The following is a 72,089-nucleotide window of genomic DNA, read 5'->3' as shown; positions in this document are numbered from 1 at the left end:
AATCGAAACTTATTGATTGGAAGAGGTTTATTAAAAAACGCCTTGACACCCTTTTCGTAACTGAATGTATTGATACTCAATTTTAGTTTCATGTTTATGAGTTCGACCGAGTACAGCAGGTTTCTCACGCCCACCTGATTTATAACGTCATCTGTGGGGAATCTATTCTATGCGAACCAAATTTAACCAGGGGTCTGCTTTAAACAAAGTCCAACAACCCCTTGTCAGTGAAACCCCAGACTATTAAACCTGGGCGAAATTGGCGCTCCAGGAATATTTTAGGTGCAATTACTCCGAAAGTTGTGCAGCTAGAAGCTGAATTTTGCACAGTCCTTGTATTGGCTTTACCAATCCAACAAACACACTTTAAATAGGAGCCTTACTTCTTCGCCTTACTCAGCCTTCATTGTCGCAAGTCAGTATCATTGCAACCCGACTCTCAATAAAGGAGCCGTTTACTTCTTCGCCTTACTCAGCTTTCGTTCGACGTCTCGCAGATTGGCTTCTACAGTGGCGATCTCCCTTTGCTGTAGAGCCTCGCTGCCAAAGTCTTGAGCGTCGCGCGCCGCCTCCAGCGCCATGCGGAAGTGCTCGCGCGCGCTGCGAAGCTCGTGCATGCATTCGCACGTGCGCCCTAGGTTGTTAAGGCAGCGCGCGTAGACGCGAAATCTCGACGCCTTGTCGCCGAACTCGTCCGCCAGAGTGGCCAGAGCGTCGCACAGCAGCGTCTTGCGGTTTTTCCAGTTACCTAAACAGCTCTCGATGCCGCCCAGGTGTCCTAAACAGCGTGCCTCGTTAACGCGCGCGTTCTCGCGTTCTCCTGGACCGCGCGCGCGCACTTTGACGCTCATTTGGTGCGCGCTGGGCAGCAGAAAGCGCCCCACGAACTGACGACGTCGGGAATCGCGTATCGTCGTTTCGGCGATGCGTTTTAACCCCTGCGCACACCGCTCGATGCCGCGCGACGCACCGCCGGCGTAATTCGACGCGCTGTAGTACTCGCTAGCCACTACGTAGTAGAGCGAGGCGCCGACTGGATCTGTAGCCTTGAACAGTCGGTCTGCGAAGAGACGCAGCTCCTGTGCTGTGGTGTCCACGTGCTGCTGAATGAGGTTGTACAGTCGCTGGCAAGCTCGCCCCGCCTCCTCATAATCGGCGTACTCGACTGCTAGCTTGTAGAGGCGGGCGCAGTCCCTCAGCTTGGCGTGGCGCTCGTCCTTGTCCAGGTTTTCCTTGATGAGGTTGATGGCCTCGCGCAGTCGACCCTCTTTCTCGTAGTCGCTAACGTCTGACAGGACAAACGACACAAAATATAAAAAAAAAAAAAAAAAAAAAACGACACAAAATGAAAAATTTAGACAGGGATGTGCGATACTCAGTTTGTATTATTCAGATACACCGATAGATGTTTTAGAAACCAGTGTAGGATGACATTGCGCTCCGATATCTAATAGATAGGACGGTGGGATACATATGTCCCCGGGCGCCCAGGGACGCCAAAATGAGGCTGCTTCTTCTTAAATACAATGTTCCATAAAAATTTAAATTGTTTTACCGTATAAAGTAAGGTATATTATGTTAATGTAATAAAACAGTGATTAAACATGGAGAAGGGGGCGCCAATTTTATAGCTACCGGGCGCAAAATACCTGGCTACGCCTCTGCACTTTACCCTGCTAACTTTTTACCATCAGCCCCTATCCCGCAAGCAAGGGCGTAAAGTTTAACCCTTTAACGAGCACAAGAAATGAACCATAGGCTATATACCTTTCACTGTGAACACCTCGTCTAGCCTTGGTTTCCTTCGAAATTTGTCATCGTACAGCCCTGAAACAAAACAACAGAAAACAGATATAAAAGAGATCTAGGCTAATGCTTAAAAAGTGTTAACCGACCAAAAAAGTTAAGAAGAAAATCATTAAAAGGTTCCTTATATAAAAACATACAACTATAGAAAGAGGTAGAAAGGTGTTGCAACGTACACACTGGACACTGGATATTTTAACAGAGGAGACTTTGACCACCTTTTTATTTAGCTCCATTAAATTGAAACTAAACTAAGTATCTTGACAATTTAAATTGCATACTGTCAAATTGCTATATGTATTCTACATTTGAAAAAACGGCTTTACAAACTCACTCAGTAAGCACGTTAAATAATAGAAACAGATGCTCGCTCTCTACAACACGAAATTTATTTTCCCATACACCACATAGGCATATAGCAATATTTAGAAGGAAAAAGTGGCACGTAAAAAATAAAGCTTAGGTAAAGTATAAATTTAAACAAACTTTGTTTCCACTCCGGTGAAATAGAAGTAAGACGATTTTCGCTTGAAGCTGAAAACGAAAGGATCAATGATTGAATAGTTCACCTTGGATTTGCAAACTTTTTACCTTTTCACAGGTTCAGTAGGCTATTTATATAAAACCTGAACTCAAATCTATCCCAGTACTAATTGCTTACCTGAGAAAAAGCCTAAAAAATCTAGAAAATTTGTTTAAAGGCTAACGAAGTTACATGTTGTGTTATAAAAGTTTACTATTGGGTGTTTTAGTTCTTATCTTTCACTTGAATAAAAAACTCTTTATGCTTAGCCCACTGAATATATTTGCAATTTTTTCTCTAGACTTTTTAGCTACAGAAAGAAAGATCTTTGACTTGAAAAATTGAGATAAACATCGAAAATTCAACAAAAACATAATTTAAAAAAGTTAGGCTTATCACAAAAGAACAAAGCAATTGAAATCACGCAGGACCAAATACAGTAAGCGTGCAATTACCTCTGATTTTTGGAGTGTAGGGTGGTGGGCTCAAGCTGGTTAAAGACTGATGCATGACCGAATCTGCTCATGACAATAAACGCAGTGAAATGGCGCAACTACTTTTACAAGTGTTTACGGAGCGCTCTGCAAACTATAGTGAACGGTAATAGCGCATAACGTTATATGCACAAATAAAAGCCCTAAAACACCAGTGTTGTAATGACGTAAGACAATGACTTAAGTCATTTAGGCAAATGATTTGGGTTGAAATGAAGTGGTTTTCTTATTGTTTTTTTTTTAAATTAAGCTATTCCAAATGTTTGCACATAAAAGATATCGCTTGCTATATGTTGCGTTTTTCTTATGTTTTAGTTCATTTTTTGCTCGTAGTTGTAGTAGTTTAAAAATTCTAATAGTGTAACGTTTTTTTACGACGAGGACGTGACTTGAAGTTGGCTTGCTCTAACTATGACTTGACTGGGACTTGACTTGGGCAACTGATGACTTGGACTGGGACTTGACTTGTGACTTATTCAAAAAGACTTGACTTGTTCTTGCGTTATTTTACTAATACCTTGAGTGGAACTTTAGTCATTTTTAAATGACGTGTTTATAACACTGTAAAAAAATACAGTAGTTTTTTTCAGTTACCTGGAAAACGAAACTGGGTAGCCTTTGAGGTTTGTGGAACAGTGTATGCAGCAGGCCTCCGGATAAAAACTTCCTGCAAAAACCGTTTAATATAAAATTTCAACAAACAGTACAAAAAGTATAGCCTTATAAAAACGGCACAATCATTTATTAGGTTTTCTTATTTTATACCAGGTTTTCGCAAACTAAAATATTTAAAATCAAAAAACTTTTTTAAACATTTAAATACGAAGGTAAGGCGGTTTAAAATTAAAACGGACGAACGGAGTAACATGATATGCTCGTTATTAACTGGTTAGTTTGCATCAATAAATTTTTAGTAGATGATTTTTGAATTACAAATTCGTTTGTGCTGTATAGAATGTTAAATTATTAGGTCGTTTATTATCTAAAGCAGGGTTTCCCAAACTGTGGTCCGCGACGACTGCACAGGTGGTCCGTGGCGATATGACACGAAATTAAAAAGTCACACATATATGTTGTACCGCAGGGGTCGACAACCTACGGCCCGGATCCGGCCCGCAATTTTAATTTATCTTTTGACAAACTAGACACGAGTCCATTTCTCTTACTTTTTGACTATTTTAACTATGTAAGTGCGAAAAATTTTCGCGCTTTGCGTTGATCTTTATACATCAGGTTTGTTTACGTTATGATGCTGTCATTTGAACTAGATTAATTAGCGCTTCTTGTGCTGTGGAAGACTGACTGCCAAGTGCCAAAGTGCGTCGCATACAAACGGAAAAATTGTTCAAAAATATTGGACATACATTTTTAATTTTAATTTTTAAAATGTAATAAAAACTTAAAAAAATTTGAAAGAAATTCCGGTATACCCCCCAAAAATCGCGCTCGCTTCGCTCGCCAGGTACGCCCAGACTTCAACACACTACGTTAACAAACACAGCACTTTACTGCCTCCTTAAAAGTAACTGAACACGATTTTAAGTGCAAAAACATATCCGAAGCCCGCCTGATTAACAGTTGTTCTAACATTTTAATAACATAAATCGTAGTTAACATTTTTTTTTTCGACTAGAAAAAGTTTGCCGACCCCTGTTGTACAGTATGTGTACTCTTGCAAAGATAATTAAATTGCCGCAGTTATTCACAACTTATTGATTTCGAAAGCTTTTGCTATCCAGTATCGTAAATCTTACTTGTTGCGCTTTGAATTTATGATGAATTAATGATTTAAGCAGAGGGAAGCAATCTCATCCGTCCCATTGATGTTGTCAGTTTTGTAAATATATAAAATTTGGTTTTATTTATATTTTGCTTTGTATTGCGGTCCGCGAAAAAAACAGATTCACAAATAGTGGTCTGTGGTCCAAAAAAGTTTGGAAAACCCTGATCTAAAGGACGACAAAACATGTAGTGGGCGGGACGGTAACCACGCCTTAGAAGGCTATACTTTAATCATTTATTTGGGTGAATTTTTTTTAAATGCTTTGATACATTACAAACAACCCACCTCTAAATCACTTGTGCTGTGGCAGCGTGATGATCTGGCTGTAAAAAATACAATGTAATAATTAATAAAATCAGCAATGCAAGATACGCCTGATTGCGTTTGTAGGCTGTGTGTGCTTTAAGCATTTGAACGTTGCTGGATTCTTATAAATTTTTGCTGTTCTTGCAGCAGTTTGAAAGATTGCTGGATTCTTATGAATTGTATTGTGCTTTGAGCAAATTAAAAGATTGCTGATTGCTTATAAGTTTCATTGTGTATTCCCTTTTTTAAAGATTGCTGAATGCTTGTAAGATTTATTGTGCTTTAAACATTTTGAACGATTGCTTGACAATGCTGATAATTTTTTTTTGTGTTTAACATTTTTGAAAGATTGCTGAATGCGTATAAGGTTCATTGTGCTTCAAGCATTTTAACAATTGCTGGATGCTTATAGGTATTACTGTTCTTGCAGCAGTTTGAAAGATTGCTGGATTCTTATAAATTTTATTGGGCTTTAAGCAATTTAAACGATTGCTGGATGCCTAATAGTTTTATTGTGCTTTAAGGATTTTAAACGATCGCTTGATGCTTACAAGTCTAATTGAACTTTAAGTAATTTAACAATTGCTGAATGCTAAATAGTTTCATTATGCTTTTACACTGCTTGAAAAGTAGGCAAACAATGAAAAAGCCAAAGAAGACACTGAGTAACTTAAGGCATAAGCAGCGTTTGACAATTGACATTAACCAATCCGGGGAAAAATGAATGGATCAAACTGTCTGGTAAGTAGTTTGTGTAATTACTAATTAACAAACTAGCCTACCTTGGGATTTCTAATGATGATCATAGTCTTTATTACACTGTAGGATAGGCCTATACTTACACTTCAGCAGGTTAGGTAACATTGAGTCGACATGTCGTGCAATATCATCGCGTTCTATGCTTTTAAGGGTTGTCGCAATCATTTCAGTTTTCTCTGTAAACAGAACTTTGTTACGCTCACCGTATACGTGACTTTACGAACGATCGTCGTTATTGCGCAAGCTAAGTCTACGTAAAAAAATCTTATGTTCGCTTGCGATCGACTAAAATATTTACAAAAGACTTAAGATCGACCAGTTCGGTTATGAAGTCCCAACAACAAACGTCACAATACTACGTTTTTGTAATTCTTGTGCTGTAATTAAATTTATATTTCCACTTATTAAACATGTTCAGTGGTAATTTTAATCAGAGTTTAAATTGCAATAAAAACACACAAAAACAATGTTCCTTCATGTACATATTATTTTGTGTAACGACGAACTGCTGTTATGTTAGTTTAGCGTATATTCCAAGACAGCTATTAAATTCAATTTGTTACGTCACATCACGCTTCATTAGGCTTGCCCAGACACTACAATTGGACATTTTAATGTTTCGCATGTGTGCGACAGTTACTGTAATCACGTGACCAGTCTTTTTCCATATAACGAATCTGTGAGGTAACCTATGTGATAAGAGATATTGATACAAGCTATGGTAGCCTACAGACCAACATTTACTAAAACTATACAATAATTGTGCTGCACAAGTTTATCCAAGATAATGGACTTCGTTCTAATCTATTCATATGTATATTGTTAAAGCTCTTTTAGAGGCACATAATTGACGCAATCGATCGGCTAAATGTGGCGATCGACTTGTTGGCCAATCCTGCTATATACGCTAGGCCTACACAGGTACAACGACAAAAAGTACTATGGCTGACCGATAGGTAGATAGCAGCAAGAATGATAACGAAACGTTTCCTAAGGTTGTGAGTTGACCAAAATGAATTAGGTTAAGACTTTTTATCTTGCAAAAAACACGATTTATTTATGGTTTTTATTCTCCGATCCCCACAATTTTTGCTTCATAGTATAATTTTTTTATTATGGATACACCAGTGTTGCAAAAGCCAATAACTCGCAGGCGAAACAACTATTTGAACTTAATTTAAAATGTTTTTATACGTGATCTCAAAACGTTTCCAACTTTTAAACTATTTAAAACAACTGTTTTTAACCTGTAAGTGTGTAGCTATCTTCCCACAAATTATAGTCCTCCATGTAATGGAACAGCTTTTTACCGCAATCAAATCTCCTAAAATAAAAATAAATCTGTGTTTTATGATCGTGAATAGGGCATTTTGCAAAATCGATAGTAAAAACAGCTAGAACATTATATAAACTAAATTTAATAGAATTAGGGATTGTAACCTGTTGGTAGAGGAATAGAAAATTTCGCTTAATTTCTCCGTATCACCCTCAGTTAAAGTTGCAGTAGCTTTCTGGACAATTATGTTGTACTTTAATCGCGACCTTTAATAAAAAGAAAAAGAAATGTTTAACTACAACAATAATTAAATTTTACAATAGATTTCTGTATCTATATTTTAACCTAAGAGAGTCTATAAATTTGTTTGTAAAAAAATTGTAAAACACGTTGTTATAGGCTTATAAAAAAATTTAACACCGCAATTTATTAAATGCGATTGATAGGCGCCCGTCGAAGTTTATCACGAGTAAGTAAAAATGTGTCTACTTCAATCGACTCACTTCTTATCACGCTGTACTATACAAAGTGTTGTATTTCGGTTTGCACATGGCGCAATACATAAAAAGTTTGAAACCATAAAGCAACCAAGCCACTTACATATAGTTCACATTGAAAGCTGTATAATATTTTATTTCTAAAAAAAGTAAAATTACGAAAAATTTTTTGGTTATGGAGTTTCGCAAGTATTTCGACGAGCCTTTCTACAAACCTTTTCGCGTTGTACCTGTTTAATGAATTATTGGGCGATGGCGATGGGGATGGCGAAAAGCACTTGGGACTCCGCGGTGGCAGCGAAGTTGTGGATCCGTGATCGCGCTTAAATTGTTGGAACAGCGAAAGCAGCACTTCCGGCGTGTTTCCTGCAAAAAACAAAGCGTTTAAAACTCCGAAAGCCATCGCAGGTTCACCGAATCTGTCTAGCCAGTTGTTTTTTTTCGCCTGCCTTGCTTGCATGATTGGTCGACAGATTGAGTTTGCGGTGGCTTTGTGTGCCTGATGCAATAACTCGACTACGAAAATAACAAAAGCTCAAAATATGACAGGCTAATTTTTGTATTACGCACAAAAAAATAGATTAATGAATTAATTTATACACAATGATAATTGAAAACACTTAATTTCAACCCCAGTCATTTATCAGAAAGATAAGTTAACCATTTTTTAATAGTTTAACGTTTAATTTTTATGACAATGACATGACTTGAAGTTGGCATGCTCTAATAATAACTTGACTCGGGCAAATGGTGACTTGGACTGGGACTTGACTTGTTATTTTTCAAAGTACTTGACCGGGACCTAAGTCATTTCAAAACGACTTGTCTACCACACTGGTATCTCGCCATTGCGAAAGATGGTACATTTATTGTGTTGCCCATACCCGGGTTGTCTGCCCATCTCAAGAGCATCTTGTATTGTTGATCCTGAACACTTCGAAAGTGATCTGTCTGTATGTCGTCGATGACGTCATCGGGCACCTGGAGAAACTCGCGCGCGAACCGGCCCCAATCGCGGTTGTTCACCTGCTTTATGACGTAATAGTACGTCTTGGTTCTGTCCACCGTATCTAGAAATAGAAACATTTATTGAAGATGTGTTTTTAGGGTTTTCTTAACTGGGTTTCTAAAAGGATTTTGTCAAACGTTTAAAATCGTAAAAATAGTGAAAGCGCACGTGTTTGGCATAGTCTCTAAACATATATAAAAAAGTTAAGTAAAAATCGCAGTGGTGTAAACAAGTCACTTTATAATGAATAGTATACAAGTCAAGTATTTTGCAAACAGAACAAGTTAAGTCCCAGTGCAAGTCATTAGGAGAGCAAGTCATGTTATTGACACATTAGTTAACGGCTAGTAAATTTGGTAAACCGTCCATATAAGCAACAGTCAGCTAACAACAAATGCAATATACAGCAATCAAATTGTTTAACGTGAAAACTTGAGTTAAATTTGGTTGAAAAACCCTTAATGTAATCCCAAGATATTTGACAAAATGTCCAAGTCAAGTCATTTTGGTTAAAAGACTCCAGTCAAGTCAAGTCATTCGAAAATATTAACTTAAGGAAAGTCAATGACTGAATTTATTACAACACTGGTGTGTCGATTTAGTTCGTAAACGTGTCCAGGCATGTGTCACTCACAGCTGATACAGACGGCACTTTGTATAGTCACTGTTCTTTGGTCACGTCCATACACGCCCGCGAATGCAATCGTTAGGTTTTACATTTGGCAGTAGTGTGTTGTTAATGAGAACTTTGGAGCAACTAAATTTACTGAAATAAGGAGTGGTCTGATCGCTTTCTAATTTCCCCGTCCCTTTTTTTTTCTTCATAAAAACGAGACATACGTGATTTGTTATGATTGTTTTGCTTCGTGCGAACTGGTAAGATAGAAAACGTTTTTTGTTTTTTTTTAATGCATTGCTATACATACTTTTATTGATTTATTGCCAACATTCCAATCTTATGGCAAAACAACTAAAATTAGTTTAACGTGATCAAATGATCAATGCCGTTCAATTTCGTAAGATTTGTTTATTAACGGTTTTACTCTGACGTTACGATTTGTAAAATAAAAATAAATCCAACGTGTATTTTCGAAGAAGGTAACATTCGTATTGAATGAACTATGCAATGCCAAAATAATTATAATCGATTTGCAAACATTTTGATTGTAACGTTTTCTAAAATTGAAATGAACCCAAGATGTATAGAGAAATATACACTGAACTTATAAAATTTCTGACTTTGATTAGGAAAGGAAAGTCTAAATGGCCAAATGTTTATTCTGGAAGTCAGTAATTTAGTCGTATCAAAAAATTCTTATTTTAAATAAAGACTTTGTCTACCATACAAAAATAGGGCAAATTAATGAACTCAGTCTAACGTGGCCAAACGAGATGAATATGTTTACGATATAAACAAACAATAGTGATGAGCCCAACACAATTAGGTCAAAAAGCCACTTCTATAAATCTTTAAAAATGAGGCAAATTACATTACTTCGCTATAAAGTTCGTATTCAAATAGTTGCCGATGCATATACGCTATCGACTCCAACCCTATATTAAAAGATTTATTTAACAGAGACATAACACCTTTAATTAATATACGGGTGCTGTGGGTATACGTACGTAGCGTTAAAGGATTCCTCGACTCCCTTTCGACCGTTATCTTGGGGGTGGCAGTCGTTTGTCTTTCAGCTGGCAGCGACACCTTTACGAGATACAACATTACTAAATTCTACTCGAAAACTTTAGGTCACCGCAACCGGTCCTGCAAAAAAATATGTTATTAGATTTTCCTGGTTTGCCACTTCCTTCGAACTACGGACGATAATACGGAGTCGATACCCGATGCCAAGTGGTAATATCGATACTCATCCGATACTAGGGCAGTATCGGTACCGATTCAATACCAAATTAATATAGGAATTTTAGCTTATGGTTTGCGATCCAATTCTGCAATTTCCATCATGATGAAAAATAATTTCTCAGATATTAGTAGGCTTCAGTGTTTTTTTTAAGGTGCCAAATTTCTCCAGATGTTTCCCAAATCTTGGACTTGCAACTTTTTGGTATTTAAATGAAACACTTGCGGTCTCTTAAAACTACTTAGCGATTACCCAAACCAAACCTTAAAAAATACCTGGTAGGCTCAACTTATAAACGCAAAATTTGGTTTAATAACCCGGTGGAAAACTGTCTTCAAGCATTTTAATTTTGATACTCCTCTTGTTTTTATGGTATAGTAACGGCGTCAGTTATTATAGGGTCTGATCGCGACACTTTTAGCCCAAAATAACGGATATTCATATCGAAATAAAAGATCGTAGGTATCGGACATTGCTATACTTCAAACAGAAATTTGGGACCAAGGTTTTAATCCATTTGTTAATTTGCAATATAGCTGCGGTGCGGGCCAACTATAGGAAGCCTCTGTACGTTGATTACGAAAAGACAGCCATAGGTCGGTCAAAAAGGTTGGATAGTATATTATAATTTTCTTATAAAAAAAAATTGTTTAAAAAGGATTTTTACAAGCATTTATAAGTGAATCGTGACTGCTCAACGATTATAAAATTATGTCCAATATTCATTTTAGTTTTTTGTTCACAATGTTTTTAACAACACACAATCTGAAACTCTGCGTGTACCCTACTTTTTGAGTTAAGCTGTATAACATGTAAAGTGAAGTTATTTGCGTTTAAAACACCAGTTTTTATTTCGCTGTACAAGTGTTATTAACTACAGCTTTAGGTAAGGCTGCAATTTACAAATGTTGCGCCAAAAAACTGTGATTAGTGGAAACTTGGCGGGGAACGGGAAAGTAGAAATAGCATTCCAATTACAATTTTTTGACCTGCTTCGTCGTAAACCTGCTATTTTCAATACTTTTCGCGTAATCGAACATAAATATAGGTCGGACTTACTACTTTTACCATTTACCATTTCTTCCAGCGCAAAATCAAAACAACAATGCGAGGGTAAAATAACTAAATAATGCATGGTAAAAAGTAAAACCTGGTACTGCAAACGTTGTTTAGCACCGTTCCGTTGCCTTCGACGTACAATATCGTTCTTGGTCACAAAATGACTTGGTTTAACTATTTCAGGCGCAACATTTAGAGAAAAGCGGCCTTGCGGCGGTTTTGTACTATCGTTTTCTCTAAACCAGTGTTTCTCAACCTTTTATGGCTAGCGGCACCACTCAGAAATAATAAATAGATTGCGGCACCCCTACAAGATATTTCTGTAGGTAATGCTCTACTATAAGAATGTCACAATATACGGAACTGGGACATCCACTCTACACAACGTAGGAAGGTATAATTGGATTTATTCCACTCTAATCTTTACAAAATAATTGTAAGAGTTAAGCAAATATCAAAAAACTCTCAAATATCTCTCGGAATCCTTGAGCATTAGAAAGGGCACCTCAGGGTACCGCGGCACCCCGGTTGAGAACCTCTGCTCTAAACCCTTGTCCTTAAACAGCCCGGCGACTAGATTTTAAAGGAAGCCTGTCGTTTTGTTTTACCGGCTCAGCTTCTTTCGCCTTATGAACGAACCAAGAAGAACGAACCGAAAATTACAACACGCGCCGAGGGAATTTCCCGCCCAGCTGTGACGTACGACTGACGCGTTCGGTTCCGCTTCGCTGCGCAACGCGCGTCAACAGTGCATAGGTGCAAATTGAAACCCGAAAAGCCCACGCGAAAGCGATTAGCGAATGAAGATATAATGTGTCGTCTCGTGCGTCGCCAACGCCGTGGTCCATGGCGAGTTAGCACGAAACTAAACTGATAACTTACGCACGAAATAACAGGCGGCAAAAAATTCCGCAAAAGGCAGCCTTTGTATCAATAAAAACCAAAGGACAGTGTTAAAAATAAATATAGAGTTTTTCAAAACGTTCAAAATGCTACCTACTTATGTATGGGCGCTGATATTCGTATTACGCCATATACTCCCAACCATTATCGTCCAAAAAGCAGTGGTTTTTAAACTAGGATCTCCGCAATCATGGGGTTCGCGTGTAACATTCGAAGGGTCCGCTCAGTATATTTTAAAATCATTGACTGATAAATCGCATATTCTGTAACACTTGTCATTGAGCTTTATTAATAACTAGACTTGACGAAAGCGTTGCCTAGGTTGTAATAAATTGTAACAATAGTTTTCAGCCCGTTTGCAATAAGCGCGATATTTTGCGTATATGTCCTTTTTTGCCTGGTTAAAAATGTATGAGGCCATCAAGCTGCTGGCTGTTCGTCACCATTGCATATTATATTGTAACATTGAGATAATTGTTCCGGCATGATATTGAAGCAAATACGCAATCCCGGCGCCCAACGTAAAAAAACTGCGTCCAACGTTAAATTCGTAACTCGTTTTTAAATTTCGTAACTCGTTTGAAAGTGAAAATTGCTCACCGTTAAACCCGCTGCAAGACTCTAAAGTTAACTTAATAGGCGGTTGGAAATGTTTCAATATATATGCTATTCAATCTAACCATTTACAGTTTGCGGCCATATATGCAAATTTGTTACTTCGCATGTGCGCGTCGGACTCGGTACAGTCTAAACACTCTAACTAAAAGTTGGTTCACACTAGACAAAACAAACGCTTTCGGTTAGGAGCGAGAAAATTTTCCGTTTACGCTGACTATCGCGTTATTCGTGAACTAGACCAGTGCTCTGTGTGCACGGTGAACCAAAATATGCATGGGGTGCACCACTACGAAACGGTATACAAGGCTGGATCACAAACTTTTAATGCAATATTAATATTTAACACTGTATGATGTTTTATGGCATGCAACAGTGCTCGCAAGCAGCCTGCAGCCATAATCGAACTTTCACCGATAGTGTTTAAAACTTCGACAGCTCCTCTCGGTTTAATTAACATGATGATATTGTTAAGCATAATGATTTTTCAGATCGCTTTTTACTTCAGTTTACATTTTAAGTGAACAGGGTGCATGAGTTTGTCACAAAAACTTAGGGTTCACCAAACCAAAAAAGGTTGTTGAAGAGCACTGAACTAGACGACGCTAGAGTTTTGCGCCATACGCTAACGCCAGACGCAAAACGCGTCTAGTGGGAACCAACCTTTATGCAATCTTATTAGCCTATTTGCGGAGTTTTTTTTATTTTCGCGCCACCTTACCTCTGGGTTTTCGTCGACCCTTTCCTTGCTGCGCAAACTCCCCGGCACGTTGCCACCGTCGCCTGTCACCTCGAGCAGTTTCGGCTTCCCGGGTTCCAATCCCGCCAAGGCAGCTCCGCCCTCAGTTCGGCCATTGACGTCCTGAAGGAACTTAGCGGTTCGCAGCAAGTTAATAAGCTTCATGGCCGACAGCATTTCGCCTGCCACCACAGCGATAGTATTTGGACTTTCGGTGGTCGCCCTAAACTTAATTGTTGAGTCAATAAGCACCAGCTTCATTGCTGCTATCACCGACTCGGCCGTGGCGTAGTTCGTGCTGTTCTCGTTCATAATGGCCGCGGTGCCTTTGCTGTTGTATTCCAGCCGTAGCGTAAACTTGACCGCCGGTGGATTGCTGCCCGCACTGGAAGCGTTGCTGTTCCTGGACGCCATTGTGCTTGGTAGCGCATCACAACGCCGATATTATAGTGCTCCTATAAGCCTGCGTCAAGCGGCAAGATTAGTCCAGTCTTTAAAAACATACAAAACACACTGCTGTAAGTTTTGACTGATTGTCAGGCCCACTTGTTACCCGACTTGTGTTACGTGGCTGATAATATTCATCCTGCATTAATTGTACGGGTTAATTTTTGCCCTACACTATGGCTTTTTGGTCCTAAAAACTCATATCTTAAGAGCTAAATATTAACTCCAAAAAAGCAAAACTGTCCTCCTCCTACTTGCATAACGAATCAAATAGCGAGTGTTCACATGGGTTGTTTAAATTACGTGGACGTTATTGCTGCATTGCCATTGACCTATATATATAAGTGTTTTTTTTTAATTTCTAAGAACGGTCAGGGCGTACGTTATCAATTTAAATTTATTTGTCAAGGTCGGTTGGTTATACTTTAATCAAAGCTTACATTATTTCGTCTTCCAAACTATGTCAGTTTGGAGTTTGAAATTCGGCTACTGTGATGTTAATATTAAACAATCGTTTAGTTTATTTCAATGTATCCTATTGCGAGTAGCCAGTCATACGGAAAAAGTCCCAATCAAGTCAAAGACGAGATTTTTTAAATGCACAGCAGGTCAAGTCCCAGTCTAAGTTATTTTGCCCAAGTCAAATCCCAGTCTAATCATAATAAGAGCATGTCAATTCCAAGCCACTTCCTTTAGGTAACATCCTATTTAAGAAACATCTTGGAAACTCGTCCGATTATGGACAACAACTTAACTAAGCATAAAACGCAAAATATTTCAAGAAAATATGCAAAAAAATAACCCATTTTTTTGGAATAAATAAAGCACTGACGTTGAAGAAACCAAGCTATCATGTTACATTTGCCTTTATGAAAATTCCCTCTCCCCTGCGTTTAAGCTTGCATCCGATACTCACATATGCTTTTCTAGCAGTTCCTCAACGCTCGTCGAAAGCATTGAGCATTGTGCACCTATTATTACACGGTTGAGCAGGAATAAATAAAGCACTGACGTTGAAGAAACCAAGCTATCAAGTTACATTTGCCTTTATAAAAATTCCCTCTCTCCTGCTTTTAAGTTTGCATCCGATACTCACATATGCTTTTCTAGCAGTTCATCAATATACCTCAACGCTCGTCTAAGGCGGTAGAGCACAGAATTTTAAGTTTAACACTCTTGGAAACTCATCCGTCTATTGTAAATTCGTTCAATTCATTTTAAAACAGCGACTTAAGGGAACTTAAGTCAAAATATTACAACACCGCGAATAGCATTTCAACAAATCGGATAAACGTGCGAGACAATTACGTGGATATTCGCTAACGCCCTGTTTCTACTTGAATAAATCTAGCACTGGTGTGGAATAAAGCAAGCTATCAAGTTACATTTGCCTTTATGAAAACCCCAAGGTGTCTCCTGCTTTTAAACTTGCATCCTATACCCATATGTGCTTTGTAGCAGTTCCTCAACGCTCGTCTAAAACTCGGTAAAGCATTGTACATTGTACACCTATTATTACACGGTTGCACAGGAATAAATCAAGCACTAATGCTGAATAAACCAAGCTATCAAGTTACAATTCCTTCTTAAAAGCCCCCAAGGTGGCTCCTGCTTTTAAACTTGCATCCCATACCCATATATGCTTTTGTAGCAGTTCCTCAACGCTCTTCTAAAACTCGATAAAGCACTGTACATTGTACACCTATTATTACACGGTTGCACAGGAATAAATCAAGCACTAATGCTGAATAAACCAAGCTATCAAGTTACAATTCCTTCTTAAAAGCCCCCAAGGTGTCTCCTGCTTTTAAACTTGCATCCCATACCCATATATGCTTTTGTAGCAGTTCCTCAACGCTCGTCTAAAACTCGATAAAGCACTGTACATTGTACACCTATTATTACACGGTTGCACAGGAATAAATCAAGCACTAATGCTGAATAAACCAAGCTATCAAGTTACAATTCCTTCTTAAAAGCCCCCAAGGTGTCTCCTGCTTTTAAACTTGCATCCCATACCCATATATGCTTTTGTAGCAGTTCCTCAACGCTCGTCTAAAACTCGATAAAGCACTGTACATTGTACACCTATTATTACACGGTTGATCAGAAATAAATCTATCGGCTAAAGCAAGTCACAGCGCGTGACGAGCCCTCGAGCAGTTTTGAGAGACATTCATTTGTTAAAAATTAACCAAGCAGTCTCCGTAAGCCTAAACAATGCACTGTTAGACCAATGTTGTTCATCTTACGGCGGCCTATATGCGAGCTAAAACATATAGCTATATAAAATTTTACTTCCAAAGGTACTTTTTGAAACATTGTAGCGGATCAAATGTTATGAGTAACTACTGTACCTAAAGTTATTTTCCCGTTTTTTCTGTAAACAGTATCCTTCCTGTCCGACATTTCTAGGAAAGAAGTTCCCTGATTTATATATTAACAAAATTAATCAAATATATAGTTAGTTAATGTCACATGTCATCATTTACTGCATCTGTAAAATTCATTTATTGGGCCTTAAAATAACACTTCTCTAAATTTTTAGACTCTAGACTCGAGGGACAAGAAATTTTCATCGCTTTTAGCACCATATTAAACGTCCTTAGTCGCTTATATTTTTTGCGAAAAGCACAATACCTGATTGGTTTCTAACTTTCTATATAAACTCTTAGTCCAACTTAACAAGTTAAAGACTGGCTTAAGTTTACTTACAATCGAGTTTCGCACAAAACACTAGTCGCTAGTAATAACTGTAAACAAAAACTTAAATTGTATACCCAAACCTTCCATTTTCAACTTACATTGGTTCGTTTTAATATATCTCGCTGTCACGAACTTTCACCGCTGCGACCGGTACCATTTGTTTTAAAACCGGGTGTATGTCACTGTGCAAGCAATGTATGAAAAGAGCTTTTGGGGTTACGTAAGCTGTCTTTCCTCTATTGGAAACCACCTAGCCTTTCTTGTTTAAAATGCATTACAAACAACTGTCTTCTATTACCAGAACCAGGAACACAGGGCAGAGGTTAAAACGTAGTTGTTTAATTTGCACATAGGATTGTCTGTGAAAAAAAGCTGGACGAAAAAGAGTGGACATCGCCACAAACCTAAGCCTTGTTTACCGAGCACACTTGTTCAGCTATTGTTACCGTCGATCGTAGTTGAGCCCGTCACGCTTGAACGATAAGTGCCGCACGGCATGTCACGTGATGCTTATTTTTTGCGATACTTTCAAACCATGGCGGGAACCCAACAGCAGTTTTACTGAATATTTAACTTTTAAGTTACTTTTAATAAAAGCAACAAAACTCAAGGCTTTGCAAAACAATGTTTGCTCACCCCGCTATTTGTAAGTTCTTAATTTTCTTGATTTAATTAATATTCTTAGTCAAACCGAATACAATGAGTTTGGTATAGGTTTTTGGTTGTTTCAACGCCGACTATATTGAAAAATATAATTAACGGCAATAATAAGCTGCACTTTGTTGCTTAGCAATTAATCGTCTGCGTGCTAATCTAAATTTTGTGTTATCTCATTGTTTTGAAAGTTTCGGCAACCTAAACTATGCAAAGACACCTTTCACGCTGCCCACAAATATATACGTTACGTTTTGATTCGACCTTATGACCTATCTTGTAACGTCACGTTCTGACGTCACTTTGTGACGTCATTCCTGTTGTTTATGCTCCACCCCTCAAAACAAATCTGTAGTCGCCCCTGGTATAGTGAATATAGGCATTCTGGTATAAATTTATCCCTTTTCTAAATAAAAGTGCTGGCCAATGTCGTTAACTTTGGAAAGCTGATTGATGTATTTAGCCGTGTCACTGTTATAGATGGGCTAAATCAGTGTAAGATTTGATATGTTGTCAAAAAGTCACTGGACCTCCGCTAACTACATATAATAGGAATTAAAAGTTATGATAGCATTTATATAAAATACATAAAAAAATTAAAAGTCTTTTTAAAAAGATTTAAGTCCCAGTCAAGTCATTTTTGATAAAACTTAAGTCAAATTCAAGTCATTTTGAATAAATGACAAGTCAAGTCATAATTAGAGCAAGGTAATTTCAAGTCCAGTCCTTGTCATAAAACTTAAACCATTAAAATTAGCCTACCACAAAATGCAACATATAGCAAGCAAATTGTTTTTTGTGCAAACTTTAATAAAACTGCATTTTATAAATAAAAATGCTGAATGAAAACACTTCGTCATTTGTCCAAAAAAACTTAAATCAAGTCCAGTCATTTGTCTAAAAGATTTAACTCTGTCTAGTCCAGACATTTTGCCCGAACGACATAAGTCTAGGCTAGTTAAGTCATTTGAAAACAATTACTTGTCATTGACTTAAGTCATAACAACACAACTAGAACGACAGTAAAAGTTTATGCTTCACGTCTTTTTGCGACCTTGCTGCGCGCGGAGCAGCACGAACTTCTTCAAACGCGAAAGCGGTCCGCGTTTGGCTTCTTTCAGCTGCTCGTTTACACCTTCCAAAGCCGAGGAAACAAACTTTAAAGTCGCAACAAATTTTTGAATGGTTGTCGAGTCGCCAGCCAAGTCCTTAGCGATCAGACCGCTTTTGAGAGCTTCCATTGCCAAGGCGCAGTTTTGAATGCCGACCGCCGCCGAATCGTGTTCAGTGTGATGATCGTAGTCGAAAGAACTCGCGATCACAAAGCACAGTGCAGAGAGCAAGAAGCTACCCCTGTCCTGCAAGATTTTGCCGTAAAGTAGAAGCTCCTCGGCCGAGGTTTCGACTCTGTCTCGAATCAAGGACGCCAGTTCGCGACAGGAGCTGAAGGCCTCTTCCAGTCTTCCCAGCTGTACAGCAACGCGGAAGAATCGCACAAGGGTCAGGATGTGCTCCTTGTCTTTTAGTTCCAGTCGTCTTCGCACGTCCTCCAACGAATCTTCGAGATTGTCTGGTAATGAAACGCGATAGTTTTTTTCCATAAGGTAACTGTGCTCAAGAGCTAATGTTTTCGTGGAAACCAAAAATGGACGTCGACGCATTTTGTGGCGGATTTCGCTTTTTAATCCAGTGTAGTAAACAAGTCATTTTGAAATGACTTAGGTCCAAGTCAAGTCATTTCGGAAAATAAATAACTTGAGTCCAAGTAATCGATTCCCCAATTCAAGTTCAAGTTACAACAAGTCAACTTTAAGTCAAGTCCGTCATAAAATAAAACGTTGAATTATAGCTTAATAAACTTGGTAAACTCGTCCGATTATGTGTAATAATAACTCATGTGAAAAACAACATTAACGCATCGTTGCATTTAAAATGTTTGATGAAAAATTCCTAATGACAACACTTCATTTTAACCCAAGTCTTTTATCAGAAAGACTTCAGTCAAGTCAAATTATTTAAAAACAGTGACTTATGTGCACTTAAAAAGTAATTAAACCACTGTTATAATTTAACCATGTTTTATATTGGGCAGTAACTTTAGCGGTCCAACCGAAATGGCAAAAGGCCTCAGCTGTGCAAATTAACGCAGTTTTAACAATTTGCAGTAATTCAAATGTTAACATACCTATTTTTTTTCAAGTAAGTCATAACAGATATATTGTATGTTTAAAATATAGGCATTTATTAAATATTTTAATATATTTGATACCTTCTTCTATAATTATGTCTTCCAGTTTAAGAGCACTCGGTGAAACATATTGTCCAGCTGTAAACCCAAAAAAACGTTGTAATATAGTAAATGCTTCTACTACATATATTTTATTAGTATTAAGAAGAGTGTGATATGTGTTGCCACCCTTTCAGCAAAACGATGATTTCATAAGTTTGACTGACACTAAAGTTTAAAATTACCCAAATGTCATAACAAATTGTACTTTTTAAAAGAGCTACATCTATATTGAATTTGGGTGCAAAAAAACTCTGTTTTCTAAAACGTTTTTCCTTTTGTCAAAATAGTGTTGTTGCAAGTCGGCATTAAGTTCATTTTTTAGTACACAAAGGAATAATCTTACGCGATATTCTATGCCATTGAAGAGTCGCTGTACGTTTCACCGCAAGTGTCGAAGGCCTACTGACAGCTGGTTGCTTGCCCTTCAGTAAATAAAGTGAACGTAAGCTGTATTAATTAGTAAAATTAAAAAAATATTTTTAAATGATCGTATTTGTATCATTCTAAATGGGGTAATCAGGTGGCACTATATACAGACAATTTGTTTTAAAGTCTTGACAAGCTTTCGCTATACCCTGCTTCATCAGATCATTATCAGATCTCATACTCTTCATCAGATTTCGACTTTGACCTGATAAAGCTCGATGGTTGTGGGAAAACTTCTCAACATTTTAATACAATTAGTCTCTATAAACAGTGCCACCTGATTAACCTAATTAAAAAGTAATATTTATTCCATTACGGTCCGGGCGTTTTTAGAGGTTGACGGAACGTCCAAGCCGTGGTCCAAGGCGTTGGTTGAACTGCTTCTTATTGATAAATCTAAAACGTAATAAAATAAGTTCACTGACGTTGCAGTTTTTAGCTGATTTAGCATAATCCTTTTGGTCAAAACGAATAGATTGACAATGGATGCCGAGAAGTCTCCAAAATTAAAGAAATAATGCAATTACGTATATACATTTTTTTTTTATTAAATTTCAATGGTATCTTGATTATTATCAATTACAAAGCCCAAAATGTCGAGTATATCGACATCATCTTAATTAAGGCGTTTCTATTCGATCTTGTATAATCTTCAGTTAATGTGACTAAGAAGTAATTCAAGCATTTAAAAGGGGTACAAGCTCGTATAGAAAACGTTTTAATCAAGATGATGTCGATCTACTCGACCTTTTTGCCTTTGCAATTTTTTTACTATCAAGCTACATTACATATCCGTGCATAGTGTAGGCTACCCAGTTGTATCTTTTTGTAACTAATATTATATTGCTTGTTAGTAAAGGTATTAGCGAATATTGCCAATCAACTATACCTTTCGAAAGCCGAAGAGATGAACTACACGAATCAATGTCGAAAATAATATCGGTCCGCTCCAAATCTCCCAAACTACTTTTAATTAGGGTCAGTTTTTCTGCAAATCAAAACACACAAGTTTCACAACCAATCTTCGTCGAGGTTGGTAAATGGAGTATGCTACGCAGCTTACACTTTGTAACCGTAAGCCCAATAAAATAATTTACCAGTGTTTTAAACAAGTCATTTTGAAATGGCTCAAGTCCAAGTCAAGTCTGTATTAATAAATAATAAGTCAAGTCCCTGTCAAGTCATAATTAGAGCAAGTCAATTCCAAGTCAAGTCTTTGTCATAAAAATTAAACGTTAAGCTATTAAAATGGGGTAAACTCGTCCGATCATGAGCAATACCTTAAATTGAAAATACCAAAACGCAATAAACCACAGGCTTGTTTTATGCGAAAAAATTAGTATAAATTATACTCAGCAAAAAAAGCCTATTAAACACTTCACTTTAACCCAATTCGTTTGTCTGAAAGACTAAAGTCATTTGTAAGAAAGAAAAGTCAAGTCATTTTGCCCAAAATACTTAGGTCAAGTCGATTTGTAAAACAGTGACTTGAGTGCACTTAAGTTAAGTCATTTAAATTAATCAACTTGTAATTATAGAACACTGTAGTTACCTTCCAATCCCAAGGCATCCTCCCACAGTCTGTGGTCTTCTAAGTGCGTGAACAACTCGTACGCTGATTTAAAAACTCTGTTAAACAAAAAGTGCTTTATTTCTGATTAACATTCTGTCATGTGGCCGTTCGTTTTCAGTGGAATATATTACAGTAGCCTACTCTTACATATCCGAAGTGTTTAAGAAATGCTTGTGAATTTTCGCCAATTCTTCGCTGGAGAGTTGTGAAGACACTTTCTCTATTGCCCTATTGTAGTGTAAACGTCTCCTGAAAAATGACAGGTTACTTCGTTTTACTTTTATCTTATATTTAATGACAGTTAGGCTGTCATTGCCCTAAAATAAATCAGTGGTTCTCAACCGGGGTGCCGCGACACCCTTGGGTGCCATTTCTAGTGCCCAAGGGTGCCGATAAGTATTTGAGAATTTTTAGGAATCTGGTTTTTGCTCAACTCTTACAACATTTTGTGTAAGATTGGAGTGGAATAATCCATTTATAACTTCCTACGCTGTGTACAGTTGAGGGGTGTGACATTCTAGTGATTTACCTACGGAAAAAGCTTGTAGGTTGCAATCTATTTATTATTTCTGAGGGGTGCCGCAAGCCATAAAAGGCTGACAACCACTGCACTAAATACCGGTAGTCATTCAGCTTACGGTGTTATCTTCGAGATTTCTATTCCTGGTTGCTTCTGCACTTTTATCGAACTGCTGTTTGTTTGCTTGTATTCGTTCAGAAGTTTTAACAACATGTCTGCGTTACCTGCATTCGAAGGTGCTTATGTTAAGTCGATGCCAGTCCCATAACTTTTACCTACTAAGTACGAATATCAAAGCTCATACAGTAGTAGATATAATTTTGAAATAACTTTCTATTCATGTTGAAAATGAAGTACAGAATTGTTCGAAACGTTCAAAATGATACTTAGCCTACTTCTGTATAGACTTTGATATAGTACACCGAAAAGCCATTGCAGACTCGACGAATCTGTCGATCAAGTCATGCAAGCAGAGCAGACTAGAAAAACAACTAGCCTACAGTGAGGTTCGAGCTCACGACCTCCGGTCAAGCAAGGTCAGCTTCAGAAGGGCTAGATCTCCGTTGTTAACACACATATGCGTGTACATATGTTTCATTGGCTTTGATATACTACGTTTTACTACAATTTCCGACCACTCTGAGGCAATTTACCCGGCTAACAAAGTAATTCAAATCGATTTCTGAAAAAACATTGAAATTATGCAAAATTAGGACATTTAATTCTAATACAAGCACCAACCAAACCCAAATGCCCAACCCTAATAATAATCACGTATTGGTGTAAGCATAAAAAAGCGATCTGATCAAATCGCAACTTCCTTTTTTTCACTTTTAAATTATGAGACAACCCAAACGCGCAGCATAAATTTAAGACCAACAGATTTATATTTATTCCTATATTAGATAACTTGGTTAGATAAGCTTTAGTGATATGCAAAACGTTAAAGTGATATGCAAAACGTTAATGAATATGAGGCCGTGCAGCATTCTTGATGTCCATGGGCCGAGCTTTGTTATCTATTTCTAGACCTTAATAAAACATATAACACGTTTGGGCAACACTTACCCGAAAAAATACGTCAATTCAAACAGAAGGTTCTAGTAAAACACTTGTTGACAAGCAAACTCATGCACAAAATGAAAATCTGGTCGAATAAAGTGCTTTTATGTGGTTTAAATTGGCCAAACTGACAATATACAAGAACACGTGACCGATTAGGCACATTAATCATATTGTCATATTGCTCGAAACAACAGGATTGATAGTATAATTTGAACTAATTGCATTTTGTAGAGTTTATTATAGTCCGACGGCGCAACATTTCAAAGGTTTGCATAGAGCCTTTGGGCTGAATGGGCTGAAAATATTTCTTAAGTGCGCGCCAAAAGCATTAGTAAAAAAAAATTTGTGCGTAGGCCAAACATTTATAAAAAATGGCCGGCCTTATGTACAAGGCTGGCTCAATGTCCCCCTGTTCGGCATCCGCTCCTGGTTTAGGTTACTTTTGCATACATTAAAATCATAATCATTTTCCTACAACATATGTTTCTACCGTCATTGCGTCTTTCCCAGCTCAGTAGCATCTTGTACTTGGTCTCTTGTACGTCTTTCGGGTTGTCCGTTTCAATGTTGTCTATGTCGCTGTCCGGCAATTTCAACGCCTGACGCGCGAACTGCTTCCATTCTTTATTGGTGAGTTGTTCTAAAACGGAATAGTATATTGTGACGTTGCTTTCTCTGGAATGTTCCGCTGCGGAAACAATCAGATTCGATTCGGATTCTTCTGTTGGCTTGATGTCGTTTTCCATAACCAACGTGTAAGTTACAGCTAAACAGTGCGCTGTGAATTTTGAAGGCTACACAAGAAGTTAAACACGTGTTTCCACCAAACAATCGTTACTTTTATTAAAGCATTTTAACCAGCGCCTATATGTGCAAACGATAAATGTCCAAATTAAAAATAAGTTCTACCGCTGCTTGTTTGTTTTATCCGACGTTTCGGCTACCTGTCCAGGATGGAAATATCACATTCCCTTATGAAAGCATCCTGGATAGATATATATACTGTGCCTGGTAGTAGCAACAATTTTATTGAAAATGTATGTCTATGTGCTGACAAGCTATATGCGATATAATTATTATTTATCTAACACAGGGCTACTCAACTGGCGGCCCTAAACGTCCACTGAAAATATAATCGAATACTGTGATCAGACGACAATTTCCAGAAACTCATAAGAATGCATATTTTCCTAAAAGCCGACTACAACACAACAATCCACATTGTGCTTCCCGGACACTTTGCATTTAACTGCTTTAAAATATTTAACCGCCTTGACCGGACCTTCAAACACGTGTGTAGCTGCATATTGGCCTTAGCCTGTTAAGTAGCCCTGATCTAGCAGTAACTGTTGCGCCGGATTGCTTATACTTAATGTCCTTTGTTGTTGTGGCCCATCAGGTTCTGATGCATATACAATACTCTAAGGCCAATGAAGGTGTTAGGCATTACAATCAGGCAGACTAACGGAAGTTTGGCCGTAGCTGATGAATGTTTCGAAACGCGTCATGGGTGTAGCTGTATATGTTTAACTCTATATGTATTGCGTACCGTTTGCGTAACAAGCTTAACGCTACAAATGAAAATATACACAACGATAAGTCTAACGCAGGTCACGGGATTTTCGTGTGGTTTGGTATTTGTACTTTTGGTGTTTATTGTAAGCAAGTTTACACGTGCATCAGTTGAAGCATTAATATATTCTTCAAATTAAGAAATACTGACTTCATTCGAGTTAAGAGATATGGCTATGCCTTTGCTGGCGATATAGATATATATTTTAAGATATTTTAATAGTGTCTGACCTGAATTGCTAGCTTTGCTAGAGTATTCTGATAATAATGTATTTCTGTAATGCTTTTGATTGTTTATTTATTTCACCATGGGCCACTGAAAATAAAGATGTATTATTTGTCAAAATAACATGATTGATTGTCGCATCCTTGCAGTTAAATTATATATTATCAGTAAAAATTACATATTTTTTCGTCGCCAGAAAAATTACTTTAAAGGTGATTTGTATTTGTTCGTGTGTTACTACAGTTACAGAGTTAAATGGGCACTTGCCACTGCTTTTTATTTTCAAATCCAAATCTTTGAAAGCTTTAACCAACATGCTTCTGTAATTCAAGTCCAATTTTTTACCAATGTCGTGTATAAGCTATATTAAATGTTTTTGTCAACGATTCAAGGCGGCCTAGCGTGATTGAAATAAATATAAGGATGAGCGCATTAGGCCTTTTCTCAGAAGAACTCTTCCAGTAATTTATACCACCAGCCAGTTTGCTGTATGCTTTTTACCATGTTTCGTTCTCACTTAAACACTTACCTTTGCTCAGCTATGGACTCATAACACTGGGAAACAATTTTTTTATTTTATGTTACATTACCTTTTTCAATTGATCCTTGATATATTATTCGCCCTGATTTTAAATCTGAAGTCGGTACTTTTCTACATGCTCTAGATTTCATGCAGTTTGAAAATTTGGGTTTTTATAAAAGCGGATTTATGTACGCCTATACGTATGTTTACGTAATTAACCTAATCCTGGTTACAAAAAAACGCAGCGCCCCATCTTTTAAACACAAACGCTTATCCAATTCTGTCCCATTTGCCAATTGGATTTACTAGCTCATCAGTAAAATCAGAGTAGTAATACAGCATGCTTTCAATGCTTGGCAGCTCGCTCTATGTTGATATTAGTGTCTTGGAGGAACACACGAGTGGGTGCGGTCATGTAAGGCTACCAGAACGATCCTTGAGTTAAAAGTTGATGGTGTGCGTAGCTTGCCAGGCAAGTCAACCAAATACGGTCTTAAATTTGTCATTTTTATATTGCGTTTTTATTGCTGGGAATATAGTTTATGCATAACTTCTTCTAGTAGTAGCACCAACGTTAGAAAAAAAATACCAAAAATTGTTTAACCTTAAGTAAATTGCAACAACTTTTTCAAAATTGTAATCAATTAAAACAGTTAATTTAATCTCCGCTTTTTCCAAATTGACTTAAGTTAAAGTCAATTAACTCTTTTTTTCACAAAATAATTTATTTGTTAATTAAGCATTACTTGAAATATTATTTGGCCTCAATAGCACTAAGGCTACAAGTGAACCACTAGATGGCAGTAACAAACTATTTTAGACTATTAAGTATTTTTGAAATTCCATCTAATCTGCTTTACTCGTTTGTCTCGAATGCAATACCAAAGGTTACCATTGGGGGATATAGGATCATTCTTTTGGGGGCGCATTTATTACGTCATAAATTGCTTCATACCGCGACGTCAAAATTTAGATGTAATTTAAACAAGGACGAACTGATGCACAAAGATGCACTTAAAGTCAATCGCAATATACGCCCAAAAATATGCGTTTATTTGGTTTAGAACGGCAAAACTTTCACCATAGTTTGAAGGAAATCTCAAGCACAGAACACATAAAAATTAGTACTTTTAATCTACAGCTGAATAGCCTAACCGAAAAAAAGGACAAAAATCATAGAGCAGTAATTCTTAAAATAAGCAGAACATATAGGCCTAACACAATCCAAGCATTTGTATTTAAGTATAGTTAAAGTTAGCAAATCATACATTTTTTATTAAACTTTTACCTTTTTGTGTGCCAATAAATCGTGAACAATACGGCCGACAATCACAAATATTACATCAAAAAAATATTTATAACATCATAATTATATTTGGCTTGTTGTAACAATTTCGTGACGACCTGAAATTTTCAAAGCTGGGGCGATTTGAGCAATCGATTAAGTCAAGGTCCAAGCACGCAAATAGTTTGACTTCATCCAGGAAAAACGAAATAAGAACAGCATCAACCACGAAATAAAGCCCAGTTCGGAATACGACCAAAACAGGACTAACACCCAACAGTCGTAACAACATATCAATCGGAATAAGACCTAAATTGCCATAATCATACCTATACAACCTTTTATCACTAACTTCCCTAATAATTTTAACCCTAGCCCAATTTTAAACCCTTACCATTACCCAACAGTTACCCCAAACAGACGCAATCAATCTGGTGCCAAAACATCGGCGTCCTAACGGCGTCTGTCAAACTAGGGCGTCCAAACTCGACACCAAAACAACCGATGGCAGACCGACGGCCCCTGATCGCCCCATACCCTCTTCATACAGTTTCAGATGTTATTTTGGCCATTAGGCCTTATTTCGATAAACTTGGAACTTCTTTCGGAGAGTTTACGTCTTATTCAGACAATTTAATCTTATTCTGTCTTGGATATTAATATGCATTTAGCATTATTATGCTGTGGTCTTAATGCTATTGTAATATGGATTATTTTTCTTTAGATATTGTGGCCTTATAGGTCTTATTATGTGTTCCCAAATGGTTTACGAACGTATACTTCAAAAACTACGTACGGAGTCACAGAGCTTGAAACATTCCTTTTGTTGTAGGGATGTTAATGTAATCGTTCGAACAAAGCACATACGGGAAAGATTCAAAATGTTACCAAACAAAAACGACAAAAAAACTGTGAACAAACTATGTAAAAAAACAATATAGATAACAATAAAGTCGATAAGGCAAATTTTTGACTTTTGTCAAAATTTAAACGGTAAGTCAAAATTTGTGAAAATCATTTCCGATGTCAAACTTTGTTTGCAAAAGTATTGTCGTCGTTTATGCGTTGCGGAGCCTATATTGTTTTTTTGGTTTCTATATTTCGTAGTTTATAGTTATTACTCTGTCGTGGCGATTTTTGATCACGTGTCTTAAATTAGGACACATGTATTGAGCAGCATAATTGTGTCTTGCTGCATTTCTGATGATAAAGATAATTGTGATCAGCCAAATTCTTTAACTAAAATAGGATAGGATGACACGTTTGGTAAAACGTTTTCGAATAATACTTTATTTATATTCAAGATTTTAAATAAAGCACTATTCGAACGTTGAAAATAAGCTACCTATCCCAGTATAGGCTTCGATATTCCGTCTCCAATTTATATCTACCGCGTTTTAGTTTTATATGTATCGCCTTTATCTTTAACTCCGCCCATCGCTTATACCCTTTATTTTTTTCTTGTACAAGAACGCTTTGAAAGCAGTTTGATCCTTCGAAAAAACGACCCCGAAAATTTTTCAACAAGTGTCGCGAAACAGGTGAGAAAGTGAGATCGCACAGCTTTTGGGCTCCTTGCGTAAACAGGACAGTTTTATCCCGGGGGCTTGGGGGTAAATGAAATAACTTAATTCCAAGTTAAGTCACATGTAAAATTACTTTAGTCCAAGTCAATTCTTTCAGTATAAATGTCAAATCAAGACCAGCCAAGTCCTTGATACTATTAACTTTATACTTTTAAAAATGCTAAACTCGTGCGATTATGAGCAATAACTGAGGTAAAAATTAACGCAGCATGTAGCAAGCAAATTGTTTTATGTGCAAAGCTCAAGATAAAAAGCTCAATTTAAAAAAAAAAAACTGCTAAATGAAAACACTTAAATTTAACCCAAGTCATTGTCCAAAAGACTTAAGTCAAGTCAAAGTCAAGTCAAGGAATTTTGCCCAAAAGACTTAAGTCAAGTCAAGGAATTTTGCCCAAAAGACTTAAGTCAAACAATTTAAAAACAATCGAGTCACAATCAAGTCGTTGACCTAGCTAAGTCATAACAACACCGGTTCAAGGGGTCTTCTTCCTATCCCCGGGGCGGCCTTTAAAGGGTTAAAAATCGTCCGAGACAAAATCTAATCGCTCCGAGTGATCGCTTTCGGTCAGCGGGAGAATCGATTTATGGCAAATCCGAATAGATTCGCCCCCCTCGATCTAACAGCGATCGGCACGGAGTCGAACAATGGATCAAATGGGCCACAGGCAGGTCCCGCGGCATTACCAGCCGCAACCTTAAACGCCGAATATTTCCCGCTCCACAAAGCGCTGGGGGGGGGACAATGAGGGGGGCCCGGGGGGAGGGGGTCCGTGATGAATGGCGCCCGAATCGATGCTCGTGTGTTGACGCGCCGGGCGTGTCCCTTCCCGTTTTGTCCGGCGGCGAAACGAAAGGCGAACGCCGCGATTCTCGATTTCAAAATGGCGGCCGCTCGTCTTTGGCGCGTCCGCCGTTCGCCCGCGCGCGTAAATGATTAATCCGGCCTTTTATGGCGAAACGTGAGCGGCCTGGTTGTGCAAAAGGCCCCGGCGATCCCGGGAAGAGTTGAGCAATTAAACCGTCCCTCCACTCCCCCCCCCCCCTGGCCGGAAAATGGAAAGAAATAGCTTGGAGCGCTCGTAAACGCTCCGGCCCGACGTCACACACAACGAGCGCCGGAAAGAGATCAAATATTTGCAGTCGGATTAATCATCAAGCCGCGGCGGCGAGGTGCGCGCGCTGGCCGGGAACGCAATGGCAAAGGGGACCGGCGGGAGGCCGTTGCCCGAATCCTGGTCTGGCCCGTGCGCTTGTTTGCCCTGCTCTTAATTGGTCCCCCTCCCCCCCTTTTTTTCGCCGACTCGCCGCGCCCGGAATCGTTATCGCCGAGCCAAATTTCGTGCCTTATCGTTGCGAGTCGTGCACCTTGTTTTCCTCGCCCGCGCACCTCGATTGATGGGTACTTTACATGTTGCTGCCAGCACTTCGAAAAATCCTTTCCCCGCTAACCGATGGCCAGGCTGCTGTTGCCTTTTGCTAATTGCTCGTGTTCCACACGCCCTTTCAGTAGAATCAGGCGCACCAACCTGCGTTGTAGGCCTAATGACTTAAGTCAATGACAAAAAAGTCAATGACTTGACCTATAAGTACACTTAAGCCACTGTTTTTAAATAGCTTGACCAATCTTAGACATTTTTAACAAACGAATCAATTTGGCTTGACTTGAGTCTTTTGGACAAATGACTTGAGTTGAAATGAAGTGTTTTTTTAAGCATTTTGTTTTCAAACCGGTTGATTTATCCTAAGTTTTGCATATAAAACGATTTGCTTGCTATATGTTGCGTTTTGGGTTACTTTTACTTGAGTTATTGGTCATAATCGAATAAATTTCCAATTCAACAAGTTTAGCGGTATTAATGACAAGAACTTAGCTTGGAGTTGACTAATTGTGGCTTGATCGGGACTTGACTTCGTTATTTATGCAAAATCAATTGAAATGGACAGAAGTCATTTCAAAATGTTTACAACACTAACAACAACCAACCAGAAAATTAAAATCAAAATCGTAGCACCATACGGCTGAAAAATGCTTAGATCTTAGTACACAAGGGTGTTTTTTCGCAAATTACAATAATTTTATCAAAGTACACATTGAACGACCAGATAACCGCCACTTTGTTGTCCAGCGTATAAAATGGCTTTGTTATCAAGTTTCCAAAAATCACGATTTCGAAGACCCCAGTCAGTCAAACAGTGCATTGTTCGTAGAAACGTTGTTCTTACACTCCAGCTAAAATCCCAATAGTAAAACTGGAAATTTCCAATGTGAATCACTTGAAACGTGACTGAAAAAATCCCACTTTCAGTCATATTTAAATGCTATTTTTGGTCTTAACTCACTGTCTTTTAACATAACAATTTCGTGCTTTCATATGTAACTAGTTCAACGTGAAGTTGCATCATTGCTCATAAATATATATAAAACTATTTTGCTATATTACTACGTTAAATGTCATATTGACTTAATTAATTATTTGTCAACACGACTTAATTAATTATTTGCAGAAAAAATGTCTCTGAAATAGCATTGCTACTTCGAAAAACGTATAACTAACTGGTAAATAATTTTCATACCTAAACAAAACTACGATTAAGGCCGTACCAAATTCGATCCATAGTATATGTTTGTCTATCATTGTCGATATTTAAAGTTGCCTCATTGTAGATCAGAATCTAGTTAAATGCTTGCTTTAGAACACAAATGATAAGAGTCATATTAAAACCAGTGTTGTAAACAGGTAATTTTAAAATAACTGAAGTCCAAGTTAAGTCTTTTCAAAAACGCAAGTCAGGTCCCAATTAAAGTCGAAAGTTGCCCAAGTCAAGTCCGAGTCAAGCCATTAAGAGATCAAGTCAACAACAAACAACGATTAACCATTAAAATTGGTAAACTCGCCCGATTGTGAGCAATACCTCAACTAAAACATGCGAAACAACAACAACATGTAGGAATCAAATCGTTTTACGCGCAACAAACAAATGAGATAATTAACCCAATTTTATTGGAAACACTTCATTTCAACGAAAGTCGTTTGACTCACTGACTGAAGTCCAAGTCAAGTCATTTAAAAAAAGTGACTTAACTCAACTCATTGACTTAAGTCATCACAACACTGTTTATGTTTTTTTTAAGAAGATAATTTAGAAATTGCTAGCAAAAGATTATTATGATAATGCTTTCCTTCCAAATTCGCGAAATCCCGGGATAATACTCGACGAGTGGTTAACCTTCACCTGACCTCGGGCCACAAGCCCTGCTCTTCCCTTATCGGCCAATCACCAACCGCGTCGGGTCCTCTTTGTTGTGGTGGCCTCCAACACCCCCGAGGCGCGAATTTTGATCCGCAAAAACGATCCGTCAATGTTTGGGGATCGCTGTGCCCGTGCCTTGATCGTCTATGCTCACCCGAAAGTGCGCCACAGGTGCTGGTAAGAAAGCGAAAAGGGGCGTACTTTGGCGATGTGCCGCCTCGTTTGCCTTGAGTGGCCGCTTCCCTTGTTCCGATTTGCGCGATTAACCTTTCATGCTTTTTCAATTGTCTGCTGCTCCTCTGCCGAATTGCAATCCGCTTCTGAAGAACATTTAAGGTCTTCCGTTGCCAGACGTTGTACTCGCTTGCCAGCGATTTTGCCAAGAAAATTAGCACTTGGCTGATCAACATAAAAATGATTCAATCGCATAGCTCTTTCGTTCTAAAACACTGAATTATGAAAGCCATATAACGCCTGAAAATGGAAGATCTTCAGATATGATTTAGTATGATCTGACTCTCACCGAAGAAGATGCTCTCTAAAGCATTTCTAGCCTCAAAACCCAAGTGTTTCTTTGTTTCACGTAAAAAAACTAATAAACAAACTAAAACTCCTCTAATCTGATAACCTGAAGTGAACGGTTGCAAAGATTCGTTGCGCTGTAGCCTAATTCTGCTTATTCCAGTTGGTGCACTATTGAAGACAAGTGCGCCATGTTGCTCTCGCAAGCATGTCCTGTTCAAACTCGGCAACCAAGCAGCAGTTTCACTGTAATATAAGCCAGGTTTGGATTAGCCGTGTCCATGTAAATTTGCCTTCACGCCCGATAATATAGACTTCTGTTTGTAAAAGCGTCCAAACCAAATACCGCAGCATCCAGCGTGTGTGTGAGGAATCCAACATAAACCAGAAGCCTATTTACAGTTTCGGATTTATAACTGTACGCCGGCTCCCAAGCTACACACAGGCCTGTGTACATTCGTCGTGTGAACACAGAACAAGCAACGTAAACCTATAGGGTCTATCAACAGATCTCTAAACGTGTTCGCTTCCTTTAATAAATAGAGATCTGGCGGTATCAGTAAATACGGCAAGTTTGCGCTGGACGCTTTGAATCAACACGGCCCAGGACCGAAGAAATTTTAACAACATATTTGCGGGAAAATATTGACAAGGAAAACTCTCGCCTTCTCTCCGTTTTTTTACACGCTCAAATACGTTAAGTCAACGAAAAGCGATTTGTTGTTTGGAAGTTCAATATTATGCCTTTTTGTGTGCGCGGCGGCCTGCTTGTTGACATGAAGCCTCCTGCAGTATAGATTCAAACCCGCGGCTCTAAACAGTGCGCAGAATCGAGTCAACACTACTGGGATTTTATTGTTGACAAGAAGGGCTTTACAACCCATCTAAAAACACAGCCGTGTATACAGGAAAGCCGACAGTTCAAATAATCCGCTGTTTCGGCGTTTACCTTTACGGGAATGTTGCGAAGAGAGTATACAATAAAACGGCAATGCACACAAATCGGTTGCCGGTGCTTTCTTGGTTCTTGTTTTGTTTGTGTATCGCTTTTATGTGTATCTTAAAAATTTAAACGGCGATTCCCATGTAGAGACATGATCATTTTTTATCTTAAAAACAAAAGGGGCGTCCACAGGCTGTGGTCCCTATACGTATAGGAAAAACAGCTGTATCCTGAATGGACGAGGCAGGAATTTACAAGGCCGTTGGAGGCAAAGGGTTTCGCAACAAGGCTGTTGGCCGCGTCAGCGTTTTTATTTTTTTACAGGTGGAAAGGGCGCGCCCAAGGCCCGCGATCCCGGCAGCAGAAAGGCGAAATAGATACAAGGTAGAGAAAGAGGACCCCGATTAGGCCCGAACGGCGCCAACCGCGCTCGTATAATACGCGCGAGGGAAGACGCCAGCAGCAGCTAAAGGTGGCTTTATAAAACAAAAAATAGCATAAAATAAAGCGCGGCGTACGGATGACTGTAGCTGCTATAGCCCGATACTGGTGCTGTACAGCGGCGGTCCAATTCCCGCGTTGGCGGGCGATAAAAAACAAGAGCACAAGTTAAATATTAAAAGCTTGCGACACAGGTACGGGACGGGGTCGAGATGGCGCGCGCACAGCCGTCACACACACGCGCCTGTTTCTTGGCACACGCATGCGCACGCACGTGTGTGCGTCCTCTGTTTGCCAAAGAGCGGTGGGCCCGTTTTTGCGAGTCCCAAGCGCCGAGGCAGCGACGCTTTCGCGGCGGCTAATTCATTCTCGAGCTCGAACAGGCAAGGCAGACAGGGAGCCCGGTTTCGCAGCAGTTTAGCGCATCAGATTAATCGCGAGAAGTAGATCTTTGCGCCCAACGGCAACGCAAGAGATGATGTACAGTGCAACCTCAACGGAAATGATACCGGCGCCGACTGCAAGGTACCCGGTCGCCTACCAGCCTAGCTACTCCACATCGGCTGCCGGGGTGCCCTCCAGCTACCAAAACGCGGTCAACGTGGTCCCAACCTACAGCAGCAACCCTACAGGGGCCATCGCGAGTCCGATGTCACAGGCCTTTGGCGCCGCGTTGCCGCATCCGTCGGCTGCCAGTCAGTTCTCCCAGCAGATGAACAGCGCCGGCATGACGTCTCCCTACCCGGCCATGAGCCCTAACATAGGCATCAGCCCCAATATGGCCCTGGTGCCTGGTCACCGACCGGTAGACAAGAACGCAAACGCCTATAGGCGAACCTACACGCACGCTAAGCCGCCGTACAGCTACATCTCGCTCATCACAATGGCGATCCAGTCCTGCCCTAGCAAGATGATGACCTTAAGCGAGGTCTACCAGTGGATCATGGACCTCTTTCCGTTCTACAGGGCCAATCAGCAGCGCTGGCAAAACTCCATTCGCCACAGCCTTTCATTCAACGACTGCTTCGTCAAGGTGCCGCGCTCGCCCGACAAGCCAGGCAAGGGCTCGTACTGGAGTCTTCATCCGGACGCTGGGAACATGTTTGAGAACGGCTGCTACCTGCGCCGTCAAAAACGCTTCAAGTGCGAAAAGAAAGCCGCACTAAAGGCGCAACAGTCGCGAGTCAAGGACGACCCGGACAAGGAGAACGACGGCGAAGAGATGGACGAAAACGGAATGATTGTGAGCCAGGTGGAGCAGTTGGAAGACCATGACCGGCAAGTAGATACCAAGCCTATCCTTCTGCCTAACGAGCACTCGCCAACTACAACTCCAGGCGACGGCGCTGCAGCCAACATCCACACCCTTAAACCGATCGAGAATCCAGCCCAGGCCTCGGCAGCGGCCATATCACAGCAGCAGGTCGACGCGGCTGCGCCAATCATGGTGGGCCAGAACTCTCAGGTGATGTACAGCTACCCCCAGGGCCACTTCATGGCGCCCACCTTCCAGCAAATGATGCCGGCCACAGCAGGCGCCGCCGGCACCGAGAATGGCATGGCGATCGGGCACCCGCATATGCACGCCATGAGCGCTATCAAGCAAGACGGCAGCAACCACTTCTCGCATCCGTTCTCCATTAACAGCCTGATGAACGCCGACCAGCAAAACAAGGATATGCGAGCCTACCAGGACGCCTTCCAAATGCACCCCTATTACGCCCCTCTACAGACGCACCAGGCCCCTGGTCTGCTCCCCCCGCCCCCTGTGAGCGCCCTGCCCCAGTACCCCTCCCCACATCACCACCATCAACAGCAGCAGCAGCAACAGCAGCACGAGGCTTCGCAGCAAGTGATGGCGAACACTGCCTCGTCCCCCAACTCTGAACAGCAGCAACAGCAGGTTACCACCGAAATCAACCACCACGTTATGCAGGCCGTTACCCCTAGCAACGTGAGCGCGCACCATCACCAGCAGCAACAGCAGCACCTCATCCCTATGTCGGCCCTATCCAGGGAGATGGAAAGCCAGCCGGTCCAGATTACCGAATCGTCCTACTATACGGCAGGCGCCCAACGGACCAGTGTGATGCAACCTGTTCAAACTCAGGCGCAGAGCTAAGCGACCGTCGTTTGTTTTGCGGTGAGTACAGTTGGCAATTAGGCTGTTAAAACGCTGGGCTGTCGGTTAATATTGTTTCAAATTAACAGGGATGCCTAAATATAAGAGTCGAGTGTGATATAGGGTTATGCCATATAGGGTAAACAGTAGCACTATATGATCACAGACTGTATTAAAATCTTCACACGGTTTCGTACATCCGTGCTTCATTAGGTTAAAGTGGAAAATTTTCTTGCCAAGATTTGAATACAATTTTTCTTTTTACTCTATTTAGAATTAGGCAAATACGGCCATTTACAAAAAGGGTTAGGCCAGTGGCTCTTAACCAATGGCTTTCCAGGGCAATTTACACCTAAGGCAATTTTTGATAGGTAATTTCGAAGATGACATGATATGATATGTCTGACCAATAAAATGCAACCTTTCGAATGTTAAATTTTAAGGTTATGACATGTATTGTTTATTCACGACAATTGCGGTAGTAACTTTATTATGTAAAAAAGAGCAATTAAAGTCATTTTTAAGGTCGACAGCAAAAAGCTTAAGAAAGACTGTTTGGACATTTCCATAGGACTCGCTTTTTTATTCTAACAAATTTTTATGTTTTGTTTCTCCCGAAAGGCATTGTAAATATATATATGTAACCCCAAGTGTAGATTTTACCAACTAAAAGCAACAGATCTTTAAAAAAATATCGATTCCTATAGATATAGAGCATTTGTTGTTAGGAAATTCAGTGTATATCAGGCCTCAGTCTAAACTTCTAAACTTTGTGTCAAAAATGACCTGATACAACTATAGGTTTGTAAGAATTTTATAAGGTTTTGCTTCACTAAACCAACAATCCCTTTTTACCATATTTCATTAGATCCAATTTTACCAAGGCTACCATTTTTCTGTGCTCACACTTTATAATGCCTTATGACAAACATATATATTTCAAATTTATTGAATTTTTTTTTAATGGTTGGGATATGGCATTATGCGAAATTAAAACGTTATCTATACTTAAAACATAGCAAAAAGTATGAAATGGTTAAAACTAATATGTTTAATCTCAACGACCCAGCCGTATTACATTTACATGCTCTCTTATTTTATGAGAAACGTAATGTTTATTGATCGAGCTGTTAAAGAACAGCAACTAACGACAACCTCGAAGATAAAATAGTAGACTATTACTGACTTTATTGTGGCAAGGACGTTACCGTCATTAAAATATGCCGCTGCACCATTTATACTTTTCATCTACTTATTTATGTGATATTAGCCTACATGGATTCTACATGTCTTGACATGTAAGCTATCTGATAGATAACTCAGCAGATTTAGCAACTCCCCACGTACCTTGATTATACCAAAACTTCATTTTAATTGTACAATTGTTATTTCTGGCATAGAAAGAACAACTGTACAATTGAAACAATGCCTGGCAGCAACAGCATATTCAACTTCATTTTAATCCTTCTTTATTTTCAGAATGGAAAACTACTGCAAGCGGAAAAGAAATGTGAAATGTTACTGTACTGTTTTTAAATTGTTTGACTGCAAATTTCGTATAATTTGGGAGTAATTATTTGTTTTGCGCGGGTTAAACTGATTCATAAAAAAAAGACAATACTCGCCTTTTTTCATATATAAAAATATTCCCTGTATTCTGAATAACTGTGTCGCCATTTTAAGCAGTCGTATAGTTTTTATGCTTTGTCTGCCTTACCGTAATTTCGTTTACGTACTATCGTTGATTTTTTTACTACTGTATAGGCTATACAACGTGTGTACCCTGTGACGAGTAGAAATTATTTATCTAATCACTTGCGTTGATAATCGCTTGAACACTGTTTACGTTGTACCAACAGCTTGCGCTGTTCAGACAACTTAAAAAGCCAGCACGCATGTTGGTTCATATACTAACTGAACCTCACCATAGCCATTTAAAACGTTTTTGTTTTTTGGGCGAAAAACCGTTCTGTGTCGAGATTGCTTTATGTTCAATTACTGCAATTAAACTAATGTCGCCTGTGTACATTTCGCGCAGTTAATTTGAGAAAACAGCAGGCCAGTCGTACATCCTGTCTTCTTGCTTTCCCATTTGTATTTCCCGCCAAGCTTTCCAATAGGATATATGGCCGTGGCACCGGCGTAACATTTGAGCCCGAGGTTTGTAAAGCTCCATATAAATAAACAAACAGGCCAGGCTGTTTGAAGATTAAACAGCATTCGTTTGCTCTACCAGCAATACTACGTTTGCCATCGCTGCTCTTTACACTGTCAAAGCAGTAGGCGCGAGCATGTTTATACAACTTCCAAGCAAGAAATTTGAAGACCGCTCTCGAAACCATGTATGCTACCACGTGCTTATAGGCTAGGGCAAATTTGCCAATTTTTCGAATATTTGACTGTAAATAACTTGGATACACTCTTTAATAGCAGGTAGCTCAAACACGGCGCACAGTTATTATCTGGCCTGTATGCGCAGTCAATAGTGATAATAAATAGCGGTGTGTGCTTCAAATAAACAAATTTATGTCTATTTGATTCTGTGGTGTGTGATTCAATAATTCCTTTTACTGTAGTTAGTTTTGGGGGTGTCGGTCCTTAAATAAATTCCTCTCCCTACAAAAATTCGATTTTCAGTTGCTGCATTGTTGGTTTACTGAACTTTATGTTTGCCGCAACAAAGTTGTTTTATTTATCCACCTACCTGAACAATCATTTTTGTTTAATCTATCCACAAACATTTTGGGTCCTAACTTTTTTTAAATATGTTTTTGCTTTAACCTATTGTATAATTTTTTCCAATAATTAATGCTACATTTTCTATCAAAGTAATGTATAACTCTTTAATTCACCAATTATTCTACTTTTGTTTTTTTTAGTCATAAGTCTTCCATCTAATCAATAATAACATTTTTGTAGTAAGTAAATGAATAAACTGTAAATGTGTGAACAAGCCATAATTTAAAGCTTCAAATATGTCATAGTTAAGTTCAAAACTCAATCAATCGTAGGCAAGCACATAGTGTTTTTTAAGTATTTTCACAAACTAAAGATGCTTTGACAACGGACAGTACAGGACAAAATCCTTGCCTATTTCAGGTCAATTCGGATATAAATGAACATCTTATAGCATCCTCCTATAAACGTGTTCAATCTATATGATTTTAAGGTAGGCATGTTACAAGAAAAAAAAATGGAAAGGTTTCGGAAGCAATAGTATTTTTTGAGCCTTTATTAGACCGCCCGATCACCCTAGATAAATTAGATGCTTATATTCTGTCGGTGCGACAGGCTTAAGAATGTTGGTGCTATTCAGAAAAACTACGCTGCTAAACCGCGTAATTTTCAACAACTCGAGATCATAAATGCCATTAACCTAAAGCGAAAATGTAACAGGATTTAAAGGAAAACGAAATTTCTTTCTTTGAAACAAATCGTACGTGAAAATCGTAGGCCTACGTAACCAACCAAAACAAGTGTTCGCAAATTCCACTAATACCGGTATACCTACGTTCTCTACTGCCACTTAACGACATTAATAAACTGTAATGCCAATGGCACTAAAGAGTTAATACCGGTCCTTATAATATAACCTTTAAAAATTGGACTTGTCATAAAATATTAAAAAGTCAACACTGACTTTTGTTTAAATATTATTTGAGTTGATATTACTTGATGTGAGGTTCTTCATGGTAACTCTTTCCTGTTGGGGCTACGTATTATTTAAAAATTATTAGAAAACAAATTTCTCGTCAACCCCATGTAAAAATACCGTTCAGAAGTATTGTATTCACCTCTGGCTCCGGGTATGATTTGCGCAAAACTTGAAGATATGAAAGACGCTGTGCACTGGAAATTGTTGTAGCAAAAAAAATAATGTAGCTCAATGTTACGAACAGGTTGTTTTTATATCACTCAACTACAGTGTGATACAATTCAAGTCTAAGAAATTGAGTGAACTTAAGTCCGATCAAAAAAAAAAACAGTTGCATTAGGGCAATTAAAGCAAACTTAACCGAACAAAGCCACTCAGAGTAGGCTTGCCATTTAAAAAAAATGTAAACCCGGGACGTATATTGAAAACTCAAATAAACTGAATGTATAGACCTAATATAAAAGAACTTAATGCTATTAATTAACTTACCGGGGTTGCGGTTGTTTCATATTTTGTCAGGAAGTATTTTTCATGGCCTTTTTTTAGGGTGGTTTGTCTAAGTAATTTAAATTGTTACCGAAAGTAATGTTTCGTATTGTAAATAAAATGGGTCGGGTAAATACTTTCTACAATTAAAGTAGGATGCGGCCCTCGTGAAAGCAGCAACAATATTAGGCCGTACATGTTGGCAAAGGCGCTGTGCCGCTGTGTCCATAACAAATTCGTGTTTCCCGGACCAAATCATTCTCAAGCATAGGTTAGGCAAAATGTAGGATTCTATTGTAGAGGAACGACGCGTGTCTGTTTGTGCTTGTAATCATAGCGTGTTCGCATGGTAAAGTGTTAAATATTTCACCTCGATACTCATTTCCTTTCGTGGCCGTTCTGGCAAATACAGCCGGCATTTCGACTCAATTAATTCCCATCGCAGTCGCTCTTGTGCTATAGTGTCACGCTACTGCTGGATAAAACACAACAGTCAACAATGCACGCCTTACTGGCTACACGTGTTTTTACTGCGCTGTAAGCCATTTTATTGAAAGCGAAATATACTAAATTATGTGAATGTACCATAAATCTGTAAGCGACCTGACAGTATGCTCCTTAAATTACAATGGCAGCTTGTTTTAGTTTCGATTTAGTGGAGTCAGATAGCACGGTGGTCATGTCTCACCTGTTGAAATATACATTGGAGACCCCGACGTGATAACAACACGCAAATAAATCCTTCTGAATAAAATTTTATGCATACTGTCAGGTTGCATAGAAAGTATGAATTAATTTGGTTTGCTAGTGCAGTTTCTCGTTTGTAAGTATTTTTAAGCTACGCCGATCAGTTATGATTTGTTGAAACGTTTGTTACCAAGATTATGCCAGCGTTATTGCTTGATAATTTGATGCTTGATTAGATGTAATGCAGAGAAAAATCGTTTGACGCTTTAAATTGTTAGTTACGCAAGGCTGTTCTAGTCGCTGTTGCGAAATTATGGCCTTTTTTGGTAAAGTTTTGGTGAAAATATTACGATCGAGGTTGACTGCGAACACCTCTCGTGATATCTAATCTCAAAACCAATAAACGGATAGATTCTATCTCAACCAGCACTTACAGAAGTCGTTACTTCAAAAGTGTCAAGGCCACTGCGGCTACTGTCTCTGGTCACGTGTTATGGTGATTATGTTTTATATCTCACCCAAAATAACCCGACCACTTTATCTGAAATCCTTGCGTCACTTAACCGTTATGTTTCATTATAGAAGGAAAACAGAGCAGAAGGCCAAACCTTGTTGCCAATTGCCAACATAACGCGAGATTTATCTCATTTGTGACTGCAAGCGAGGATGCTCTGGGTATTATAAACCCATGATTTGTAAGGCCTTTGATGCCTCATTTACCTTTCAGACGGTGTGAGATAACCGTCATATAGCCCACATGAAGTTACTAGCATGCAGAGAGTAACTTTCTAGAATAACCTTTTGCGCCAAGGTTGTTATGTCTGCTTTAGGGAACCCATCTAATGTGGACTAGGCGATGTAATTCGTTTTCGCGTTTCTGAGATTGGCACCTTACCCCCTTTTAATTGGTATTCTAGAGCAAAAGACTCTAAGCAACTAACTACAGTTTTGCGATTTGAAGTTCGAACTGCGTATTAAGACGATAATTTTCTGAATTATAGGCTATTCAAAAGTGTTTTGCATTGTTGTTTATTGTGCCTTTTAAGTACCATTTCAGACTTGCATCGTGTCGTACAATCAGCTACCCCTGGAATTGTCCGTTTGCCGCCAAGACAAGGAATTCATGAACATTTTTCGCTCTATTGAACACCACGATTTCCAATACGTGCTGGATCGATATTGCACAAATGTCCGATGTTCTGCGGTTGCTGGTCGACTCGTGATCGGATCCTGGGAACATTTTAAAAAAGAAACGAACTGCTCGAGACCTTTTTCTTTTTCCAGGGAGGAGGGAAAAGATGTAGAGGAACGACGCATGTCTGTTTGTGCTTGTAATTATAGCGTGTTCGCCTGGTAAAGTGTTAAATATTTCACCTCGATACTCATTTCCTTTCGTGGCCGTTCTGGCAAATCCAGCCGGCATTTCGACTCAATTAATTCCCATGGAAAGGTTTCGTAAGCAATAGTATTTTTTGAGCCTTTATTAGACCGCCCGATCACCCTAGATAAATTAGATGCTTATATTCTGTCGGTGCGACAGGCTTAAGAATGTTGGTGCTATTCAGAAAAACTACGCTGCTAAACAGCGTAATTTTCAACAACTCGAGATCATAAATGCCATTAACCTAAAGCGAAAATGTAACAGGATTTAAAGGAAAACGAAATTTCTTTCTTTGAAACAAATCGTACGTGAAAATCGTAGGCCTACGTAACCAACCAAAAACAAGTGAACGCAAATTCCACTAATACCGGTACCTACGTTCTCTACTGCCACTTAACGACATTAATAAACTGTAATGCCAATGGCACTAAAGAGTTAATACCCTTGCTCGTAATATAACTGTATAGGGCGTATCATATTTGTAGATAGCCGACTGCGAAGTGCTGTTAGCTTGTTTATTCATTCAATCAGAGAATATAGAATTGAGGGTAAGCAAGAGAGCCAGATAAAAGTAGGTGTGGTCTCAGACGAGAGTCAGAGCTCTCTTTCGAAGACAGGGCGGTCTCCGGGCGGCAAGACTATAAGGTACAGAGCATATAAGCGGATACAACAGCGGTTCCCAAACTTTTCTAAAACTTTTGCCTGGTGGACCCTTTGCGAATATTTTAATAATTCGCGGCCCTATAAACATTCAAGGTTCAGTTGACCCCTGTTTCTTGTAGTACACTAGTGCAGTTACGATTCTTTCAATATAACAACTTTCTAACTAATGCTAAGGATTTTTGCTGATAGCCGGTAGTACAGCATAATGTCACAAACGACATCATAAACATGCTATATGATCGAATAATAAAGCATACCTAAAGACAATAATAACGATAGATAACGTTTAAAACATAGACTAATGTTTAAAAACTTTCGCTAAAGCCCAATAGTGAAAACCTTATAGACTTATTCCCTTTGCGGACCCTCGGGAACTGCTGTACGGACCCTAGTTGGTCCGCGGACCCCAGTTTGGGAACCACTGGGATACAAGAAGAAGGCGATTTATAGAATACCACAGGAATGTCGTTGGGTAGATAAAGTTACCGATAGGCAGAGGTAGAGTCGCTACATAACTTTTAAGGATTGGACTTGTCATAAAATATTAAAAAAGTTTAAAAATATTTAAAAAAATTAATAAAAAAAAGACCTTTAGGTGACGTTTAGTTAGGCGTGCCATAGGTCCCGCTTTAGCCGGGACAGTCCAGATTTTAAGGCCTTGTCCCGGTGTCCCGCTCGGTTAATCAGTGTGTCCCGGAATTGTCAATTTGAGATTTACAACAAAATCTTGAAAAAGTGTAAAAACTCTTAATGTCTTCGATATACTGTGGCTGAGTAGTTGAATATCTGCTGTAGTGGCAGTATTGGTGTAACAAAATTATTTTGTAAGATTTAGCATTGTGCCCAAAATAAAATATAAGTTTACAGATGATCTCATTTATCTACCAAAACGCAAAAAGCTTCTGTTGAAGCAGCTGCATCCTCATGTCATGTGACATCCTTCTTTAAAACTACTGACACCAATGGTGCGCTGGTTATAGCTGTAAAGAGGCAACTATTGCTTAACATATAACGCTACTCATGGACAAGCTTTTAAAAGTTCAGATTGCACTTCCAAGTTGGTTTTTGAATAGGCGTCTCGTAGGCTATTTGCCTTTCTGAAAAATCGCAACCCTGCGTTTAGTCAACACTGACTTTTGTTTAAATATTAATTGAGTTAATACGTCGATGTGAGGTTCTCCATGGTAACTTTTTCCTGTTGGGGCTGCTTATTATTTAAAATTTATTAGAAAATAAATTTCTCGTTAACCCCCTATAAAAATACCGCTCAGAAGTATTGTTTTCACCTCTGGATCTGGGTGTTATTTGCGCAAAAGTTGAATGTTGTACCTTAGTGTTACGAACAGGTTGTTTTTATATCACTCAACTGCAGTTGGCTACAATTCAAGACTAAAATAATAAATTGAGCGACCCTAAGCCCAATCGAAAAACAGTTACCAAAGTGCAATAAATGCAAAACTTAATCGAACAACTCGTAAGCCACTCAAAGTCGCATACGGGATTGTTAAAGGATAACCCAGGGGCGGCACAAAAATATGTAAATAACTTAAAAACAGTTTGATGAACTGTGAAGGATGACAAAAACTGCTGTTTACTTTTCTACAATGCAAAAAGTAAATTCATAAACATTCAAACAATTAGGTACACTCAGTTATTCTTCTGGGAAATACTGTGAATAAAATATGTCAAAAAATGTTTAAACAATACATAGAAACCTCATATAAGATTGCCATTTTTCTGCGCCTGGATTTTTAGAATAATAAATATGGGGGTTTCCCTTTCATAATTTCATGTGGGCTCGCAACAACAAAGTATTTAATTCAATTCATTGAGGAGGTGCCATTATTCTACCTACAATTCGACGAAGAAACCGACAAAGAAACTTGTTTGGTAGGTTTCTTTTTTATTCAATCGAAAATTTAGAAAATGTTAATCAAAAATATAGGTGCTGGGGCGGTTGTCTAGAATCCTATAACGAAGTGTTCGAATAAATGATTAAATCAACTCACTTTTTTATTAGGTAATGTTAATAGACAATTTAACCAGGGCAGTTTAAATGCACCTAGCTTGAAAACAAATCTTAAAACATCTGACATTCTCATGTTGTACTGGGTAATTTATAGCAAGTGCACACGAGATTATAAACTTTGAATATTGCATGGGGTGGCGCTGGATTACATAAGTTGTGGCCGTTAATGATAAGCACCTTTTCTCCTCTGCCAAAATAGGAGAATCCTACCACATTTTTCCAAGGGTTATAATTGCTAACATTATTTGGTTTAGTGCGAGTTAGCGTTAGGATTCGGTTGAGTCAATTAGCCTCTTAATATTATATTTGTTTCTTCCTTACAATTTATTTATTTCTTCCTTGCAATTTATTTATTTATTCCTTGCCAGTTGTGTTTTTGAGCAAATTTTGCGTGCTGAACGTATTTCGCAGCTGAGAATCCAATTCGCCTGCTTTTTCAACCTAAGTAAGGCGTTTTAAACCAACCAAACCTACACTCCAAATTAAATATTCATCCCGATTTTTGCATACTGTACCCTAGCAGGGTGTACTTTTGACATTGATGCGACCTGTCACCCTTATTTCTGCCCATTAAACCGCTAAAAGGGTTCAGGGACACAATTATTGTATTTGTTTTAAACTCCCAAGTTTGAATTATGTTCACCTTAGGTTGTAAAGTATAGCCCATCCGGCCCTAGCCACACTTATTTTTAAAAATTGACAGGAAATTTGTCAGCTAAGCAATCTTTGGTCATCAAATGAACAAAAGCTCAATAATGCTGGGAGTTTTCGGTTATAATTTATTTACAATCACTCAAATTTTAGATTTTGCTGATTGTTATTTTCTGCTGCTGACCCAGTCTGCATTTCATGGCATTTCAAGCCCAGAGGGTGTGCAATCAAAGTTTTATGCACACTTGGAATTTTGAAATATAGCACAATTCAACCCTTTGACTATGTGTCCACCATGGCTCAAAATGTTATGACTAGGGCAATTATTTTTTGACCTTAACAAAATTAAGAATTTTGACCTAAAAATTTGAACTTTTAAAAACTTTTGACCTATAAATATATTTTTTTGACAAAATTTTGCCCTTTTAGAAAGAAATTTAAACAACATATTGTTGTTTGAAGAACTGCATTAGTGTCTTGGCTTCGTCAACATCCAAGACAAACAAACAAACATACAAGACAGTGGATGATAGAAAAATGTTGTGTAAACAGTTAAAATCCAAAGTAAAAATTATTTCAAAAATTAACAAAGACCTAGTTATCGAAATAGGAAATGCGATAATTGCAAATCGCAAGCGAAAAAATACAACAAATACTGTTCAATACATTTTTTCAAATCATAGGTAAACAACTATATAATGCAAAAAATTTTGAGCTGAGCCTAATGTGGTAAACTAGGCCTGGTTAGTTAATTCTGCAAGATCAGGTATATCATATATTGCTGCAATGAATCCATAAAACAAATTGTCACTTAACAACAGTTTTGAAAAGCTGACTATAATTTTTGTTTTATTTTATAAACACGATTTATGTGCATTTTTAATCGATTGACTTAGTGTTAAATAAAAAAGTTAGTGTTAAATTTCTATTGTGTTTTCAATTTTTTTTAGCTAAAATGGGAAAGGGCAGAACAAAATGGAAATCTTCCTCAAAGCGAAAATATTCAGACAATGACTCTGACGATGATAACTTTTCCAAAAAGGAATCGACTGCTGTGCCAGCTGCTGCAAAACGACATGTAAATTCTATAGTTTTTTTTTGACAAATTGGATAAAATTCACAGCAAAAACCCAAAAGCATTTTTTTATAATTTTAATAATTCTAAGACATTACAAACAAACTATATTGTTACACAAAAATTTCCGTTTATGTATTATTTTAGTTTAAGCTATCATAACTAGACATTTTACCAAAAGTTTAACATTGAAACAATTGGTAATGTTTGATAAAGTTTGATGTACAGAATTAATCACTGAATAGGCAAATTTATGCACATGTTTTTATTTATTTTTACTATTATGGGCTTCTTATTTTGCTTTCTTGCAATATCACGCCTTGTTTTTAGTGCAATGATATATTTATTTGCCCCAACATAATACACAACCTAGTGCCTTTGATTTTGCATTTATTTATCAAATTTCAGTAAAATTTAAACTTTTTTAATTTAACATTCTTTGCTTGTTTAGATTGAAAAAGACACCGATACCACTGCTGTGGTTCGTGATCGTTTCGGTGCAAAAGACTATCGTTCTCAAATGAAAATGAAGGCCGACCACAAATCACGGCCGATTTACGTTGCACCGGACGGTCACATTTTTCTCGAATCTTTTTCCCCGGTTTACAAGCATGCCAGAGACTTTTTGATTGCAATATCTGAGCCTATTTGCAGACCAAGGTGATTTTAAAATATGTTCTAATTGTGACAATATGGTTGTCTGATACTATCAGATCAGGGGCAATAGCGAATGCTAAGTGAAATCATTGGTACTCTTCTTATACCATGGTGGTATTGATGCCAAACTAATAAAACATTTATACTCTTCGCCTCAAATATTGGCATATAGCACTAGAACTTTCTATAAACTTTGAAATTAACAAATATAAATTGAACTGCTTGTAGGTTGAGCTATTCTTAAATTCGTAATTGTTTTTTTTTTGTTTTGTTAATTTATGTTTGAAATGTTGTTACCCAGTTAAAATGTTGTTCACCCCAAAAAAATGTAAAACTTAATATATTGCTTTGGACAAAAAAATAGTACTACAGTAGTTTTATATACATGGCTATTTTCCATATATTGTACTACAAGTATTCAATGTTCACCCTGAAAAAGACAATTTGAATAGGTTGTCAAAATGTTGGTTAACCATGGCAATTACATTTACTAGAAGAGCTGTTTTTTAATTATTATGGCTATAAAGAACTTACGCTGCAATGGACAACAGTTTTCTTGTATTTTTTTGTTAACAGGTTTGTCCACGAGTTTCAGTTGACACCTTATTCTCTCTATGCTGCCGTCAGTGTCGGACTAGAAACCAGTGACATCATTGAGTACCTTAGCAGACTCAGTAAAACCTCCATTCCAGAGGGAATCATACAATTCATTGAGCTTTGCACGCAAAGTTACGGAAAGGTATTTTAAAAAGCATAATTGTATTTTTTTGTATAATGACGAGCCTTAAAACTAAAGACGTTTAAGGCATTAAACCCAGCAAATCAATACTAACCAAGGTTTTGCCTGTTGTAAGTTTACTGAACACCACCTCTTTTTAAGCTTACCTCATGAAACAACTTTTATTGGTTGTGTCACTCATATTATGCAGAACACAATTGGTTGATCACTTTTTTTAGGATTTCTGCCTGAAATGTGATCAATTTTAACTTTCAAAATTAACAACACAAAACTATTTGAAGTAATAGTTTATTTACTACACAATTTATTTTTAAATGACAAATTAAAGTTTCTGTAAAACTGCCATAATAGGATCTGGCCTAGTAACTAACTTTGCAGAAAACAAGCAGGGTAATTTATATAGACTTAGCATATTAAAGAATTTCGCAAAAAATGTTAAATGTATTAACGCTACCTAATCTTTACATATGGTTTACCAACTTTGTTTTTCATCTTGCCAAAATCAGTATAACAAAATATTTCCATCAATGGTATTTACCTTTGCTAAAATTTCAAAGACAATACAAAAAAAAAACATCTGGACAACGTTCCTGTCACACTGTCGCTAAGAACATAAATACAACTGGGTAAAGGCAGTGAATATTCAACCCTTAATAAAAATGCCCCAAAAAAATTCTTTCCTGTGTCTAATGACAAAGAAAACTTCAGCCTAAACTTTTAAGTAGTGTCACGCTAATTTACTTTAATACATTTTTACCGTAAACCCGACCTCGCTGTGTTTTTGTTTTAGGTAAAGCTCGTTCTAAAGCATAATAAATACTTTGTGGAAAGCACTCATGCCGATGTAATCCACAAACTGCTACAAGATGACATAATTGCAACTTGCCAGAAAATCAATACTTCTGCTGATGGAGATGGTTTGGAGGTACAATGCAGCATTCTGCTCTTTAAACTTCTTATTTTGAACTATTTAAGCTGCCTGTTTTGAAAGTTAAAGCCTGGTTTGCCTTATAACGAATGGCAGAAATTTTATTATTACAATTATTTAGGTTGATTATGTTTTAAAGTTACTGTTCTTACAACTTAGAAATAGACAAAAAATGCAGAAATATAGCTTTTAATTTTATTGGCATTCACAAATGACATGATCACCAGCAGCGTTCTATAGTTAAACTGAAAAGTTGCAGCGGACCTTGATGAAAAAAAATTAGATAGTCTTATGACAAATATGAAATTTCAGATTTGGATTCGCAAACTATGATTATTAATTTATTATCAACTATTTTCATTCAATTTTTTTCCATTAAAAACTGACGAGTAACTTCTGGCAATATTCTGCAGAAAGATTAAAAATTGGGCACGTACACTTGAATTGGCCATTATGATACTAATACCTTACCTCTATCCTTTTTTAGGTTTCAACACTGATAGAAAAACAAGCACTGAAAGTAACGCAAGCTGCTGGAAGTGGAGATAAACCACCAGAGGGCGACGACAGCGAAGAAAAAGGTGTGCCGAAAGATATATTTGATTTCTATGAGAAAATGGACAAAGAAGATGAAAACAAAGATGAAGAGAAACAGGTTTGCAAATAATTTTCAGAAGTATTTTGTTAGTACACCAAAAGTCATTGCACGCTCGCGAAGTATTTTGTTAATATTATAATATGTGACCAACTTAAGAGCAATAAATTCTCTTGTTTAAGCCAACATATATCTTTATTAATAAAATGAAATGTGATTTTTTCTTTTTTCTTTTTTTCTTTAATTTAAAACAATTTTCTTAACTGAGTTTGGTACAGAACTGGCAAGTTTCCAATAGAAAAACTTAAAAAAAAAACAGAATCTTTGAATAAAAATACAAAATTGACTTTTTATTTTAAAGTTACTCTGCTGGTGCTGACAAGCCAGTCCTGTGTTTAGCATTAGGAATCTCCTCAAAAAGTTATGAAAAACTCCCATTTTGCAAATAATCTGTACCCTTTTCTCATTGTCAATTTGAACAACTGTGACCCAATCTTCACAATGCCTTTTTGTTTAGGTGATATCATTTGAAGTTCTTCAAGACCAAGTGGAAACATTGCAGAAGCGTTGCATTGACTTGGAGTATCCGCTACTGGCAGAGTACGACTTCCGCAATGACACTGTCAACCCTGATCTAAAAATTGACCTTAAGCCAATGACTGTTCTAAGGCCCTACCAGGTTGGTGGTTGAATTTGATGGCTTAGGCCAGTGATTCTCAACCTTTTGTGGCTCATGGCATGCCTCAAAAATAATAAATAGATTTTCAGCACCCGACTGGAATTCTCATTGAGTATTTTACTAAAATGTCACTATACATGGAACTGGAACAACACAATCAACTTAAAACATGTATGGAAATATAATTTGATATAATGGTCTCTAATGGTACACAAATAGTTGTTTTAAAAAGCTTACCAACTGAGCAAAATCCTCTTCCTAAAAAGTCCTAAATACCTCTTGGCACCCTTCAGCAATAGAAATAGCACACAAGGGTGTAAATAAAATTTAACAAAAGTTTGATGACTTCTTGTAAAATAACTGATCAACTGCAGTATCAAACCATATTCTAAATTTTCCTATATTGTTTTTTTTGAGTTAATGTTTTTACTGTAATTCATATGTAAACTTTTTTTACTGTAATTCATATGTAAAACTAGAAATATCCTAAAAACTTGCACTTTTTATCACAAACAATTTGTTAACAGTACAACAAAACAAAATTTGCACTTTTTACCACTTTTCCTAGAATTTGCCTTTTTATCAGGAAAAGAGTTTACGGAAGATGTTCGGAAACGGTCGCGCCCGATCTGGGGTGATTGTTTTGCCTTGTGGGGCGGGGAAGACCCTCGTAGGGGTGACAGCAGCTTGCACTGTTCGAAAGCGATGCATGGTCTTGTGCACGTCCGGGGTGGCAGTGGAGCAATGGAGGTACTTTTTTTGTTAAGATGCAAAAAATTAGGGTTTGTGTATGTTGCTTTATGAAAACTTTAAGTACACTAACTCTAACTATTTCTACACAACAATGCTAAATGTGTTTGATTTGTATTTTTGAGTTTTTAATTAATGTTTGGCTTATATAGCCATGTTAGGGTAAAATGACAAAATTTGTTATTAGTAAACAAAACTGTCTATAAATTGACAATTAAAGACGAGTAAATCCACATATGTAAAAAAAGCCATCTAAAATTTTTATTTATTTTAAAAAGTTCAGAGTTCAGTAAAGTAAGGACCTATACCCCTTAAAAAACAAATCTGCCCTTTTAGATCACAGTTTAAGATGTGGTCTACCGCTGACGACAGCATGATCTGTCGCTTCACCTCGGACGCCAAAGACCGGCCACAAGGGTGCAGCATAGCGATCAGCACTTACTCAATGATGGGGCACACTATGAAGAGAGCTTACGAATCGGAGAAAGTCATGGAATGGATTCGCAGCCAGGAATGGGGCCTCATTGTTCTTGATGAGGTGACTAGATAAGTGTTTGGGAAATATTCCCTCAAAAATGCCCTACCCTCAAAAATATCCTAGCTTTAATTTATGTATATATATCCATTTTTTCTATTCATGAACTAAATTCTATCAATCAAATGACAGGAAAATTTGTTTAATGTTTGTTTTAAATAAAACTAAGGAAAAAAAATCCAGCAGTCTACATAAGTTGTCTTCCTTTTACTGAATAGTAAACTCAGTTTGCTTGCTGCTCTGACACCTTTGATGTGTTAAGACATCAATAAGAACCAAGTTTTCTCAAAATGCGGTACGCCAACCCTGGTGGTCCTTATAAGGGTTTAATTGGTCCACACAACAGCTTTTATTTTATGGGCTGATAAATTATACCAGTAGGTAGGGAGAATATTTTTTTATTTATTTTTTAATAATCAATTTTTTGACCGCTTGTGCCCGGTAACCATAGTTAGTATGATTACTCAACTGAGTGACAGAATAATTATTGTACTGTTAAATTTTAAATTTCGCTCTTTAAGACAATAAAAGGTTTCACTAATATCTGACAAAGCATAAGGGGTCAACAAAGGTAAAGTGTTTGTGAACCACTGCTATAAACTGAAAAATACACAGAAATAAAATAAGTTTTACCTGTATGTATTCTAAAATGTCGGATAATATTTATGTTGCAGCTTATTTAACATCCTGCCTTTTATCTTAATTAATCTTCAGGTCCATACCATTCCGGCAAAGCAGTTTCGTAGAGTCTTGACTGTAGTACAATCCCACTGCAAGCTTGGATTGACTGCCACCCTAGTACGGGAAGACGACAAAATATCCGACCTAAACTTCCTGATCGGCCCAAAGCTCTATGAGGCAAACTGGATGGTAATCTTTCTTCCTATTTTTTGAAATTATTCTAATTTATTTGATTGTTTACTATTTCCCAGTATTGTAATGACTTAAGCCAGTGTTCTCAACCGGGGTGCCGTTTCTAATGCTTAAGGGTGCCAAAAGATATTTGAGACTCTTTAAGAATCTGATTTTTTCTTAACTCTCACACAAGATTAGAGTGAAATGAATCCGATTAAAACTTCCTATGTTGTGCAGAGTTGGTGTGTGTTGTTCCAGTTCGGCTTATTGTGGCATTCTAGTAATTTACCTACCGAAAAATCTTGTAGGGGTGCCGCCGTGCCAAAATCTATTTAATATTTCTAATGCGTGCAGTAAGCCATAAAGGTTAAGAACCACTGACCTAAGCCAATGAATTGATTTAAGTTACTCTTTTTGTGACTTGACATGAAATGACTTAACCTGACTTGAGTGTTTGAGGCAACAATAAGGCAACATGACTTGACTTGACTTATTTCAATTGGATAAATGGCTTGACTGGAACTTAAGTCATTTATGCAAATGGCTTGAATTAAATTTAGTGAATACATTTCAGTAAAATCGATTCAGTAAAAGTTATTTACAACTAGTTTGCTATTTGTTTTGTATTTTAAGTTCGCTTTGTGAAATATTGCTTAAAATGGAACGTGTTAATAATTTTGTAAGTTAAATATTTATTTTGGTTGCCAATGATGTGACCTGGATTCAAAATGATGTGACCAGGACTTGTTATGGCTATGACTTCGGCATAACCTGTTCTTTTTTTAAATGCGTTGACTTGCTTGACCTTAAGTTTTTTGTAAATTACTCGAATTCAGTTATTTAATCAAGACTTGTTTATAACTAGGCTTTGTTCTATTTTAAACGAGTTAAAATGAAGTAATCTTATTTTTTTTGTTTAACTCTAGGAACAATGGTTTATGTTAAACCCGTCAAAATTTGCTACCTTGAAAAGAAAAATTTCTGTGAAAGTAAAAGTAATTAAATATCGTCCATTAGTAATATAATTTCGATCTGCTTGTTAAAGTCCTTTTAAATTGTATTAACATGGCTTGTGGAAATTATATTCGAGGTTTTTTACATATTTGTAGTGGAGCTGATCGTTGAACTTTGGGTGCTCTTTCGTTTTAAAACATAGAAAGTAACACAAAAAAACAAAACAATAAATTAAAAGGTATGGTCTACAAATACAGCAACGCACATCATTTGGGTTAGGGTGCGGGTTAGCGTTTGGGTTTGGGTTGATCAAGCAATATTAATAATAATAAATATCACAATACTTGACCAATTCACACCCAAACGCTAACCCGCACCCAAATATTGTCCGTAAAGCATAATTTGGAGACGGTACCCTTGTATTTTGTATTTTTTTTGTGTGTATTATATTGAAAGAGCCCTGAACTTTGTTCCATTTTAACACATTTTTTAACCAAATTGTGAGTACAGGAGTTGCAGGACGGGGGATTCATTGCCAGGGTCCAGTGTGCTGAAGTGTGGTGCCCAATGACGCCAGAGTTTTATCGCGAATACCTTGCGATTAAGTCACGCAAGCGGATGCTCCTGTACGTCATGAACCCCAACAAGTTCCGCGCTTGTCAGTATCTTGTACGTTTTCACGAACGAAGAAACGACAAGGTACCTTGGGCTTTCGTTGGTTTAAATTTTCAAGATTCACTTGCTTTCTGATATTTGTTTGGTTTGTCAGAATGTCAAACCCCATACAGAAGTAGGTATCATTTTGATCGTTTCGGATAACTCTTTATTTATTTTAAACATAGTGAGATGGCACTGATTCTTAGTATTTGTATACTGCTGAGGCAGGCGGCAGAAAAAATATATACTTAGAAATCAGTGGCTTCTCACTATGTTGAAAATGAGTAATGAGTTATTCGAAACGTTCAAAATGCTACATGCTTCTGTATTTCGCTTTGACATTCTTACTACGTGTTACTACAACCTTCAACCATTATGCTGCAATGTTTAGTTTCTTTTCACTGTGCTGTACGGATAGACAGCTTGAAATATTTGAACAAATAAGGAATAAACAACTTAGCTTTAAAGTGACTGTTTCAAATGAGGAAAACAACTTTAAAATTATAATAGCATTAAGCTATTCGTTAAACCAACTCTGAAGAAGTCCTTGTATTATATTCATTAGTACAGCATTATAAGCTTTCACTTTTATAAGTTGTAATATTTGCTCCCATTTTTAGATTGTTGTTTTTTCTGACAACGTGTTTGCCCTGAAAGAGTATGCGATCAGAATGGGCAAACCATACATCTATGGGCCAACCAGTCAAGGTGAAAGACTCCATATTTTGCAAAACTTCATTCACAACCCAAAGGTCAACACAATATTTATTTCCAAGGTAAGTCTATGTTTATTTTATAGGTTAACAGACCTATTTATAATTTGATGTAAAATAAAAACTAATATTTTTACCTCATTATTTATGATTACATGGTGATTGTGTTACTGTGGAACATGTTATTTGTTTTTGGTAGTGTTGTAGCAAAAAGCACCGATTTTGCTTTGGAAAGACTCCGCTTAAAAGTTACCTAGGAATAAACAGGGTTTTAATAATTACAGTTTGAGTTTTTTCCACTATGCAAAAAATATCAAAGGTGTACCTTATTTTCTGGTATAAATTGAGTGTTTTATAATTGAATTCTCAAAACATTATCAATTAATAAGTAAAACTAACAGCATGAAACAAAGTTATAATGCTTTTATTACAAAAAACGATACATTATCGCAAGCTCTTTGCAACACTGTTTAGCCGTTCGGTAGTGGGCTGTCTGTCATAAATAAATACTAGTTAGAAAAAATAAGACAAAAACAACAAATCCATTAACCAACATCACAACAACGACTCTTTTTCAAGAAAACTATTAATTTTGTTGAAAAAATCTAAGTTATGATTTGAATTAGTTTCGTCGTTCATTTCAAATTCGAGACTAGATGGCAATAGTTCAGGCACGTTGTGATACTGCCTTGAATCATCAGGAGAAAAAGAAAAGATTGTTTCTGAAATAAGTGGCGAGTTCAGGGGTACGTATCCCTGTGTTTCTGTTCGCGCATTATGACCTTCCTCTTCTGGTAAAATGTCAAATTCAAAAGCTTGCTCTTCTGTGGTGCTGGTATCATTTGTCGACCCCCTTCGTATCCCACTGGTCTCGGGAGCCTCTACATAGTCATCGAGAAAGTCGCTGTGATTATTCCGTTCACCTTGCGTTGAACCTGCTGTTTCGCTGCAAGATGCTTCGTTTCCAGAATCCCCAAAGTCGTCTGAAAACTTTGGCGCCTTGCTTATTCCCTTTTTCTTGCTCAAGTGTATATCCACTGTCGTGTTTTTGCTCCACTGCACAAAAGGCTCGTAGACTTCTTTTTCAGTCAAGGATAGTCGTTTTGGTTCGATCATGCTGCTGTATTGCTCATTACATTGCGTCTCGAGGCTGGATAGCACTTGATCGGAAATAACTGGTTTTGGTGCTTTTTTCCAAATTTTTCTGCAAAAAAAACGGATTTAGTTACCCTGTGAAAAAAAGGTAGCAACTGCTTAACAAGCAAATTATGTTGAATCATAAGAACATGTACAAAATACTCAGAATTTTCTTTTGAATAACAGAATCTGCCTGAATACGAATGGTGAAAACAAACGATTCTTTTTACACATCGATGATAAAGATTAGACTAGTTTATAAAGATTAAACTGAAGATTAAACTAATTCAATGAGTGTATATACACTTTATTTTTTGTTGCGATGCAATCAATATAATTAGGAAGTAATTTAACCTAATTCTCAATTACCTTCGAAAGATGTAGACTAGTAATATACCCGTCATTAGAAACAATAAAACCACCGACACGCACAAAATGATTGCTGCGGCATGACCTAAAAAAAGGTTGGTCTATTTTTTTCAATTTAAAGTGTATATTATAAAGATTTTTATTCTTACTCGGAGCAGCTTCTATCGGAATAGGGTCTGACCATGTTGAGCATAAAGTATCATGACCTGTAAAACATTGGTATTTTTCAGTTTTAGATTTTTTGACATAATTTTTACTACCAAAAAAAAATAACCACCTTTACCCTTTGTCTGTTTTAGTCAGGCACTTCCAACCTTTCATTTTATCGTTCAAATACCAAGTTTAATCACACAAAGTTACAAATAAAACCCATTAGCCAAACAATAGTGTTAAGTTAAACAAAGTTCAAAACTTTTGGAATTTTATGAATGCCATACTACATAAATCAAAGAAATGTTACATGTTTTGGGCCATCTTTAAGTACTCTAATGAAAAGTTAAGACTTACTTGTACAAGCTCTTATTTGCAGTACACTGTCATCAGGAAGCTTAAGAGTGGCATTTAGTTGATTCGGTGAAATGCTGCAAATCGCAGTACCACCCATTGTTTCACATATTTCGCTTTCCAATGTGTGGGCTCTGAACATAATTTTATCACTTTGGAATAAATATCAATTGTTAACGATTTTCCATAATATATCATTTTGCTAAATATAGCCAGGCAAAGCCCTGGAAAAATTGTAGGTTAAACTTTTACTGAAAATTCAAATAGTCATGAAAGTCTCCTATGTTTGACTAATCTTTTTGTACTGTTCGCTAACATTAGTTCATCTCATTAAACACCCAGCCATCACTTTACTTTTCAAGCTATGTTTGTTTTGATTTCAGTTTATTTTAATTATCACCAAAAACAATTGACTGCAGCTCTTTTGATTGATTACAAATGACACAAATAAAGTTAAACAATCCATTTTGTATATATATTTACAAAAATCAATTTATTTTAAATCAGTAAATAAAGTTTGGTGACGATTTGACTGGTTGTTGTACTTTTTTCTTTTAAAAGCAAATTGCTTAATGTCCATTTTTCTTGAAAGATTTAAAATGTTGCACCAATAAAATGTTTTACCAGTTCACTAAAACTTACTTTCTGGTATTTACTTGCAATTGATAACTTGAAATTATTCCATTTTGTTGAATTGGTGGCTGCCATTGAATATTGTACTTTCCATTTTTGTTTTTTTGCACAAGTATGTCTTGCGGAGGATTTACAGGTGCTGTAATAAATAAAATAATTATTAGTTTTAAATTTTGTTTTCAATACCATTTGTTTTATCAAAATGGCATACTGCTTTTTTAGTATGTCGGGTACCGGAAAGACCAATACCAAAATAAGTTAGCCTAATCAGAAATGGAGTGAAAGCAAGGCCAGGATAGACAGCTAGCCTTTTAGTAAGGTATATACAAATACAGATATCAATTCCACTGCTAATCTGATTTTTAAAATCACGATTTAAAAGATAATGATGCTTGTCAACCATTTATTGTTTTATATGGAATAGGTTTTATTCTTTTAATTCATTTAACCACCATTACACTTTTTAGCCTATCTTTCAATTTTGCAAAACATTCATTAACTAATATGTGATTATGTTTTGCCAGATATCTTTATGACTCACTTGATTTTGTTAAGTTGTTGTTTGATATATTAAAGTTTAACTAACCTGACTGATGTGTAGTGATGTTAAATACACCGGAATAGGGACCTTTTCTCTTTTCATACTCGACTGCTAGTTTCAAATGGTACATAGAAAATGGAACAAGATGATTCAAAGAAATCAGTCCTGATTTTGGTGCTAAAGCAATGGTATTACCTAAATAAAGCAAGTAAAACACTATTATTTCATGCCTTTGCAGATGACAGATTATTAATTTATATCAAAGGCGTAGAACTTTCAACATTCCAGAGCATTATTTTCTAACCGGTGAAAAGTTGCTTATTAATTATAAAATGTGAGCTCTTAATTAATAGCTTTTGCGCTGATGCATGTTATCACAGAAAAAAAAATTTATAACTCTTTATAGCGCCTTAAAGGAAGAAAAGTTTTCATTAAAATGGGCAAAAAAAATTTAAATTTAGGTATAATTAAAAAGTATATAGTTTTGCGGTACTATGGCCTCCTGCCGATATAGTAAATCAGTAAAGTTTTACACACTTTTAATAAACTAACTGTACAGGAATTAATTTCTCATCTATTGATAATGTTTGCACACTCTGTACATCCACATTCAGCGCCTATAATTTATATAATATTTACTTTTCTCTAATTTTTAAAAAGAAATATTTATTGCTAGTTAAAGAAAGATAACTTTTCGTACTTTTATTGGAGTTTTGGAGCCAATATTCAACTAGAAAAGTACTGTAACATTCATCCGGGGCTTGTTTTGATGCAACTCTCATTGTGATGCTTGTTGCTGAGATATCTTCCATCTTGACATGTGGCTTTTGTAGAAGATGTTTTGTATCTGTAGTTAGATGTGTGTGTTTTATGGCATAGGCATAAAAATACCTTTTATTAGTGCAATTGTTTGTAAATCTTGGGAAACCAAAATGGTTTATAATTTTGATGTGAATACAAAGAAAGATAATGGCATTAGTTTCACACAACTTAGGTTTAGTCTTCTAAACTTTACCATTATTTGTTTAAAATGACAAATAAACAGATTTGTCATACTCAGTTAACAAATTTGTGTTGCTAAGTCAGTTTGCCTTTGATTTGTGTTATAAGTTAACTAGTACTCATATACCCAAAAATGCTAAATGTAAAACTTTACCTGAAAGGGTTGTGTGGACTTCTGTTATGCAGGACTCGGCTAGCACATCACCCCAGTATGCTTGAATGGTTATTTCATAGTGTGTACATTGCTAAAATGAAAACAAACAAAAAACATTTGCTGAAATAAAAAAAATAAAAATGCATCAGGTTGAAGCATATGAAGGGAAATCCATGAGAAATACTACTGCAAAACAGCTAGTTTAACTTGACCAGAACTGTAAAAAAAATATATTTATAGTTAGTGTTTTTACCAGCACATTTTAAAGAGGTATTTACTGTAAGGTTGTTGTATTTTAATGTTAACTAACAGTAATACGATTTTCATACCGCCATTCAATAAATTCCTAATTTTTTATGAATAAATATAAATATTAGGCTGTTTTTGACCCTTATCTGTTAGATCCTCGGACAACATATGTTATCTTTGCTTTGTAATGTTTAAACAACCCACTGTGACTTCGGTGAAGGTATGTGATGAAGTTCGAGGTGAAAGTATAGCAGTCAAGGTAGAAGTGTTTCTTCCAACCGGCCTGGCAACTATTTTCACATGCGTTGTGTAAACAGATGCTGATTTCCAAGTAGCATTAACCCACTCACTACCACTTGAACTGTTGCACGAATAGATTGCCTTCATTCTTTTATCTGTAGAAAAGAATAACCTTAATTGGTTTTAACTAAAAAATGCAATTAAACCTACAGAGTGACAGCGATAAATGAATAGATACGTATGCAGATTAAATCTTCTATTTGATAAATTTATTAATTGTCGTTGCCAACATATTTTAAACTTTGTCAGTTTTTGCCTGCTTTCTTCAGGTTGTTTTTACCTACATAGCTATTGTCAACAAGGTAACAAACATACAAGTCCAATGTGCACCTAAGCTTGAAGTTTTTATGACCATAAAACTGCCTCTGATGTTTGTGTTACGCTGAGGCAAGCAATGGGATTACATATCATTTTAAGGCCAATTTTGTGTTACCTGACAAACATTGTTAAAACAGTAATAAAGCTTACCTGCTCTGCAATTTAAATAATCAACTTCTTTGATAAGAATCTGTGAATTTCCTCCCTCATTAGATGCTTGAATAGACACATTGTATGTTGTATCCTGTCTCAAAATGCCCAAGCTTTCTTCAAAGTTTATTTGTTGTTGGTTTGTTTTGTATGTGGTCTTTGACCATTTTGTTTGGTTTGTGTTATCCAAAATGCTCACAGTGAAATTGTCAATAATTCCAGTTTTCTATAAATTTAAACATATCTTTTTTAACTTCTGTAAATGAACAACAACAACAAAACTTTTACAGTTTCTGATACCTAAGGTTTTTGGCAGACATATAGTGGCGATATGATAAGTGATAATGCAAAAGATATATTTAAACAAAATAGAAAGATATATTAAAACAAAAACAGTAATGAGTTTTAGGCAGCAACATTTTAATTAATGTGAATTATTTTTTTCTAATAAGTGGCTACCGACTGCAAAACACTTCAGTTATAATTGAGAATGCCAATGTCCGACTTGTTTACTTAAAGGCTAATGTCCCAATGATACGCTTGCTATTTGTTCAAGCAAATTATTGCCACCTGCCAGTGAATCATTGCCAAGAAGCTGCCTTCCTCTCTTTCCATGCAAAGCAAATTTATCTCAGAATCGTCAGTTGCTGTGACAGGAGCTGAAAAACGATATGCACCAGATCAGTATTTTAGTAAATTTTACTCATTAATATTATTCTTACAGCGGAATATGTATACGTATACATATATATATACGCAATACATATATATGTATATTGCAACTTGGTAAACACTAAACCTTGGCGCTTAAAAGGGACAGTACAAGCCCATTTTTTTACAACTTGTGCTTTTTTTACATATATTTTTTAATGTTTTAAATATTGATATTTAAATATCTTTGATTGTGCTGTTAACTAGGTTTTATTTTGATGCATCCTATAAAAATTGTTTTGTTAGCTAATAGATAATATTGCTTAGGGTAATGTTATCCACCTTTAGAGCAAAACGGTTGGAGGTTTTAGTTAGACATAGTAGGAACGTCAAAATGCATAAAGAACTAGGTTTGAATATCTCTTTAATTCCTTTTCAACATAGTAAGAAGGCACAGATTCTATGCGTATATATACTGCTGAGTACTAAGACAGACTGCAGAAAAAAAGCAAGCAAGGAGAAATTCACGATCTCCTCATGTACCTTCTCGTCACTACAGGAATGTAAACCAACACCTGCTAAGGTCACCTACACTTAGTTGCTGGCATACTCTATGGAATTTCCTTGTCTGTAAATATTTCATTTCTATTTGCTCAGCAAACCCCAAAGCAGTTCACCTTCTGGTCATTGCACCGATGCTGGGAAAATGGCATGTTTGGAAAGTATGTAGTGACCACATTGTGTTTGTGTTAGCATCGATGCCGGTTTGTTTATTAGGTACACATTTAATTTAACAGTATCTCGGATTGCTTTCACTTGTTACCCTTATTTTTTATGTGCCATTGAAATTGTCAGGGTTTTATAATGTTAAAAAACAAATTATTAAAAATCAAAATTTATAAAAAAAAGTTGCCTTTAAATAATCTCTGTTTAAGTTGCTATACAATGTATCCTGAGTTTTAAACATAAGCTTTGTAAAACCGTTGTGCAAATATTTTAAAATACCTCTTAAATATTGAACGTGAAGTGGTTCGCTCCATAGTTGCGAAATATCAGGTACCAGGTCTATGGTTGAGTAAATTGTGAAGTTGTACAAATGAGACTCTTGTGTAAAGATTAAAAATTGGCCACCACTTTTGCGACTGTCCACTGGTTGTTGTGTGATCTGAAAATAATTTATATCCTGTGTTTGTCGAAAGCAAATTGGGTTGAAAGCTGTTGAGTATATTTTTTTTACATTTTCCCATTATGTTGCGATTCTGTTTCACGGATAAGCAGCGCGTTTTTACACCAGTTTTGTTTTTTATAAACTCTTATTTTTGCCTCCCATGTAAAATGTTTGACTTACACCATTGCTTGAGGAATACAAAAGAACAAATTCGTGTTGGCTCCAGGAATGTTTTATGCAGTCGTGATCTGTTTTCAGTGTTAGTTGGAGAGTGTGTGAGTCCAACAGTTCAATATCTTTGATCCTCGGCTTAGTAGCGCGAACTGAAAAAAACGGACTTGTTATAGTTATTCCTTTCTCGTATCCGCGGGCCATAGTATTTTTTTTTCTTGCATGAAAATGTTCTGCCAGAATGTTTGTGCAACGAAAATAGCCACCAAAGATTTTGACAAAATATAAAAATAGGTTTTATCTTAACCTTTGTGACAAGGATCAAATCCCGCTCTAGCATCGCAGACTTTCTCTTCAGAATCCATGATGTTTACGCTCAAGGTCAGGTGTCTTGAAGTGGCAATAAAGCTGCATTCTGTGTTGTTTGACCATACTTGAGTTGCACAACGGCCAGAGGCAGAGCAATTAACTTCCGTTGAACTAAAATGTATAAAGTTTGTTGTTGCTGACCGGATTTGTCTAAATCTAAATCTGACTGTGACTTGATGAACTGTGTTATGTGAAAGATATCAAGATTCAATACAATTTTTTGTTAAAGAGTGCCACCTGATTTCCAGATGTATTGAGTTATGTCAAAGTATAACAATACTATAAAGACTACAAGTAACAAACAGAGAATATTTTTTTTCTGATTTATAGAAATATCCATGTACTTTCTAAAATAGTTTGCCTAATCCTAAAAAAAAACAAATAAAACCCAATACCAACCAGTAATTGTGAAGGGAATCGCTTTTTCTTACAAATGCTGTTTGCTGATGCGCTGCATACTGAGACGGCGTGTCCCAGTGACAATGAATGTAGGAGTTGCCATTTCGATTTCCCCAGCATTTTGATGTGAAAGTACACGATGACCAACAGTATAAATCGAACGGCTGTCCACAACCTGTAGCAGTGTGAATTGGTGGAACTAAAATGCAAAATTGTTGTTTAAAAAATTAAGAAGTTTAAAGCAGTTAATTCTGAAGGCAAAGAAATTGCTCCAAAACATTGGACAGCTAAACCAAAAATTGTTTAGACTAAATTTTGACTATTTATTTTTTATTCTAATTGAAATAGCTTATTTACTGCTTGTACGATTAATTAGTTCAAAGTACAACTAATTATGTACCTTATAATTTAAAAAAAAATTGAACAATTTTACCTTATCCAAATATTTTGACAGAATTTTAAAATACTGCTTACCTGCAAACGACCAGTCATGTATTGGAATGTCTCTACTATTTGATGCCTTGCAGCAGGCAAAACAGCACCCAAAAATGCCTAGTAGACCAATTAAAAAGCTACCAATCATTTGTCCCATGTGTATGGTAGCAACAGCCCCTGGCAGAGTAAAATAGGTTGATCACCTTGAACATTTAGTATATTCCACTTCAATGTTTTCATAGATTCATAAAATTGTAGAATGATGCATTAGCGAACAAAAAAGTTAATTACAATTTTATACAAAAGTATTGACAGACCAATATGAAATTAAACAAAAAGTATAACTCAATAATAAGACATCAAATTATTAAAAAAAACTTGTAATATTAGGAACATCACTCTATTGATGTGTGTTCTGCAAAATAGCTTAACCAACTCCTAATTTGCCAAATCTTGTCAAGTGGCACATCATTAAGGTGCCATTCTAGAACCAATGGTTATCATTACTAAAACCTACACAGACAAGATTCTCACAAGCTGCTGGTAAGTGCACACAAATTTGTTACTGTGTGTGCTTATAAGCTGTTATACTGAGGCCGGGGACTAATTCACCGCAAAAAGCAAACATGTCTTGTTAGTCATATAATACCATTTTCAAAGGATTAATGATTAACGGTAGAATCCCAAGCCTGAAGAACCACAACAAGATTGCCCTATTTACCAGAATTTAGTTTTTCTCTATTCCAAGTAAAACATTATTTCTATGGATGTTAAGATCACAATTTGTCTACATTTATTTCCTGCTTACCATTGATTTGTATTGTTACATGTCAAAGTAACAATACCTGACTTTTTATGTAGCTGACTGTTCTTTGCACTTTTGTAATATATTAATCATTCTCCAGTACAAGCTACATAACCGCATACCTTCCCATCTGTTTGTTTGACTTTAATGGGGCCAGGTACACCAGCCATATTCTCAGCCAAGCTTTGATTCCTTGATTTAATTTCAGGTCTTTCTGTGCGAATGTTTGTGTGTTGTTTTGCTAAAATTTACAAAATACACATTGTATCCTTATTTCAAATAGACTTTAATGGTTGGGAACAAATGTATTTGTATATTAAATGTTCCAATGAATGTATATGATGCCAAAAAATTTGTTAACAAAAAATAAATTAGTAATAAAAAGATGGTGACACTCAGCATTAAAATTTTACTTATATATTCTATTAAACTAGTGTTGCTCAAACTGTGTGTCACTGCTAACCAGTGTACCTAGTTTCTTAAGCGTACCACCAAACTTAGGATTTTGAAAAAAAACTATCGCGTTGCAAATAATAATGCAATTTTGAAGACTTGAATTCATATTGTCCATTAGTAAATTGATTATAGTATCATATTACAAATTGTCTTGACTATATTAAAGGTGATTGTCAAGCTATGATATCATTGATTAACTTAACGATACCTGTTAAACTAATAAATAAATTAGCACTACATACAATAGACAATATTATATACCAGAACCAAATTGATAATCTCTTATAAAGATTTTTTTATGTTTTAATGAAACGTTAAAGACCTCCTTAGTGATTAGCCTTTTTTCTGTTTGTGCCTCATAGTTCTTGCCAAAAATATGTTTTTTTGCTTGGAAATTGCCCTTTAAAGACAAGCTTCAAAACCTACAATGGCTCTTCCATGTGCTAATTTATCACTGAATTTATAGATAAATAAGGTTAGCATTGTATAGCACGAAATGGGATGTTCAACCAAATCTTAATGTGGAAGTGGGCATGCGCAGTACCAAATTTCGACACTGACAAGGCAGCAAACTGTGTTGTAAAAGCATAATAGCATATTGAAAATTTTCAAACCTTGTATTGTGGGTGGTTAAATCATATGACACCCCTATTATTGGATTGCTGAATACTTCCCGTATTTAGTTTTGTAAATGGGTGAAAATGTTGGCTGTAGAGTCAGAGCCAAACAATGGGACTCAATGAAATTTAGCTGGATTGGTCTCGGGTTCATTTTTTCAGCCAGATTCGGACTCTGGTTAATATTTTTGGCCGGAGTCGGACTCCGCAACCCTGGTTTATATATTAACATAGTGATGTTGTTAATAATAGGTTGGCGACAACTCCATCGATCTTCCGGAAGCGAACGTTCTCATCCAGGTTTCATCGCACGGTGGCTCCCGGCGCCAGGAGGCGCAGCGTCTTGGCAGAATCCTGAGAGCGAAAAAAGGCTCTCTGGCGGAAGAATATAACGCCTTCTTTTACTCGCTTGTCTCCCAGGACACTGTTGAGGTTGCCTTTTCCACCAAACGCCAACGATTTCTGGTCAATCAGGGTTATTCATTTAAGGTAAACTGAATTGATTCATTTTTTTTTCTTGTTGTTTTTCTGGTTTACGTTTTTGGGCATGGTGGTTAAACCCAGATAAAAAAAATAAATATAAAAAAATTATATAAAGAAATACTTAATAAAAAAAGTTCATTTTATCCCTTCATCTGTCTTTTTCGGACAAAATACTCAAGTCAAGTCATTTTTTGTCTGATGTCTGAAAGACTTATGTCAAGTCATTTGTCGGAAAGACTTAAGTCAAGCCATTTGTCCGAAAGAGTCAAGTCAAGTCATTTGCCCAAAAGACTTAAGTCAAGTCATTTGTTCGAAATACTTGAGTCAAGTCATTTGTCCGAAAGACTCTTGAGTTTAGTCATATGTCAAAAAGACTTAAGTAAAGTCATTTTTCCGAAAGGCTTAAAGTCAAATAATTTGCCCAACAGACCTAAGTCAAGTCAAGTCATTTTTCTCAAATGACTAAAGTCAAGTCAAGTCATTTAAAACCAGTGAATTAAGTGCACTTAAGTCAATTCATTGTCATTACAACACTGCCAGGCAATCACGCGACTCGCCGGAATCGAAGATGAGGATCAGCTGGCGTTCGGGAGCAAGGAGGAGCAACATCAGCTCCTCCAGAAAGTCCTCGCAGCGAGCGACATCGACGCGGAAGAGGAGGTGGTTCCCGTTGACGGAAATTACCCGTCGTCGTCCGGCGGATCTCAGGTTTGCGTCGGTCTTTTCCGAAATATACTTAGACGTAGTAAGAACATCAACACCCATACAGAAGTAGATAACATTTTGAACCGTTCGAATATCTCTGAAGGGACAGGTTTCTGTGCCTATACTTGTAAGTTGTATGTAACCCGAAAGTAAACCCGAGAAAACTCACTGGTTGTAACAGGAAAAACACTTATCGAATCTGTCGGTCAATGATGCAAGCAAAGCATCATTTTTCAATATAAGATACACACACATACGTTTGTTAACAACTGTACATCTTTCATTGAATAATGATATGGTAGGTTCGAACCTCACCAGAGGCTAGTAGTTTTTCTAACCTGTCCTGCTTGCATTATTGATCAACAGAGTCGGTGAGTCTGCGATTGTTTTTGGTGTACTATTAAGAAGTAAGCCCTAATCGTTTTTAAAAAGCAGCTTCAGAAGGGCTAGATCACAGTTGTTAACTCACATATGTGTGTGCATCTTTCATTGAATACTTGAAACTTCAAAGCCTGTACAGAAGTAGTTATCACTTTGAACGTTTCGAAGAGTACTGTTATCCAAGGAAAAAAGCATCGGACATGTCTGGTCTAAACCGCACCGCAAATGTTCACTTAGTAACAATATCAAGCCATAAACAGTTATTCGTAACCTTCAAAGTGATACCTACTTCTGTATGAGCTTTGATATTTTTACTAAGACTCGATGCAACCTACAACCAGTATGCTCCAAACTAGCGATGTCCGGTAATATCGGATCTGAGCCGATACCCGATACGAAGTGGTAGTATACTCGTGCGATACTAGAGTGGTATCGGTGCCTATCCGATAAAAAAATAATTAGGAATTACAACCATGGTTTGCGAATTAACCCACAGTTTTCTACATTTGAAAGTTTGTGAGAAAATATCCAATTGAAAATAGAGGATAAATAGAATTCCTAACGCAAAAGCAAATTTCGGCCTATTACCCTGGAAGTTGTTACCGTTGAATTTTGCACTTAACCAATTTTGCTTGTTTGAGCATGGTGATGACGTCATTTTATATCGGATTGGATACTTTTTGCTGAAAGTATCTTCAGCGAAAAGGGAATGTCGGATACCAAAGGCCTATAGGTCTACTAATATTTCGCATTTAATCTACAGTATAGCTGTAGTGATTGATGACTAACCTACTGAAGTAGCTTAATCCAATCATTAAATCAAACCCTTTATCTTGTGTCATTGTGACTCGTAAACGCGATTACAAGATTCAACAATTGGTGGGTTGTGCTTCACAATATCGATAGTCTTATATTTGATTTTTTATTCTCCGGTCAACGGAATAGGTTAAAGTAAAAATATCAAAATTGAGTTAGGTCTGTTAAAATTTTGCGAAATTAAATTAGCTCGGAATTAACCAATTCTGTTAAACAAGGAATAAACTATACCACAAGTAAAAAGCGCAACAATAATTCTACTGCCGAAAAACAGCGCGATTGCTTTGTAGCAGGATTATAAAACTACACCGAAAAGCCATCGCAGACTCGCCGAATCTGTCGATCTATGATGCAAGCAGAGCAAGCCAGAAAAACAACTGGCCTGCAGTGAGGTTCGAACTCACGACCTCCGGTCAAGCCGGGACCGTCGCTCTACCAACTGAGCTATGCAGGCTCAGAGAGGAGCGAGTCGAGAAACAACCATGCGCCAATACTTGCACATTTTGTTAGTACAAGCAACTTCACACAAGCAACTTCACACTATTAAACACATATGTTTGTGTGTGTCTTTCATTGATTGATACGGACTGATGATCCCCCAGTGTGAAGTTGCTTGTACTAACAAAATGTGCAAGTATTGGCGCATGGTTGTTTCTCGACTCGCTCCTCTCTGAGCCTGCATAGCTCAGTTGGTAGAGCGACGGTCCCGGCTTGACCGGAGGTCGTGAGTTCGAACCTCACTGCAGGCCAGTTGTTTTTCTGGCTTGCTCTGCTTGCATCATAGATCGACAGATTCGGCGAGTCTGCGATGGCTTTTCGGTGTACTATTGATACGGAAGCCGTAATCGTTGGTCATAAAGCAACTTCCGAGGGGCTAGATCACAGATGTTATTAAACACATATGTTTGTGTGTGTCTTTCATTGATTATAAAACTACATTGGAGCATAATGTTCGAGATTGTAATAAGACGTAGTAAGAATATCAAAGCCTATACAGAAGTAGGTAATAAATCAAAAACAGAGCTTCTCAAGCTGGGCGTCGTTTTAGTTTCAAGGGCGTCGCACAATGATTTTGTTTCGTATCTAAACCTAATTGTGGTAATAAAATGCTGGCAAATATATTATTACCACCTGACATGTGCATTTCTAAATCTTTGGTACGAAAAAAATACTGCGATTGAGTTTGATGTAAGTCAGGGGTTCTTAAACTTTTTTTACTGCGGACCCCTAAAAATTTTTTTTGCTTCGCTCGGACCAGTGAAGGCAAAAAAAAAATTAGTGATGACGTCATAATACAAACAGACTTCAGAAATTTGCTGTTTCCGGTCCAAAAATGTGAAATGAAACAAAGTCTAAGTATATTCAGTGCAAAAACGTTTTATTTTTAACACTAGCCTACTCTTTTCTTTGAAAAATAGATTGCTTGAATTTACACTTATAGTTTAGGCCTTCATTGACCCCCTAAAACTAGTTCACGTACCCCCAAGGGTCCATGGACCCCAGTTTAAGAAACCCTGGTTTAAGTTAACAAGCAAGTCAATAAATAGCAAAGCCCAATACAGGAGTAGGTATCATTTTGAACGTTTCGAATAAACTTTTTCATAAAATCAAAATGATACGAATTATAAAACGTTCAAAATGTTACGAATTCTGTATGGGCTTCGATATTCTTACCACCTAAAATTTGGTGTTTTGTTTTTTTCTTAGCGCTTACTGCTTTGCGTGGCCGCTTAACCGCACACCACAGCTTGTACGAGTCCTGTGGTGCACGGTAAGGTCATGGTAAACACACAGTGAGTCGGTTATGTAAGCCGAACGTTTGCTGGTCTCGCAATCAACATGTGGTCGCGCTCCCAGACAAACCTTCGAAGGAAAACGCGACGTTTGTAAAGTGCAAGGCATTTGTGGTTAACCAAACGGACCACAACACAGGGCTTTTTCTTTTTGCCGATCAAATTGCAATTTTTGGAAAATCGAAAGCCATAAACTTTGGGAGCATAATGGTTGGAAGTTGTAGTAAGACGTAGTAAGAATATCAAAGCCCATACAGAAGTAGGTATTATTTTAAACGTTTTAAGACTATTTTGAAAATGGATAAATAGTTATCCAAAGCGTTCAAAACGATAGCTATATAGTTTTGGGTTTTGATATTCTTACTACCTTAAACCATTAAGGACAGAGAAATTATTATCAACCAACTAAATACAGACCTGTTAAAACGCCGGGATATTTAAAAAAATTGTAGTTTTACTTTTTATGGCAGTTTATGTTTTTGTTCTATTTTTTAGGCTAGGCGAATAGTCACATGAGTGTGAATATATATTTTGCGTCATTGGAATTTTTTTAGGTTTAAACAAAACAAAATAAACGACTAATCTTATGCCACATACGAAAAGTCATGGTCCACTACAGAAGAAATCCAGACGTTTTCAATCGCGTTTTTACGCGCTTTTATTTATCATTTCTATCGATGTCGTTTAAGGTATTAACGTATTTTTCGTTGCTACAAATTCAAAAAACACACAACAAAGACCTACAAGGCAACAATACCCAAAACAGAACAATCTATAATACCATAGTATTAAGACCAACGACATAATAAAGCCAATTACGCAGTTATGAGACCTAAACCAGGCTGAAAGTCCTAAATTCATCGAAATGGCGAGGAGGGTATTGGACGATCGGGAATGCGTAAGCTCGTTGTTGTCAAAATTAATTAACAATTGTAATAACGTTTCCCGGTATTTTTGAGAAACAGGAAGATATTTGAGTGAGGCAGAACATTAGCGCTATAGGGTCGAAAACAAAGTAACACTCAGGCAAATTGAATAAAATCTCAAAAGGTCGAAAGCGCGGCAAAGTTTGTCCAAATAGTGCTCGGTAAACTTGCCTACAGACTAATTGAACATTAGATTAGAAGTAAAATTAAAGGAGTTAAGTTTTTCCAAATTAGATTAAAATTAAGTCATTAGATTTTTCTCAAATTAAATTAGAAATTAACGAATTTCGTGAAACAACAAATTTCAACTATAATAACATTACAATTTTTATACGTTTTAGCATAGCTTATGCTCTTTACAATGTACAAACAAGCAACAAGTCGTCCCGACAAAAGATCTTTATTTCCATTTTCTTTGTTTAGGCGCTAAGTAACAAAAAAATGTCGCTGGACAAATTAGCCATAGTGGTAAAATCCGAGTTAGATTAGACCTAGAATTACATAACACAAGCAATTCACAATTAGATTATATATTAAGAATTTGCCGTTTTTAGCTCTAATTCATTAAATTAGAAAAATAGAATTATCTAGTTGTCCAAGTCTGCTTGCCTTTTACTTCTTCAAGACATAGGGTATAGGCGTAGCCAGGGGCATGCCACACCTTCAGTTGTCATGCACTGTTACGTCATAAACAATGTAGTTATTATTACGTTTGCTATGCTTAATAATGTAGTTTTACTAGTCATTTTGTTTTTGCTCTTTAAATGTTTTTCAGTCAGTCAGTTTCTGCTCAAAACGGGTTGCTAGCATATTTATTTGTGTTCGATGGACAGCTCATACAATAGCAAAAGCTAAACAAAAAAAAGCTAAAAAAAAATTTCGGATTTTTTTTTTACGCTACTGCTTCAAGGTGAACCAGCGTTGATTAATTGTTTCATCTCAACGCAGTCGTATCGACGCAAGGGCGCCATGAGTTCGATGTCGGGGGCCGACGACGCCGTCTACATGGAATACTCCAAGAACAAGTCCAGACGTCTCGCCCACCACGACCTCTTCAAGCGCTTCAGATGAACTTCGGAAAAGCGCACCGACGTTTCGTGATGCTGTGCGTGTTTTTCGGTTGCTGTGCAGCAGGCAACCAGTTTGTGCATCTTCGCGGAAAAACCATTTCCGCGTGAAAAGTTACGATTGGTGAAAATTCGACTATAGTGCCAGTGTTGTGAACAAGTCATTTTGAAATGACTGTCTTTCTATTTCGGAATGAAGTATTTTGTAAAAAAAATAATTTAAGTCCAAGTCAATTCATAATAAGAGCCAGTCGGTCCTTGTCATTAAAATTAAACGTAAACTCACCCGATTATGAGAAATATCTCAACTAAAAAAATAACACAAAACGCGACATATAGCAAGCTTGTAGTTTAACATGCACAAATTGAGATAAAGAACCCAAGTTTACAAAAATGTTGCTAAATGAAAACACTTAATTTCAACTCTCATCTGTTCAAAAGACTTGCCAAGACATTTTATCCAAAATAATTAAGTCAGGTCATTTAAAAACATGTGACCTACGTACACTTAATTTAAGCCATTGAAAAAAAATCATCACAACAATGGGATGTGCTGTTTTACAGGGTAGAAATGCGCTGCTTTGGTTTGAGTTAATTTAAAGAAATACTCAAATCAAGCAACATTTGCTCGTCTATTCTTCCGTTCAAATAAAAATATTATTTCAGGGTTGCCACAAAATCTTTGAATTGATTTTCGCATTGAAAAGTCCTTGAGAAAAAATTTATGCTTTTCTAAAAGCCTTTAAATATTCGAAGGTATTTTATTTTTGGCTTAATTTACGTTTTTAGAAAGTTCTGTTTAAAAAAAAATTCAATTATTTGTTATTATATTGACTTTGGCATGTTTCTGGTTTGTTTTCGAAATATATTCAAAAAATTACCAAGCGATCCAATTGTAGGCATTTAAAATGCTAAATTTTTTTTCTTTGAAAGTCAATTTATTTTCATAAAATGTGTGACCACGCTGAATAAAATTCCGATTCAAAATTCTAAAAGTTCAATTGTTTTCGGTGA

The 72,089-nt window shown here is 37.0% G+C and overlaps 3 protein-coding genes across 3 annotated transcripts in view; 2 read left to right on the top strand and 1 right to left on the bottom strand.

The window, feature by feature from the left end:
* LOC146140965 (uncharacterized) overlaps positions 1–14,048 on the bottom strand; it is a 14,097-nt gene extending 49 nt beyond the window's left edge. The window contains exons 1-13 of the mRNA XM_083392759.1: positions 13,617–14,048; positions 10,080–10,161; positions 8,329–8,514; positions 7,675–7,810; positions 7,112–7,213; positions 6,919–6,995; positions 5,755–5,847; positions 4,892–4,929; positions 3,418–3,490; positions 2,785–2,847; positions 2,293–2,340; positions 1,768–1,827; positions 1–1,288 (exon numbers count right to left, since the gene is read on the bottom strand). The exon at positions 1–1,288 is cut by the window's left edge and continues 49 nt beyond it. Of these exons, the coding sequence (XP_083248885.1) occupies positions 456–1,288; positions 1,768–1,827; positions 2,293–2,340; positions 2,785–2,847; positions 3,418–3,490; positions 4,892–4,929; positions 5,755–5,847; positions 6,919–6,995; positions 7,112–7,213; positions 7,675–7,810; positions 8,329–8,514; positions 10,080–10,161; positions 13,617–14,048 (2,223 nt within the window). The 3' untranslated portion in view covers positions 1–455. The remainder of the gene's footprint in view (positions 1,289–1,767; positions 1,828–2,292; positions 2,341–2,784; positions 2,848–3,417; positions 3,491–4,891; positions 4,930–5,754; positions 5,848–6,918; positions 6,996–7,111; positions 7,214–7,674; positions 7,811–8,328; positions 8,515–10,079; positions 10,162–13,616) is intronic.
* Positions 14,049–34,143: 20,095 nt separating this feature from the next.
* Positions 34,144–35,787, top strand: LOC146140964 (hepatocyte nuclear factor 3-alpha-like). Its single transcript, XM_083391836.1, has one exon. The coding sequence runs from the start codon at positions 34,144–34,146 to the stop codon at positions 35,785–35,787; it is 1,644 nt and encodes a 547-aa protein (XP_083247962.1).
* An 8,673-nt stretch (positions 35,788–44,460) lies between these two features.
* Positions 44,461–71,210, top strand: LOC146140963 (general transcription and DNA repair factor IIH helicase/translocase subunit XPB-like). The gene is made up of 15 exons (XM_083391234.1): positions 44,461–44,549; positions 46,290–46,417; positions 46,866–47,074; positions 47,648–47,810; positions 48,601–48,735; positions 49,226–49,393; positions 49,851–50,012; positions 50,599–50,762; positions 51,099–51,300; positions 52,012–52,167; positions 53,617–53,805; positions 54,384–54,539; positions 65,157–65,393; positions 65,928–66,095; positions 70,957–71,210. The coding sequence occupies exons 2-15, from the start codon at positions 46,295–46,297 to the stop codon at positions 71,077–71,079; spliced, it is 2,355 nt and encodes a 784-aa protein (XP_083247360.1). The 5' UTR covers positions 44,461–44,549; positions 46,290–46,294; the 3' UTR covers positions 71,080–71,210.
* Positions 71,211–72,089: the final 879 nt, after the last annotated feature.

The sequence above is a fragment of the Ascidiella aspersa genome, chromosome 6, assembly GCF_963924565.1.
Source record: "Ascidiella aspersa chromosome 6, kaAscAspe10.2, whole genome shotgun sequence".
Taxonomy (NCBI): Eukaryota; Metazoa; Chordata; class Ascidiacea; order Phlebobranchia; family Ascidiidae; genus Ascidiella; species Ascidiella aspersa.
The sequence above is the reverse complement of the archived record's forward strand: the minus strand, read 5'-3'. Positions and strand labels throughout refer to the sequence as shown.

Coding starts and splice junctions, on each gene's coding strand:
- LOC146140964 (XM_083391836.1), top strand. CDS start 34,144: ATGTACAGTGCAACCTCAACGGAAATGATACCGGCGCCGACTGCAAGG.
- LOC146140963 (XM_083391234.1), top strand. CDS start 46,295: ATGGGAAAGGGCAGAACAAAATGGAAATCTTCCTCAAAGCGAAAATAT. Junction 52,168..53,616: donor TCTATGAGGCAAACTGGATG/GTAATCTTTCTT, acceptor TTGTGAGTACAG/GAGTTGCAGGACGGGGGATT. Junction 54,540..65,156: donor ACACAATATTTATTTCCAAG/GTAAGTCTATGT, acceptor TGTTAATAATAG/GTTGGCGACAACTCCATCGA.